General features: G+C 43.0%; 1 protein-coding gene across 1 annotated transcript; it reads left to right on the top strand.

Annotated features, from left to right (window-relative positions):
- Positions 1 to 30733: 30733 nt before the first annotated feature.
- Positions 30734 to 65397, top strand: LOC124594718 (glycine-rich cell wall structural protein-like). Its single transcript, XM_047133085.1, has 2 exons — positions 30734 to 30764; positions 64223 to 65397. Exons 1-2 carry the CDS (start codon positions 30734 to 30736, stop codon positions 65395 to 65397), a joined length of 1206 nt encoding a protein of 401 aa, XP_046989041.1.
- The last annotated feature ends 6692 nt before the right edge of the window (positions 65398 to 72089 follow it).

The raw sequence follows: 72089 nt of genomic DNA, 5'->3' as shown, positions 1-72089 counted from the left end.
ACAGTGGCAGAGCTGTGCGAAGGCGGTAGTCTGAGGGGAGGTACATTGCCGGATTGTGGGCATGAAGTTTGCTTGTTCACAGGCCTTCAAGATTAAGATCGAGCAGGTGATTCTCCACTTTAGCTACCCAATTACATCGCAAGAAACAACTGCAGGTAGTTTCACAAAGCTGTATCTACACACCCCAAATTGCCTTACAAATCACAGGTGACACTGTGTGCAGAGGTGTCTGGGGTTGTTTATTTCGCACAAAGTGTATTGACACTACACTCAATAGATGAATGAGTTTGTTAATACTTACACAATAGATGCTATAGGCAGAGTCTACGTAAATCTCTGCACACTGTTCTGCACTGTCACATGGGAAATTGATACTCCATCATCCAGTATGGCAAGCGCTCCTCTTAAGTTACAGACAGACTATACCTTCGCAGCATTTCCTGTCCAGTTCACTTTTGCATAAATCTCTTCCATTCAGGAATAGCTGGCAATCACGTAATGAGCCAAGAACAGTCATCTGCAGTAATACGTTGTTTAAATTATGTCAGCATATAAGGGGCATTCAAATTAAACCTAGTCACTAGTGTAAGGCAACAGTAATGATTTTCTTAACTCAAAAATTTAGTTATAAACAGTACAGATATGCAAAATAGTCGCCAAAACTGATGATACATTTATCCCACCGCCACACTAGCTGGTCAATTCCGTCCTTTAAGAAGCAAGTAAGCTGCTGTTGGATCCAGTCATTATGGTGTGGGCTGTGCCCATGCTAATAAGCAGAAACCTATGGATCATGTCCAAGACTAAAGCATTCACTTCTGCAACCATTTGCATTGTGATGACACGATGAGCCTGTCCAGAGTGAGCAATGCCTTCCAGTGACTCGTGTCCCTCAAGGAATCTTTTGCGCCATTCCACAACACTGGAATGACTCAGACTGTACTCACCGTGCAAATCCTCCATCCATCGATACATTTCATTTCATGGCCTCCAACTCACTCTGCCACCAAAAATCGAAACATCACTCATTGTTCCTGCTTACTCGCCTTCCTGTTCACTAGCGGACGATAACTTGTGAGACCACATTCTCTTCAGCGTGAAACCACACTGTTGCTATGCAATATCAAATGGTGTGCGCACGTCAGTCTCTCTACTGATAGATGGCACTACCACACCAACAGTTACGTGGTGCCACCTTACGTGTAAGGGAAAGGTAGACACATTGACAAGGTTCCATTTGAATGAACCTCATATATGAAGTTGAGTACCATATATGTGACTTAACACAGTGGAGGAGAATTCAAGATTCAGACCTCATCACTTGTTGGGAATATTAATGCTGGTGTGATGCATTTGACATCCTTCACACTAAAAGAAGTATTCCAGGCAGAGGTAGGTGGCACAGAACTTATGCCGTCTCATGTGTATAGATGGCATGTTGCACTTAGGGGGGCAGGTTCTTCATTGTGGTAGACAGTTGATAGCTCCAGCTGTTGAGCTTTTCTCTGTGACAGCTCACTTAACAACTGCAATAAAGTACTCACTTCATAGACTGAAAATAACTAGCATATAAGCACAAGCTCTGTGAAGTTATTTACGAGCACACACATCAGAGGAATGGGGAGGAAATGATCAGGAGGTGTAGTATATCTGTAAACTACAAACAGCAGCACTTCTAATGGAGGAAGTTTCTTGGAAGTACACCGCAACTGCCATAAGGATGACTGAGAATCAATTTCCCTTTCACAGTGCAGAGCAGTATCCAGAGATTTACATAGATTTGGTCCATATGCAGTCCTATGATAGCGAACTGCATGCCCCCAATCTGGCAACATACCTCCCCTCACACTACCACATTTGTACACTATCCCTCCACCCTGTTACTGCCGCACAATAATTTTTCCCTGAATATGGGTTCACTGCACTGGTACACACATTTAATATTTGTTCTCAAACCATTTAATTTAATAGTTACCAATTTTATACCTATGAAATGCTATTTTTATTAATTTGCAATTTTGTCCATTGCGTACAATGTGAAAATTAGTCCACCACCACCACCACCACCACCACCACCACCACCACCACCACCACCACCCCCCCCACCACCCTCTCACAGTACTGGTGGGGATTCAGAGTATGTTGTTTATGACACTCCCTCCTGCCATGGTAGAAAAATTTGTGACCACACAATTTTTCCCCTATTTTTGGTCTTTCTTGAGTGTGCTGGTAGAAAAGCAAATCAGAAATGCTCTGCTGCATTTTCCACCATTCAATTTCCAAGGAAGATGAATTGCTGAACTATACTTCCCACACCAATACAAAAGTGAGTGATACAAATATTTGCGTCGGCGGCATTGAGAAACAGTTAAAAACCACTAAAACTGGCAAGTGATTTGGGCCCTGAAGGAATCCCTGTCATTCTATACACAATGTACAGCTGAGTTAGCTCCAATTTTAATTGTAATACAGTATATTGTTGATATCGCAAGGAGAAAATGCGGCCAGTAGTGGGAAGGAAGTACAGGACATACCTACAGGAAGGGTACCAAAAGTGTACCACAAATGCACTCTCATATCTGTTTGATGTCCATCCATTCCAGAATACTACAAAATATTGTGAAACCATGCATAATGAAGTGTATCGAATTGAATTACGTCCTAGATTCCAACTAGAATGAATTGTGAAAACATCAGTCACGTGAAAATGAAATTTTGGTTTTTCTCTCAAAAAAAAAAAAAAAATAAAATAAAATAAAAAAATAAAGAAAGCCACAAGTTGAGGCAATGTGTCTAAGACATTTGATGCTATATGACAAATTCTACAAAAATTATGGCAGATTCAGTCATCAAACAAAATTTGTTAATGGATTCAGTATTTCTCAGTAAGGAGGATGAATGACATTACCTCTTTTCCAAAAGCCATTGAAAGATGTAAGGCTAAGTTCATGTTCGAACCACAGAAGTAAGTTAGCTGGGACCCCACTTTTCCACATTGTATAGGGCAGTTGTAAGTAGTGAACATTTCAGATACCACTGTATATTTTCATTTAAATGGTTGCAAGTTTCAGTGCAGCTGCCACTAATGACATTAGGAATTGACCGAGTTATCAGTGCCACAGCAGGCATAATTTCACTTCTGTGCTACAAATAAACAACACAAACACCTTTACGTTATCATTTAGCTGCTATAATAGGAATAAAGTATATGTGGCACCTGAGCTGGCAGTCGGGCACCACACCGCTCAATACAGTAGTCATGTCAAAGCAAATACCACTGTGTGTTTACTCTTCTGGTCATTGCCACATGTGACGATTCAACTGGGATAGACTGTCGGTACTGCATTGTGGCTGTATCAAAGTATCAATTGTGCTTTGGTATCCTTTGTGATAATTACCAGTAGGTAAGCAAAGTGTGTGCATCAAAAGTGTTTTAAAAGTTTTGTTAGTCAGCAGTTCTCACTTTTCACAGTTGCTGCCTTGATACTTTGTACTAGTACTCTGCAATAAGGAACCAAACTATATATGGAAGTGACAGTTTTGACCCTATGAATTTTGCTTTGAATAGAAAAAGGTTCCAAAAAAATATAGTGTAGTATCATACTACTGGTTTAAAAGTTGTGTACCTAATGAATGCTTGGTGAAATTTTAGGTAACCTAAAAAAAAAAAGTCCAAGTAGAGCACCATTTTTACTTTCTTTTGGCTCAGGCCACAAAAACAACTAGGGTCATATGCGCCCATGTCAAAACTGTGGAACACAAAGACAAAGGAGTTAAATTCGGTACTTGTTAATCACAATTGATGGAAGAGAAGACATCTAAAAACAGGAATGTGGAGAGACATTTATAAAATAGGCCTTAGAAAAACAAAGGCCCTGAACAAACAATTTCTTTGTCATATTGCAAAGATAGATAAAAAGTAAAACACTGTTGAATTCACTGCATGTTGTTCGCTGAAAGTGCCAATAACTCAGATGGCAAACACAAATGAGAACATAAGTGGTTAAAGAAAAGGACATTCTATCAAGAAATGGCAGACTGTCAGACTGAGGACAATGAGCACAAAGTGGTGGGGGAGAACCACTTAGCAAATTGTAATGGGTAAAGAGACAGTGCCCAGTATACAACCTAGTTAAAATGGTCCCTCCACATTGAGAGGGCCAAGAAGTCGTCATCCGGGCCGCTGGGAGAGGCTTAATAACCCAGAACTTGTTCCCATGAAAGGAGAACCAGTGGTGATGCAAAGGGGACACCACCTGCTGACATGCAACAACACAGAGATCACCAAAGGGAATGTAAGAACTAGTGGGCTGAGGTATGAGGACTGCAGCCTTGACACCAGCCTCAGTAGCCTCATTTCCTGTCATACCGATGTGAGTAGGGACCCCACATGAACATCTCAGTGGCTCTGTAAGAATGTGGACGTGAGAGCTTTCCTGGATCTGTTGCACTAAGGGATGGATGGTGTACAGCACGAGCTTTGAAGGGCACAGAGAGTCGAAGCACGTGACAGAATTGAAAGGCCTGTGCCAGTGGATGTAGTGTGTGGCCTGATATAGAGTGAAGAACTCTGCTCTGCCTTGTTCCAGAAGCTAATACTGAAAAATGCGTGTCAATGATGAAGGCAAACACAACACCAGTCATTCTGAGAACCGTACGAAGTTTGTGAAACTAAAGGTGACACAGTGACACTTGAGTAGTGTCGTTAGGAAACAAATGAAGGGCAAGATGAACACAGGTCGCCACACAAAGCCAAGATTGTGAAGGGTTCACACCCACAAAGGAAGTTGCAGGTAGCATCAAGTTAAGCTGCCAGAACAAGAGTTGGATGCAAACTCCACAAGGTAACAGAAGATGGATGTGCCCCATACTGGTGGTCAAAGGAGTCATCAAGGAATTCGGTATAGCATGGGTGGCCATGCATGGAAGACAAACAGCATGCATATCTAAAACTTCCTGGCAGATTAAAACTGTGTGCCGGACCGAGACTCGAACTCGGGACCTTTTGCGGGCGAGTGCTCTACTGACTGAGCCACAGTATTGAGACAGCATAAGAGGGACGGACGTGCAGATGTGCAAACAAAATACACTTAGTCTAGTTTCAAACAGAAAATGGTCCTGTACAAATGGAGGGTTGTTTTATCTGCACCCCAGGAAGTACCATTGAGGACACACAGGATATTGAAGGACCATATACAGTGGGCTGCCAGGTAAGAAACATGGGAGGACCAAGAAAATTTCCTGTCAAGCATGACCCCCATGGAATTTTGTAGTTACAATGAACAGGATAGCAACGAGCCCAAGATACGGTGGAAGAAACTTATTGCACAGCCAGATATCCATACAAATGCTTTATTCAGTGGAAAAACGAAAGCTCCTTGAGTAAAGACAATTGAGATGTCACTGAAGATGAGGGAACTCTATGGAGAACTCCAATAGATGCATACCGTTTTCCTGCATAAATGTATCCAACAAGGCAGGACCCACACATACGTTGAAAACTGTCTTTCAAAAATTTCTGAAGGAAATGAGGCAGGCAGTCATAGAATAATCAAGTGTAGAGAATATGGAGGATACAAGTCCTCCAGCATATGTCATACGGTTTGACAAAAAAGAAAAAAAATGGCCACAGTCTGGGATTTTGACAAAAACTATTCATGACATGGGTGGACAGAAGTGACAATATGGTTAACTGCAGAATGCCGCAATCTAAATCTACACTGTATGATTGTTAGTAAATTACGAGACTCAAGCCACAACACCAGCAGGGCATGATTAATATGTTCAATCACCCGCAAATACAGTTGGTGAGTGGAATGGGGCGGTAGTTAGAAGGAAAGTGAGTGTCCCTACTGGGCTTAGGCATGGATGTCACAGTGGCTTCATGCCAGCGTTTGGGAGATGTGCCCTCTGGTCAGATGCAGCTGTACATATTAACCATAAAATGCTTTCCCACAACAAAAGGGTGCTGCGTCATCTGAATGTAAACAGTGTCTGGCCCCAGGGCAGATTATCAGGATGAAGTGAGAGCATGATCTAGCTCCCTCTTAGTAAAGGCGGCATTGTAGCACTCACGATTTGGCGAAGGGTACCACCTGAGCTGCCTCCACTCGTTTCCAAAGGAGGAAGGCAGGGTGGTAGTGGGAAGAGCTCGAAATCTCCACAAAATGGCAGCCCAAGATGTTGGAGGTAGCAATAATGTCCACGATGACATCTTCCACTACTGTCAGGCTGGAAATTAGGAACTGGATCTCTGTTTCAGTGCGTCGCCACAGGTTTGCCCAAATGGCAGAAGAGGGAGTGGAACTGTTTATGGAATTAGTGAATGAAATCCAGCAAGTTTTTTGCTATTCCAAAGAATGCAGCGACACTGTGCACTCATCTGATACGGGATGCAGTTTGCCATTGTAGGATGATGGTTAAAAACACGAAGAGCATGTCTCTGTGTGCAAATTGCATCACAGCATGCCTCAGTCCACCAAATGACTGGGACATGGCAGAGTAAAGAGGAAGTGTGAGGTATGGAACAGTGTCGTGGTGAGGGTAACTTTTACAATACATTCCAGCTAGGCATCACAACTGGGGCAGTGCAGAATGGTAGGTCCAAATGGGAATAGGTGTGCATTGAGTCTGAAAATGCTTGTGGCTGATCCTGTGTTAAGTCAGAGGAGATTATATTGATTGAGGTGGTCAGCCAAGAGGGCATTTCTTTGACAGGTTCTGGGAGAACTGCAAAGAGGATGGTGTGTATTAAAGTCACTAAGCAGCAGAAAGGGATGAGTTAGCTGCTCAATAAGCTGGAGGAAGTCTGCCCTGATATTGTATGATAGAGGGTTGTAAATGGTACAAAGGCAAAAGGTCAACTGAGGAAGGAAAAGGAGAAATGCAACAGCTTGAAGGTGGGTAGTCAGGGAGATGAATTGTCTAGGAACATCATCCTATATGAGCAGCAAGACTTCCCCATGGGATGAATGTCCATGTCAGGAGGAAGGTCGAAACAGACTGGGAAGCAATGCAAGAGCTCAAAGCAATCGTGAGGATGCAATTTTGTTTCCTGAAGGCAGAGAACAAGTGGACACTGATTCTAGGAACAGCCATAAATCCTCTAGAAATTGAAGCCTTCAAGTGTTCTGTTGGAGGAGAGTCAGGACAAGGAAAAATCAATGGTGTGACCTCATCAGCTGCCAAGTGCACGACTTTGATGACTTGCAGCTACAGGGCAGGGCACAGAGGCAGGAGGATCCTCTTCCCTGAGATCTACAGATATGTTGGCACTTTCCTGTTGTCAGCCTGTGGAGACTAGGGTGGGGAAGCCATTGGTGTTGCACTCTGGTGGCAGGGAGATCACCCAGGCAAGGGTATCACATAGTGACACACTCGAAGAGGATATTCAATCTGGAAAAGGAAAAAGACGTTTTGCGTCTGTTTGACTTCTTTGGGCTTTTATGGTTGTAATAGTACTGCTTCCCAAAACTTGACATCAGCATTATGATACTGTCTGTATAGTTAAGTGGGTATCTTATAGTTCTACATGTCCTAAAGTCTAAGTAAATGTAACATTCCAGATTCATCAAGTACATCCCTAATTATTAATTGACTGACACCATTAACAGAACTTGTGCCTAAGCCAAATTAGTGGTCACTTCATAAAATTTCAGTGATCACTCTGTAGCAGTAAGGAACTAGAGACTGCAGAAATATTACCTTGAAAAGTCGATGCTTCTAAGTAACAAAATGCTTATCTAAAAATCTGATAACAGGAAACCTCACTATCTTGAGAAACAGCTTAAAAGTTACTACCAAACAATTTATTTTCATTTGTTATTTATTTTTTGTCCTTCTTTGTAATTAATATTCTTTCTAATTACATTTCTCATTAACTCTCCACTGTTTACACCACTCAACTTTCCGATTTCTTGAATTTGAGGCCATATTTGTGAATTTTATGTATGTGATTAGATAAAGCCCAAGTTCTGTACCGTCATTAAATGTTAGTAACTACAATAATACAAAAAACATTATTGTAATTAGAGTTCAGATTAGATGATACTACAGAAATTATGTCATTCAATTTTGTATTTTATACCTTATTCGGCTGTAACATCAGTTTCTTTACGTTTTGTGAATTTTAAATGTAACATCAAAATTGTACCAAATTAATAATGGGTTATTTTGAAATTCATTGTCAAAATTCTATATAAAGGAATGCGGCAGTGCTGATTTGGCTCAGTCCTGTCTTAGTTTCAGTGTTTTCTTTTAGTGTGTTTCGTCTTTACATGCTTTGGACAGTAGGTCTTTTAGTAATGCTGTTTATAACATGGAGAGAACAAATAAACTACAACAAAATTGAAAATACTCCTGAATCTTTCATTCACATAGTTTCTACATGCAAATCCAGATCCAGGCATATTTCAGAAGAAGAATTTGACAAGGTGGAAGCAGCAACAAAAACTACAGGTTATGTATTAATTTAGGTCTGCTTCCACTCATCTCTTATCATTTTGACATTTGGATATTTATTATTGAAGAGAAAGTGGTAGAGTTACATGTGGTGGAGGACAGTAGAGATCGATTTGTGTGTGTATGGAACTATGTTTAAGAGTTGACAAGTGACTGTTTCAGGTGCATGTAATATGACTGCCAAACATAATTTGTTTGGATAATTTATACTATGGACACACAGAACAAATGGATGTTGCCACATGGAGTTGATAAACCATAGACTATAATCTGGTGTGGATAAAAAGGACCAAATTCTCAGACAGCACTGTTGACAATCACATGAGTACCAGTTTATTTGTTTAGTGTTTTGTGACAGTGACAAAATATCTGTGTGGAAGTTTTTCTATTTTGCAGTTTTCCATGGTTGATAACGAGAATGTGAAAATGAGTGAGCAAAATCTTTTAGGCAGTGAAGAAATAGAAAGTACTGCAAACCTAGGCTATAGTATCAGTGAGCAATCTTCAAAGGTAAGCACTACCAGTAATCCACAAGTAGGTCAAGGCTTCAGTGGGAGGGCTTCCAGTGAAAATGTTATTACTAGTACCCCAATTTCACAGGAAAAATCAAGTGGAGAGAACTTGTTAATTTTATTGGTTCAGCATAGGAAAGAAGCAAAAGTGCAGATGGGACAAATAAGGAAGGATATTGGTCAGCAAAGTCAGCAGTTAACTCAGGCGAAAAATTATTTTTGTCAGCCGAGTCAGCAATTAACTCAGGTGAAAAATTATATTAGTCAGCAAATTTCAGAATTGAGATCAACAGTTACCAAAGATACTGAGCAAATCCGAGAAGTTCAAGAGGGACTGGCAGCACTAAAAATTACTGTCATGACAGGGCAGAGTGAACTCCATACTCTTGTGGGAGCAGTACAAGAAAGAGTAGAAACTTTTGAATCTAATTTCACACAAGAATTGTCCGAAAACAGTGAGGTTCAGAAAATTACAGAAATATGTGGATGAAGAAAACGCTAAACTTAGAAAGTAATTTTACTAAAGTAATTCTGAATTGGAAATTCCTGAAACTGACAGTAAAGTGATTAATGTAAAAATGAAATGTAATGAGAACACGGCTTTGTGTAGAAACAATGTTGTAGATTTAAGTCAGAAATTTGTAGAAATTCAAGAAGGTGTGGCATACCTTTGAAATGCTTTCCAGGAGGTGGGATCACTCATGGCAAAATGGTGTTAGAGCGGCACCTTCTTTAGACTGAAGTCAGCTGATAGGCCTACTTGCTTAAAGCAAGTCCCTCTAAATAAGGGCACACCTTCAGAGGATGTCATGTTTCCAAGTAGAGAAGGAATTAGCATATTTCATCAGAATATAAGAGGTATTAGAGATAAAGTTAGTGAAGTTCTTATAGATGTTAAGCAGTTCCTTGTGGGATGGGGGAGTGGCTATGTACAGTAAAAACAGTATTCCATTTGGGACCATAGACTTAGCACAGCACTACACTGAACAAATATTTGAATGTTGTGCAGTGACAGCTGAATTTAGTGAAACTAAACTTCTTATTGTTGTTTGTAAGTCCCCTAGCTCGGACTTCAGAGCATTTCTGCTCAAGCTAGAGAGGGCTCTTAATTCACTTTGTAGGAAGTACCAGAAATTAGTTGTGTGGTGACAACAACAAACATTTTGTATATGATGGTGCAAGAAAAAGTATGTTGGTATATCTCCCAAATTCTTATGTGCACGCTGTGTTTTTTCCAACTAGGGTGGAGGAGAATAGTAGCACTGTCAGACAATATTTTTATTCATTCTTCTTTACTAGATGGGCATTCTGTTAGTAAAAGAGTGAATGGCCTTTCAGGTCATGATGCACAAATTTTAACACTAAAAGGCTTTTGTACTCAAACAAATGTCACATGTAATTACAAACTATGTACTAAAGTTAATCCAACAGCAATAGAGAGTTTTTAAACCTTCTCAAGAAGCGAGAGTGGCAGGATGTTTATAGTTCTTACACCATAAATGATAAATATAATGCTTTCCTTAACACATTTCTCATGCTCTTTGCGAGTTGCTTTCCGTTATAATGTTCAAAGCAGGGTACTAGCAGTAATAGGCAGCCCAGGTGGCTGACTAGTGGAATAAGGATATCATGTAGAACGAAGTGGGAATTATATCAAAATGTTAGAAGTAGTCACAATCAAGCTGCATCAGCCCATTACAAACCATATTGTAATGTGATTAAAAATGTTACTAGGCAAAGAGTATGTGGTATTCAAATAGAATAGCTAATTCACAGGATAAAATTAAAATCATATGGTCAGTTGTGAAGGAAGTGCGTGTTCAGCAGCACAAGATCAACGATATGAAGTCAGTTCATAGTAAAAATATTCCTCTTACTGGTAAATCAGATATACGTAAAGCATTTAACTATCATTTTCTGATCATTGCTGGTGAATTAAATTAGAATATAGTTTCTACAAAGAATCATAACTTTCCTGGCAAATGCCTTTCTGAGATTGATGTCTGAAATACTACTCTGTGATACAGACAAGGTGGAGAAAGAGTCAGTACTTAAATCACTGAAGACTGAGGACTTATGGTTATGATGGAGTGCCTAGTGGGATATTGGAGTACTGTGTTTCATATGTTATCCTTGTATTTAGCCATTTTGTAATTTTTCCTTTTGGAGTGGTCAGTTTCCTGAATGATTAAAGTGCTTAGTAGTAAAGCTACTCTATAAAAAATGAGAAAGGGGCAATGTAGATAATTTTAGACCTATTTCTATGCCATCAGTGTTTGCTGAAGTTATTGAAAAGGCTGCATATGCAAGGATAATTGATCATTTTATATCACACAATTTGCTATCAAATGTACAGTTCAACTATGGAAGTCGCTTAACTGAAAATGTTATATTCTCTTCTCTTTGTGAGGTACTGGATGGGATAAACAAAAGTTTTTCAGTGCTAGGTATATTTTTTGATTTAACTAAGATATTTCTCCAGAAGTTGGGGCATTAAGGAATATGGGGGGTAGCTCACAATTGGTTCACCTCTTACTTTAGTAACAGACAGCAAAAGGTCATTATTCACAACGTTCGGAATGGCTGTGATGTGGGGTCCTAGTGGGTAACTAGTAGGGGGTGCCCCAGGGATCAGTGCTGGGGCCACTCCCATTCCTTATTTATATAAATACATGCCCTCTAGTATTATGGCTAATTCTACAATATTTCTGTTTGTTGATGACACTAGCTTGGTAGTAAAGCATGTTGTGTGCAACATCGGCTTGATTTCAAATAGCACAGTTCATGACCCAAGTTCATGGCTTGCAGAAACTTTTTATTTTTATCTGTTATTACTTTTATGTACTAATTACGTGTAATGACATGTTTCATGACGTTGGAGATTTGCTCCTCAGTTTTGTCTGTGGAGAATTTATGAAAGATGGTAGCCCATACCGACTTTTTCATTTCCTTAAGGTCATTTTTATTTTGCCATAAGGCTTGTCCATAATAATACTGCAACCATATATTTCTTTGCCTGTAAGCCAACCACATCCACTAATGCCCTTACCATCAGCTAATTTCTTTCCCTTCAAATTCCTCAGTCTTGTACCTAATCTTTCCTGGACATATCCAGCACATTCCATTTTTTGCAATCTGTGTCAGCATAACTTTCTGGTACCCTTTTGAGTCTCCATCTCCTACGTAAGATGTATACATCACACCATATCTCTTCACTGTACTTTGAAATATCTGCATAGCACATTCAGATTCCTTCCCTCCACTACAACCACTAAAATTAATCAAACATTTATTATTTTCAGTTCCACTAGCAAAGCCATGACAGTACTTGAAATACATTCCACATTAATGACTTTTCCAATGTCCAAGGAAGTAGCTGTTACTAAACAATTTAGGCAACTATGGCCTCATCATTGCCAGGATGCAGCCAGGGCTGTAGACACACAAGTACTGCTGTCATTCACATCTACACTTACCTGAACAGCATTTTTCATACTATCACTTGCTACTACTTCTACAGCCTGTAGAAAAACTTTATTGTACTTCTCAAACCCTGTAGAGGGGAGGTAAGCCTATAAGAACACAGAACATTTGTGCACTTCTGTACTATTTGCCTATATACTTCATGCATAAGCAAGTTTAATATTTGAATTGTGCACACTGTTTAGTTAACCAAAAGTATAACCACATTCACTTACATTACAAAAATTACCAACAATTCTTAATATTTATGCACAAGTTCTTCTAGTACATGAACTACCTTCACACCACTATTACCACATTCCTTATACTGCAAAGCTTTATTAGTTCAGATAGAGCAGAATGTTCAACAATCTGACTATCTGAATCAATAGTTGGCATCTCTATATTACCAGCATTAATACTGTCAAGTCCATTGTCCAAAAATTTCAGTTTTAGCTTTGAAGCACTTTAAGAAGTTGAAGCTGATTCAAGTGTTTTATCACGTTGTATTTCAGTATTAGCAGAGTAAATCTGTTTGGTGAACCAATTTCTATAAAATTTACATTGCTTGACACCGAATGTCTTAATTCTTCCCACTGCTTTCAAGTGGAATAGGCAACTCATGCACACATTTATTCACTGTAAACAAAATATTCAAGCCAAAAAACAGGTAACAATGACTAAACTGGGCTCAAATGGCTCTGATCACTATGCGACCTAACTTCTGAGGTCATCAGTCGCCTAGAACTTAGAACTAATTAAACCTAACTAACCTAAGGACATCACACACATCCATGCCTGAGGCAGGATTCGAACCTGCGACCAAAGTGGTCGCTCGGCTCCAGGCTGTAGCACCTAGAACCGCACGGCCAATCCGGCCGGCTGACTAAACTGTCTGTATAAACAGAAGATAAGCAACTGTAAAGCGCTCATAGGTTAGCAAACTTCAGGGACTAAAAAAGTCATCAAAACGAAACAAATGAGAGCCAAAGTTTATTTTTAATGGAGCTGACTGTGTGTCATGAGAATGTCATGGTGTTTGCAGCCACTTCTAAATTCCTCCAAGTTTGGCACTTTCTGTGGTCCATTTTTCAAGACAAACTAAAAATCAATTTTTGACTGTTATTCAGATACAAATCCCCATAGACTGCATACAGCATGATATATGACAATTTAAAGAGAATGCTGCATGACAGTACAGAAATTATGAATTTTATAACTCAGTACAGAAAAATGAGTTAGAAAAAGGGTTCAGAAAAAACTGTCAACTTATAGGAAATTTTTGTGCATTTCTATGGTACAGTATTTTATTTTGTTTTGAAAGGTTGTTATATCAAATCTGAAGCTGTAAATGGATATTTAGGAATTGCCTGAGGATTGAAATGAAAAATCCCTGGCCCTTAGAAACCATGAGTCCAGTTAGTTGATGACATTGCTGCCAGCTTCACATAATAGTGTGTTCCCACTCTAATGTTTCCAGGAATTATGTCAGCAAAATCACAAAAAATTCAAACAATTGGCAACACCCCAGCTGGTTGAAGTTAATGCTTACAGTTTCTCCACAGGCAGAACAGTATTTCTCCATTTTCTTTGGCATCAACAACAAAATTGACCATGAGGGTGGTTTTTCCACAGTTGTCACAGCAGGTAGTCCCAACTGATTGAGCTTTGTGCAGGAAACCCAAATAACTACACCTAGTGCAGTGCTTGAGTTGTGGAGTGGCTATATCTGCTACAGTACATGATGACCCAACCATCCACCCTCCAAATACTCACAGAATGGGTTATACAAAATGATAGGTGGCTGGCACTAGTGTTAATCCAGCCCTAAGCCAAAGGAATAAGTTCTATACTGCTAAATATGTCCCACGAACACAGCTTTCACTTCTATAAAATTTGGAGAATGGTAGAGATTGATTATTTGAAGAAATAAACAGATAGTGTGACCGGAAGTAACATTTCTGCAGAGGAACATTAAGTTCTACAAAAAGCAGTTACCAGATAAAGGGATAATGGCACATGAGTACTACAAAGGCTGGTGCCCTGTGTGCACATAACATGGGGTAAAAGTGGAGGGTGGGGGAGAAACCGTTGTTAAAATAATAAAAATTTTCTCATGGCACATCAAAATAAATCTATGGCTACTGCTTCACCGCCACAACCACAACCACCACCACCAATTAAACTTACTTGTGAAGAATCACTGGAGCTCCTGCCCCTGAACATGGGGCTCCTGCTCCTGGGGCTCCTGCCCCTGAACATGGGGCTCCTGCTCCTGGGGCTCCTGCCCCTGAACATGGGGCTCCTGCTCCTGGGGCTCCTGCTCCTGGGGCTCCTGCCCCTGAACATGGGGCTCCTGCTCCTGGGGCTCCTGCTCCTGGGGCTCCTGCCCCTGAACATGGGGCTCCTGCCCCTGAACATGGGGCTCCTGCTCCTGAACATGGGGCTCCTGCCCCTGAACATGGGGCTCCTGCTCCTGGGGCTCCTGCCCCTGAACATGGGGCTCCTGCTCCTGGGGCTCCTGCCCCTGAACATGGGGCTCCTGCTACTGGGGCTCCTGCCCCTGAACATGGGGCTCCTGCTACTGGGGCTCCTGACCCTGAACATGGGGCTCCTGCTACTGGGGCTCCTGACCCTGAACATGGGGCTCCTGCTACTGGGGCTCCTGACCCTGAACATGGGGCTCCTGCTACTGGGGCTCCTGACCCTGAACATGGGGCTCCTGCTACTGGGGCTCCTGACCCTGAACATGGGGCTCCTGCTACTGGGGCTCCTGACCCTGAACATGGGGCTCCTGCTACTGGGGCTCCTGACCCTGAACATGGGGCTCCTGCTACTGGGGCTCCTGACCCTGAACATGGGGCTCCTGCTACTGGGGCTCCTGACCCTGAACATGGGGCTCCTGACCCTGAACATGGGGCTCCTGACCCTGGGGCCGGGGCTCCTGCTCCTGGGGCCGGGGCTCCTGCTCCTGGGGCCGGGGCTCCTGCTCCTGGGGCCGGGGCTCCTGCTCCTGGGGCCGGGGCTCCTGCTCCTGGGGCTCCTGACCCTGTTTCGGCAGCTTTGTTGAGCGACTTCTCCTGATTGACAGAAAACAAAAAACAAAAAATGAGTTACTGTAACAAGGTCAATGATTTCACACACAAATTTAAATTGCCCCAAAGTCAATCTAAGGCTCTTGAAACTCTTACATCTGTTGCATGCTGCACATCTAAAGATTGTCAAGGGACAAAAAACTGTCAAGTATCAGCATTTCAGACAATTATTGACTGAATTTAAGAATTTTAAATGTTGTAAATTATGTGCGAGCATGCATGCATGCATGTGTATGCACTTGTGCACGTGTCGTGCAGTCCGAAACACTGTACATTAATATGCACATTATATTCATCCAAAATTTTAGAATGAAAGCAATTACTGACTACACATATTTTTGTGTCTGGCATACAGTTTTAATCTGCTAGAAAGTTTCATATTGGTTCACACACTAATGCAGGGTGAAAATTTCATTCTGGTTGTTATGGAACTTTCTCCCATGGTCACCTCACACAAAATGATGACAGGACAAGTTTATGGCTTAGTATATTTTTGTTGTTTCTGCATTAAAACTGCAACATCAGGCAGGAAATTACAATACATAACAACACTACTACTTTCTTCTTACAGATGGGTAGGGGAACAGACGGGAGTGGCAGTCTTAATGGGAACTATTTTATGAGCAAGTGAAGTGGCATCTGCAAAGAGAAGAGAATCAGCAGGGACACTTTAACAGGATTTCATTATTCAGAAGTGAAGACCTGTTAAATTTTTAGAAACATCAATGGATGCAGAACTACAGTTTATGATGACAGCATGTGCTAACAGTTCTCACTACTTTCCTATGGGTGTTGTAGTATCTGCATGACCCTCTCACGTTATTTCCTGGAAAATACTTCCTAACAGTTGTAACCATACAGCATGGATTCCACTAACTCTTGGATGTCTGTGGGCTTCTTGAAATGCTTGCACACATTAGGAGAAATGAAAACCAGTACATGGAAATTCACAGTACCGGTACATAATACTAAATTAAACTCCATCAAAATGTTCTATTCTGTCTATATGTGTGGCCTAATCTCAGGAACCACTGTTTACTAGCAGATTCACTGACTCATGCAAAAAGTTTCATATGTAGTTTAGAAATGTTTCAAATTAATGATATGAATATAATAGAAGGAAACATTCCACGTGGGAAAAATATATCTAAAAACAAAGATGATGTGACTTACGAAACGAAAGCACTGGCAGGTCGATAGACACACAAACAAACACAAACATACACACAATGTCTGCTTGTGTCTGTATATGTGTGGTTGGGTGCGCGCGCGCGCGAGTACCTTTTCCCCCCGAAGCTAAGTCTTTCCGCTCCCGGGATTGGAATGACTCCTCACCCTCTCCCTTAAAACCCACATCCTTTCGTCTTGCCCTCTCCTTCCCTCTTTCCTGATGAAGCAACCGTTGGTTGCAAAAGCTAGAATTTTGTGTGTATGTTTGTGTGTATATCGACCTGCCAGCACTTTCATTTGGTAAGTCACATCATCTTTGTTTTTGGATATATTAGAAATGTTTCATGTGTACTGGCTGTACTGTGATGAACTGAAGCACTTACTGCACTACTGTGTGTGCCCATAGTGGTAGAATAAAGCAACATCCTATCAGTTTAAAGGAGATTGCTTAGTAAATCACTCAGGTGACCCAGCCTAGAATAATGTTCACTAGTATCGGCCTGTACCAAATAGCACTAACTGGGGATATTGAAAGCATACAGAGGAGGACAACATGAATGGTCACAGGTTTGTTTGACCTGTGGGGGCTTGACAGAGATGTTGAAGAAGCTGAACTGACTGACACACTACGCTAGATGCCAATTACCCTGAGAATGCCTAATTAGCAAGTTTCATGAATTGGCTTTCAGTGATGACTCCATGCATATAGTACAACATCTTACAAATCACTCCCATAGTGATCATGAGGATAAGATCAGACTAACCTCAGCATCATTCTTTCTACACTCCATATGGTGGAATACCCTAGTAACATGTACAGTGGGATATTCGGTCCCCAGTGTACTTTACAGTGGTTTGCATAATGTAGATATAGAAGCAGGTATTGGAAGGTTATTACCAGGAACTACTATATATTCTCATGTATTTATCACGACCACATTCACTCTCTGATTCATGAGATTTGTTCTTATAATCAGTTACTACTGCATCAGACAAGTCATCCAGCAGTAGAAATGTAGTGCTGCATGTGTGAAGCAAGGGCAGGTTGCTTGTACGAAGGTTAAGACTGTTTCAATTGTGAAGAACTAAAATGCAAATGTAAATTTCAACCAGTATCCAGGCTAAGTTACTAACTATTGCCACCTAGCATTACTCAAAGTATGATAGTAGCTGAAAAGTTTGTGGGATAAATGTTACATGGGACACCGGCGGCCATAATATGATGGTTTTTTGTTGCTAGGTGGGGTCACATCAGAGATATGAAGGTCAACTTTGTTTTTTTAAATGGGTTGCTATAATTTGGCACTTAGTTTTGTTAGTGGCTATCAAGACAAATCCAGTGATGCGTAACAGGTAGGTCTTTGAAGGTCCACAAAGGTCACAAATGTCCTTTTACAGAAGGTGTTCGAAGTGATGACCATTGATATCAAGGCAGTGCTTTGATTTTCTTATTGTGGACTGAGTTGTATTCCTTATCACATCAGAACTTATGAAAGCACACGCTCTGACAATTATCTCTCATTTATCGTGCGAACAGTAAATATTCACCTAACACATGGGGTATCCATCTAACGTGCCATTGACATGTGAAAACCATTCAAAAGTTTTGCAATACAACACTAAAAGGAATGGTAAGACTAGTATTATCAAATCAATCATACGTGAATGATGTATTCCTTCAAAGAACAGGTCAATATGTTTCTCATTTGTGGAGAATGCCAACGAAATTCAGTGAGAGCTAGAGACTTATACACTGAAATACATCCTTAACATAGTCACCCTACACATCACATCATACATTTAAATGTGTGTATGATAAATTGAGAACAACTGAATCTTTAACGCACTGGGAACATATCCAGCAAAGGAAAGTTACTAACGAGGAAACGGAAATTGGCACTCTTGCCACTGTTGTTCGGTGTCCTTGTGTTAGTTCATGTCGAATTGCAAGGGAATCTGGCATGAGCCAGAGTAGTGTTTGTTATGTTCTGTATCACCATAAATATCATTCTTACCATATCAGTCTCCACCAAGAATTAACTGGTACAGATTGTACGCATCGCATTGAATTCTGCTAATCTGCTTAACTTCACATTCAGAGGGACGGCACATTTATTAATTTGACTATTTACTGATGAGGCTACATTCACATTATCCGTGGAAATGTTAATCTGCATAACATGTATTATTGGGCAGCTGCAAATCCATTTTGGCTGCGGCAAGTTGCACCCCAAAAAATGTGTTTGGTGAATGTATGGTGTGGGATTCTGGAGGACAGAATTATAGGCCCTTATTCTATCAAAGGTAATCTTAATGGTAGGAAGTAAACCAAATTTCTGCAATAAACATTGGGTCTGTTATTGGAAGAAATCTATGAACAAGGAAGAGAGTGTGTTATCAACACAATGGGTGTCCAGCACATTTTTCACCGATGGCTATAAATTAGTTGCAGAGACAATTCCCAAATCATTGGATTGGACACAGAGGAGATGTGTCATGGCGGGCTCATTTGCCAGATTTAATGTCTCTTGAGAATCCCCACAATAAAAAATACAGACGCATTATTTATAAACATGTTCCAACTACACCTGAAGATATGGAAGAGAGAATTGTCAGAGCATGTGCTTTGATGAGTGCAGATGTGATAAGGAATAAAACTCCATCTATGATGATAAGATCGTAGCACTGCATTGATACGAATGGTCATCACTTCAAATACCTTCTGTAAATGGACGACGTTCATGCCGTATTTGTGACCTTCATTGACCTTCAAAGACATTACTGTTACACATTACTGGATTTGTCTCAATAGCTGCTATCAGAAAATAAGTACCAAACCATAGCAACCCATTTAAAAAAAGTTGACCTTCATATCTCTGACGCGACCCCATGTATGTAGTGTAGAGTGGACAGAGAGATTTACCATAATATTTCAACAGAACAGAAGGTGTCAGATCAGATAAACTACGAATCATTACGAATAGTCATATTCATGATCTATGGAACAAGTACTAATCTAATCTAATATAATCTAATATAATCTGTGCACACAGAATCATAGTCTGTTACTCCCAGTCATGAATGATGGAGTCAGACAGAATCATGCAGTTGGCATTACGTGACATGCCAACACCTCTATAGAGCTCTATAAATTGACACTCTAGTGGTGAATACATTTTTAGTCCTAATCATTCATCAACACTTTAATTTTTATTCATTTTTTAACAGCAGCTGGTTTTAAGAAGAAATTCAATGGAATAGAATGGGTTGTCCAGCAGAAATTATTTTAAATTAGATTTGAAACTTGCTTTACTATCTGTCAGAGTTTTATGTTATGATAAAAAATTTCTCTTCTGAATATTGAACTTCTTTCTGTGCCGCTGACAGCTTTAATATTGGGTAGCAAAGATTTTTTCCCCCTCTAGTGTTTTACATATGTAATAACTGTTGTTTTCAAATTATGGCAGATTATTTATTATGAATTTTATTAGTATTTTGGCAATTAATTTAAAGTCCATAGTTCCTTGAAATGGTATCTACATGATGACCATGGGTGAGCACCACAAATTATTCTTAGTGCTTATTATTCCTGTAACAGAAATATTAACTGAAACAGTAAATGCATATACCTTGAGCACACCATCGGAAATAATGATTGAGGGCAAAGCAATAAATGAAACAAAACATTTTGAACTGTCAGCTTTTAATACTGGCGAGGACCTAACTGAGAATCATGTGTTGCATCTCATATTGAACAAGCTCTGCAATGTATGCATTACAATTAATAAGAGACTTTTGAAAATAAAATTTAAAAAAGCTGGCATAGTTTTCCTATTTAGAGTCAATGATTTATGGGATTTTCTGAAGTAACTCCACATTGAAGTAAAATAATTGTTGGCCAGAAGCAGATAATAGGAATAATATGATGATGAACAGCTGAGCTGTGACTGTTGGGAAGGGAGTCCCAACCATTGGCCAGATTGACCACAGCCCTACAGCATATTTGCTGCTGTACAATGTTGGGTTCAGGAAACTATTCACAATCTGAACACAATAGTAATGTTAACAGATGTCATATTAGAGGAGGAATGAGTTCCACCAAAAATTCTCAACCTTGTTTAGTGACAGAAACCTTTTGAGACTAAACATTTTATGAAGCTTTACATTAAGCAAAACCTGAATCGTTCTTAAATTATAATCATTTGATGAAAATCATTCAAAAACTGTACTTTATATACCACTGTCATCTACAACAATATACAAACCACCACACCTTAACACAACACACAAAAAACAGCACTGTATTGATTCCACTAATAAATTGATTTCACAGGACATGACAATCTTTTCTCCCCCTCATTTATGACCAACAGTTTAATATCAACATTTATATAAGGGTTGGTGTATTTTGTCTTTGCAGCTTCATACTCTGTTGTGGACAATCATCACAAACCCTGCACCAAAAATCAAGTGACACTGTTTTGAATAATGATTCCATGCTTTAATCTGATGTCATTTCTGCAAAGGGTTTGTTTCACAAATTTTCTGGTTTCAGCAAATAAAGTATTCTGAACCCATGAATTCATTTTCCATTTTGTATTCTGTTGTTCATGAAAACACATCCCACAAATAAATATTCCCACTGTCGAGACACTCTACCAATTCTTCAAATATTTCATGTCTGAAAGCTTTGTAGTTTTCCCTTACCAACAGAAGAAATACAAAAATCTATTTTGTTTCTTATTAGTATTGATAACTATTTTCTGTTTTCCTTGTACAGAGGGATATAATTCATTAAAGTTTCAAAATATATATGTCAAAAAGTAAGTACAAACAATGAAGACATCACTCAAACTTTCTTAATCTGAAAGAAATGACAAATTATAAAAGCTTGTAATTCAGCTCTCTGTTTGAATAATCTCATTAAAGGCTTTCTCCAAGATAACCATGTAATCCTTGCGTCAGCTCCCACAATCTTTACACAACAGTGAGGACAACTGGAAGCTCTGCGAAGACCACTTTGAATATTGTCAATTTACACTATCTGTCACTCAGCCTCAGAGCAGCAAAGAAAGGAGTAGATTGTACACATCTATATCTATACATAATGTAAATCAAAGTCCTCTGCCACAGTTTCTATTTGATTCAGACCAATCTCAGAAACTATTACAGGGATTTTCATATGGCTTTCACTAATAATCATGAGGAATTCTTTGCTTATATTTTATCACCACTGACAATGAGCCTGTAGTACATGTGCCATTATCCGATCCATATTTATTTTGTGTTTGGAATGACAGCTCCTGGCAGCAGTAGCATGCAAATGTTGCTCAGATACTGAGGAAGTGGTGTCTCTCAGGAAAAGCAGCACACAGCTGATTCAACTGCTAATACCAACCTAGCTTGACCAGACTCTTTGTCGGGCTTGGTGGGCTAGCAGAGCATGGGCTCAGAAAGTGAAAAGCTGCGGCATTGACTGTGACTGAGCACAGACGTTTCAGTTTGCTTTTTAAGCTCATATTCACACCTCAAATATTTTAATATTTGCCTGAATCAGCACATGGTTCAGATTCTGTGTTGAACTGTAGATCCCCTTTCCCAGTGGCATAGGACAGGGACATGGTCACAATGTGCCATACAATAATTATTGCTAAAATCTATGCATTCATGTGCATCTTCTTCTTCTATATATAATATAAATTAAAGTCCTGCACTGCACTTTTCTGTCTAAGTGAAGACTAATATCAGTAACTATTGAATAGATTTTTATATGGTTTACACTAATAGATGGAGTCAAACATGTGGAAGGTTTGGGTATATAATTATTACTGCTATGTCAGATATGTCTTAATAATACTTGGTGCAATTCGGGTGGGTTTCTATTTCAGCTACAAAAATCTTTGACCACATGGTGATTTAAGAAATGTAGTAGGAATTGTAATTAATTTCAAACAGCAAATAATAATTCATATGCTTGACAACATTTATACCTTTCAAGAATTTCTGAATGATGATCAGATTAATTTTCTCTGGTGTTTTGGCAGGTATTAGTGATTTCATTTTTTCAATGTGAACATCGAGTCAACTGCAATAAATACTGATGATCATGTCTTTCATGAGACACATACGGTCTTCAGGAAGCATACTTATGTTTACAAGCAAAACGCTTTCGGAAACAGTATTTTAATTGCACGTGTCATAGTGCAGTTCTCATTTACTCTAACATGATACTCATTTTATCAGTTCATATGAACAGGCAGATTGAGACACAGAATAAACAATACTCGTGCAGTGACTGAGGAGCACTGGCGCATTGCAGTAGCAATCAGTACACTTGGGCAGTACTGTTACTTCTGGAGTAGTGGTTATTCTTTGTGTATCACTGTGCCCACTAATACATATCAATTAAAAGAATATCACACTAAATTAATTTGAGATGCTCTATAGAATAGGCTTCTAAATTTCCACTTCAAAAAAAATTTTGTTTGTAAAAGGAAACAAACTGACACTTTCCAAAAACACTGAATTTTGCCCAAAAGATAGAATCGGTATTATTTGTTTCAGCCAACTGCAGCTACATAGTGCAAAAACAAACTGGAAATATCTGGTGAAACATGTGTAACAACTCCTGGGAGACATTCCTGGAATACATAGTAGATGGAACAAATTCAAATTATTGTATCGGAGTAAAGAAAGCTTAAGATAATTTACTAACATTTCAACATCATGCTGACCATGGTAGATACAGTTCACAGAAAATGTAAATAACTAGCAAACTCACTTAACCACATGCCAGCTGCGCTGGCTCTACGAATACAAAGCCAGAAAGATACAATACGGAGTAGAGCAGAGCAGAGCAGTATTGAACTCACCGAGGGGTGGTGCTGCACCAGCACGTGAGTCCTGGGTGGTGTGCATCGGCTCGGGGCCATCTGGCCTCTCGTCTGGCACAGTGGCAAAGGCCTCCCTGGGCATGGACACTTCGCCACATGGTGGCAGAAAGGGTGTCTCTCTGCCGTTGTGGAACCTGAGCACATTTTTGGCCAGGTCTATGCAGCACTGCAGATGGAAAAGCTCAGTTAGTGACGGGACCCCACACTGTGTAACCAGTATTCTTAGGCTCATATTTATTTAGAAATAGGAGGGATTTCTGGAGAAATGAGGCGGTTCCATCAAGTAGGAGCTTCAAGCTACCTATCCTCCTGGAGAGGAAGCACATCTCATTCGCTCCAGCTCCCATTATTTAAGAGATGTGGCTGACTGTCTCATATGTTATTTGATTGAGAACAATTAACAATTCTGTGCTTTCAAAAATTTGTTTTGTCATTGACTAATGTCAGGAGAGTGTTCGAGTGTAGAAATTGGCAATTACACCACAACAGTGCAACTGGCGTGTCCTCCAGTTAGCAAAAAGGGAGTCAGTGACCACCATTCAGAATTTCACACACACTTTCACTGAGAGCCACACTCCTGGTACCATTAGTTTTGAAGTCCGTTTTCCATGCCAGAGGAAAATCTCAATCAGATTTGAGCTGTGTAGTGAAGTACACAGAAATTGACACACATAGCAAGTTTTGATACATTTCGTTAACAGTAGTTTCCAAAATACTGTGTAAATGTTCACACTTAAAATCTTACAGATTGCAATTGGTACAGGTACTAATGCTGTGAGATTATGCTGCACAATATGACTTTTGCACCGAGATGTTGGCAAGCACAGACCACGATGACAAAGATATTTTTCTATTTTTTTTTTATGAAGCAATGTTTCACTCCAACAGTGAAGCCAATCTGCGTAAGATCCACTTTTTGGGAACACCAAATCCCCATTTATTCACCAAATAAACAAGATTTGCAAAATTTTAAAGTTTCTGCACAGTGTCAAGCGAAAAGATTTATGGCCCCTTCTTTTTCATGGAGAGAACTGCCATAGCCATGTTACCATTATTTGATTCTTTTAGTGATTCCACCTCAATTGTAAGAAGAATCCAACTACTTCACCCCATAATTAGGTGGTGCAACTCCTCACTTCCTCTCAGCTGCACATTTGCCTGGGCAATGACTGCCACACTGGTGGTAGTGGTGGTTTGTGATGCACATGGCCATGATTCTTACCAGATTGAATCACTTGTGTTTTTTTTAATGGTTTTATAGCCTAGTAGAAAGCTCTGACAAAGTTTTGGAACTTCTTTCCTTGTGTGTTATCCACCATCTTGAAAACCCCACCAAGAAATGGCACTTAAATCAGGTTTCCACAATAACTCTCTTCTGCCCCCCCATGAACCATGGACCTTGCCGCTGGTGGGGAGGCTTGCGTGCCTCAGCGATACAGATAGCTGTACCGTAGGTACAACCACAACGGAGGGGTATCTGTTCAGAGGCCAGGCAAACGTGTAGTTCCTGAATAGGGGCAGTAGCCTTTTCAGTAGTTGCAAGGGCAACAGTCTGGATGATTGACTGATCTGGCCTTGGAACACTAACCAAAACAGCCTCGCTGTGCTGGTACTGCGAACAGCTGAAAGCAAGAGGAAACTACGGCTGTAATTTTTCCCGAGGGCATGCAGCTTTACTGTATGGTTAATGATGATGGCGTCCTCTTGGGTAAAATATTCCGGAGGTAAAATAGTCCCCCATTCGGATTGCCGGGCGGGGACTACTCAAGAGGATGTCATTATCAGGAAAAAGAAAACTGGCGTTCTACGGATCGGAGTGTGAAATGTCAGATACCTTAATCAGGTAGGTAGGTTAGAAAATTTAAAAAGGGAAATGGATAGGTTAAAGTTAGATATAGTGGGAATTAGTGAAGTTTGGTGGCAGGAGGAACAAGACTCCTGGTCAGGTGACTACAGGGTTATAAACACAAAATCAAATAGGGGTAATGCAGGAGTAGGTTTAATAATGAATAGGAAAATAGGAATGCGGGTAAGCCACTACAAACAGCATAGTGAACGCATTATTGTGGCCAAGATAGATACAAAGCCCACACCTACTACAGTAGTACAAGTTTATATGCCAACTAGCTCTGCAGATGAAGAAATTGAAGAAATGTATGATGAAATAAAAGAAATTATTCAGATAGTGAAGGGCGACAAAAATTTAATTGTCATGGGTGACTGGAATTCGGCAGTAGGAAAAGGGAGAGAAGGAAATTTAGTAGGTGAATATGGATTGGGGCTAAGAAACCAAAGAGAAAGCCACCTGGTAGAATTTTGCACAGAGCACAAATAATTCATAGCTAACACTTGGTTCAAGAATCATAAAAGAAGGTTGTATACATGAAAGAAGCCTGGAGATACTAAAAGGTTTCAGATAGATTATACAATGGTAAGACAGAGATTTAGGAACCAGGTTTTAAATTGTGAGACATTTCAAGGAGCAGATGTGGACTCTGATCACAATCCGTTGGTTATGATCTGTGGATTGAAACTGAAGAAACTGCAAAAAGTTGGGAATTTAAGGAGATGGGACCTGGATAAACTGTCTAAACCAGAGGTTGTACAGAACTTCAGGGAGAGCATAAGGGAACAAATGACAGGAATGGGGTAAAGAAATACAGTAGAAGAAGAATGGTTAGCTCTGAGGGATGAAGTAGTGAAGGCAGCAGAGGATCAAGTAGGTAAAAAGACGAGAGCTAGTAGAAATCCTTGGGTAACAGAAGATATATTAAATTTAATTGATGAAAGGAGAAAATAAAAAAATGCAGTAAATGAAGCAGGCAAAAAGGAATATAAACGTCTCAAAAATGAGATCGACAGGAAGTGCAAAATTGCTAAGCAGGGATGTAGAGGCTTGTCTCACTAGGGGTAAAATAGATACTGTCTATAGAAAAATTAGAGAGACCTTCGGAGATAAGAGAATCACTTGTATGAACATCGAGAGCTCAGATGGAAACCCAGTTATAAGCAAAGAAGGGAAAGCAGAAAGGTGGAAGGAATATATAGAGGGTCTATACAAGGGTGATGTACTTGAGGACAATATTATGGAAATGGAAGAGGATGTAGATGAAGATGAAATGGGAGATACGATACTGCGTGAAGAGTTTGACAGAGCACTGAAAGACCTGAGTTGAAACAAGGCCCCCGGAGTAGACAACATTCCATTAGAACTACTGACGGCCTTGGGAGAGCCCATCCTGACAAAACTCTACCATCTGGTGAGCAAGATGTATGAAGCAGGCGAAATACCCTCAGACTTCAAGAAGAATATAATAATTCCAATCCCAAAGAAAGCAGGTGTTGACAGATGTGAAAATTACCGAACAATCAGTTTAATAAGCCACAGCTGCAAAATACTAACACGAATTCTTTACAGACGAATGGAAAAACTAGTAGAAGCCGACCTTGGGGAAGATCAGTTTGGATTCCGTAGAAACACTGGAACACGTGAGGCAATACTGACCTTACGACTTACCTTAGAAGAAAGATTAAGGAAAGGCAAACCTACGTTTCTAGCATTTTTAGACGTAGAGAAAGCTTTTGACAATGTTGACTGGAATACCCTATTTCAAATTCTGAATGTGGCAGGGGTGAAATACAGGGAGCGAAAGGCTATTTACAATTTGTACAGAAACCAGCGTGCAGTTATAAGAGTCGAGGGACATGAAAGGGAAGCAGTGGTTGGGAAGGGAGTGAGACGGGTTTGTAGCCTCTCCCCTATGGTATTCAATCTGTATATTAAGCAAGCAGTAAATGAAATGAAAGAAAAGTCCGGAGTAGGTATTAAAATCCATGGAGAAGAAGTAAAAACTTCTATTTTCGCCTATGACATTGTAATTCTGTCAGAGACAGTAAAGGACTTCGAAGAGCAGTTGAATGCAATGGACAGTGTCTTGAAAGGAGGATGTAAGATGAACATCAACAAAAGCAAAACTAGGATAATGGATTGTAGTCGAATTAAGTCAGGTGAAGCTGAGGGAATTACATTAGGAAATGAGACACTTAAAGTAGTAAAGGAGTTTTGCTATTTAGGGAGTAAAATAACTGATGATGGTCAAAGTAGAGAGGATATAAAATGTAGACTGGCAATGGCAAGGAAAGCGTTTCTGAAGAAGAGAAATTTGTTAACATTGAGTATAGATTTAAGTGTCAGGAAGTCATTTCTGAAAGTATTTGTATGGAGTGTAGCCATGTATGGAAGTGAAACATGGACGATAAATAGTTTGGACAAGAAGAGAATAGAAGCTTTCTAAATGTGGTGCTACAGAAGAATGCTGAAGATCAGATGGGTAGATCACATAACTAATGAGGAAGTATTGAATAGGATTGGGGAGAAGAGAAGTTTGTGGCACAACTTGACCAGAAGAAGGGATCGGTTGGTAGGACATATTCTGAGGCATCAAGGGATCACCAATTTAGTATTAGAGGGCAGCGTGGAGGGTATAAATCGTAGAGGGAGACCAAGAGATGAATTCACTAAGCAGATTCAGAAGAATGTAGGTTGCAGTAGGTACTGGGATTTGAAGAAGCTTGCACGGGATAGAGTAGCATGGAGAGCTGCATCAAACCAGTCTCAGGACTAAAGACAACAACAACAACAACAACAACAACAACTACTACTACTACTACTACTACTCTCTTCTAGTGTGTTTTAGGTAAAAGTATGCCATCATCAATTTTTAAGGTCATTAAATTCCCTACAAGTTTCATATAAAACATGTTGGAAAATTTCAGACAGCTACCAAGAACTCTGAAAACTACTTCCAGGAATTTAAAATGTGAGATATGTCTGTAACTTAGTAACTTTTTTTTAGTGCTTCTTTGAGTTCTATGCATAGTAACTGATGTTATAGAGGATTTACATTCCTTTGCGATTCATACAGAATATTTGTTAGACTCCCTACCCATCCAGAGAAATGTTGCATTAACAATTTTAGTGAAAATGAACTCTAAGCATCTTGACTCTAAAAGATATATTTATGTTATTTCTGGTATACACACATTTCAACAAAATACAGTTAAAATGCACATTAAGCTTTATTTTAATGGTATATACAATAAGTTGAAAATTCATCGACTTCTGTTTTGGTTCAGATCTAATTCATGTGTATGAGTACAATCTTTACTTCAACCAGTACAAAGTGAATTAGTGAACTCATCTTCTCCCATGTTGAATTCAACATCTGGTGCATTACCAAATGCTTTGAATCCACAATGAGCACATACATTGCAGTTCTGCAAATACACAATAAAGAGGTACAGTGCAGTTCTGCTTTTTGACAACTGTATTTGTTGTCACAAGATTTATTGCATGGGCATGAAATATCAAGTTCTTTTTCCTTGGACTGAAGAAAATTTATGTGGCTTCCATTTGTTATGCTGCACACATCCCATTGGAAGTCAATTTTTCACAGACTCACTGTGGCAGTGCAGGTGTAATTTCTCAGTGGTGGTGCAAATACTTGCTGTAAGCTCAGGTAGAAAAGCCAGCATAGGAGGTACAAACACAATCTCCCTGATAAATCCTCAAAGTTGAGTTGTGTCAGGTCTGGGAAATGTGGGGCCATGCAATTGGTGCATCACTGCCAATCAATTGGTCTGAAAACCCCAGACAACAGCCAGGTAGAAGCATGGTGCACCACCTTGCATTTCATTCTTGGCCATCCTCATCGATTTGTGGTATCAAAAATTGTTTTAACGTATACAGGTACCCTATCCCATTGATGGTTCTCTTGTGGAAAAAAAGGGGGCTGTATGCTTTGTTCTTGTCCAGTGCACAAAAACATTCTGTTTAGGACTATCACAATTATATTGCAATGTTTTATGTGGATTTTCACTTCCCCAAATCCCAGTTATGTGTGTTAACATTGTCACCAAGTGAAAAGTCAACTTTTCATAAAAGAAAAGATGATTTTGTCCAAGAAATGTTCATACTCTTGTAAACAGTTTACCATATCCACACAGAAGTTCTCGTGTGAGATTTTATCATTGTCTCATTGTTTTTACAATCAGCAATCTGTACGGTTTCAAACATTAATGGTTTCTTAACATATGTCCAACATTCATATGTGAGATTTGTAGTTCGCGAGATGCACATGATGTCAATTTTGTAGGGCTGCTGACAAAAATTCATCTCACTCACTCACTGACAACATCAGATGTTGCCTGGACAACCTGATGATTTTGCTTGTCTTACTGAGCACCCTGTTTCTACAAAGCATTTATGCCACTCATAAATGGTAGGCCTAGTAGGAGCACCTTTAGTGTACGTGGTATGGAAATTATGTTGAACTGTTGTTGCCGACTTCAATTCTTCTAACCAAAACACACAGCTAGCATGCTGAAGTCCAGTGATGGAATTCACCTTTTACACAACTGCCACTAGTGCTTCTTACTATGTGACTAAACTAGCAAACTACACGAGTCAAATCTTCACGTATTTCCCTTCAAATTGACACTACAGTCACCTCTGCAAGTACTATGAATGAATTTATACAAATTTTCAAAGTCTTAAGGTCCTTTTTGGAAAAAAAACTAATGTATACATAGACTTATAGATGATATTACTTCCACCAACAGGATTTTTGACTGAGCATGGTATTTTCAGTTTAGGGTCTACATCGGCAAATTGTTAATTAAACGTTTCTCTGCTTGTAAAGGGAGTACTTACAATTCTTTTTTATGTATCTGGAGGGAAAGTAAATCCCATCCAACACTGATTATTGTTCACTGTGCACAAAACTTCACTGAAAGAGTTGTTAATGCAGAACTACTGACATATCTAACTTTTTACCATTTCTTGTAATTTTTTGTAATTTTGACAGCCTCATATCTTAGCAGCTGTCTGAAATTTTCCAGAATGTAAAATATGAAACTCTCAGGAAATTCAACACTCTAAAACTGATAATGGCACAGTTTTGCCAAAAATGCACTGGAAGTGAGTTACTGAGAAAACACTGAAAATGTGCCATTTCTTAGTGACATCTGGAAGATGCAGATAAAATACAAGGGGAGAATATTTAAAGCTTTTATTTATCAGAACGTACATCACGTATAACAGACCTGAAAATCAAAACTATTCCACTTCTTGAAATCCAAAATGCTACCTTTACTGGATTATGTGAAAGAAGGTATTTATCCCATCCCAGCCAAATTCTTCACAATTATGACACTGAACTGCAGCTGCAGTCCTGTGTCACCACTGACACATCACATTAGGTTTGTGAAGAGTGTGAATATCTTCTCAACATCTACCATGTAACTCAGTGCACATACCAAACCCCATAACCCATAAAAAACTTTCAGAGCTTAAGGATAATGTTTAAAGTGGATATGTCTCACTGTTTAGTTTTACAACTTTTCAAAATTGTTCTTTTATGCTCACTCCATACAGAAGCAATTTTGAGTGTGCTCCAGGAAATTGGTCTGTCTGTCTATGTCTTATAATAATAGCCTAGTAGATGATATTAATTGTAGTTTCAGGCAGTCACCCGAACATGCAGTTATCTATACTGGAGCTGGGAAAAACCTGCTCAAATATACAATCAGATCTTGACAACCTTTCAAAGTGGTACAAGAACAAGTAACTTGCTTTAAACATAATGATACATGAATTTTTGAACTTCACAAAATGTATAAAGGATGAGAAATTTGGACCATTATCATAATGAATTAAACTGAATGAGCCAATTTATACAAATATATGGGTGCAGCGATTTGTGGGGCTATAAAATTAAATCATCACACACTCTCAGTTACAAATAAAGCAGGTTTCATTCATTCATTCATTCATTCATTCATTCATTCATTCATTCATTCATTCATTCATTCATTCATTCATTCATTCATTCATTCATTCATTCATTCATTCATTCATTCATTCATTCATTCATTCATTCATTCATTCATTCATTCATTCATTCATTCATTCATTCATTCATTCATTCATTCATTCATTCATTCATTCATTCATTCATTCATTCATTCATTCATTCATTCATTCATTCATTCATTCATTCATTCATTCATTCATTCATTCATTCATTCATTCATTCATTCATTCATTCATTCATTCATTCATTCATTCATTCATTCATTCATTCATTCATTCATTCATTCATTCATTCATTCATTCATTCATTCATTCATTCATTCATTCATTCATTCATTCATTCATTCATTCATTCATTCATTCATTCATTCATTCATTCATTCATTCATTCATTCATTCATTCATTCATTCATTCATTCATTCATTCATTCATTCATTCATTCATTCATTCATTCATTCATTCATTCATTCATTCATTCATTCATTCATTCATTCATTCATTCATTCATTCATTCATTCATTCATTCATTCATTCATTCATTCATTCATTCATTCATTCATTCATTCATTCATTCATTCATTCATTCATTCATTCATTCATTCATTCATTCATTCATTCATTCATTCATTCATTCATTCATTCATTCATTCATTCATTCATTCATTCATTCATTCATTCATTCATTCATTCATTCATTCATTCATTCATTCATTCATTCATTCATTCATTCATTCATTCATTCATTCATTCATTCATTCATTCATTCATTCATTCATTCATTCATTCATTCATTCATTCATTCATTCATTCATTCATTCATTCATTCATTCATTCATTCATTCATTCATTCATTCATTCATTCATTCATTCATTCATTCATTCATTCATTCATTCATTCATTCATTCATTCATTCATTCATTCATTCATTCATTCATTCATTCATTCATTCATTCATTCATTCATTCATTCATTCATTCATTCATTCATTCATTCATTCATTCATTCATTCATTCATTCATTCATTCATTCATTCATTCATTCATTCATTCATTCATTCATTCATTCATTCATTCATTCATTCATTCATTCATTCATTCATTCATTCATTCATTCATTCATTCATTCATTCATTCATTCATTCATTCATTCATTCATTCATTCATTCATTCATTCATTCATTCATTCATTGGCAGGATACTGAACAAAAAACAGTCACCAAAGGGGTCTGCTTGTGGAACTTTCTGTGACCCACTGCTGAATACAGCTAGGCTGTGAGAGAGCTATAATGAATAAGCTAACAGGGAATACTAAACACATACTGAAGGATCAAAAACAGCTCTGTGTACTCACTTTAAACTCGCTGAAGGGTCCTACCGCATCTCCGAATTCATATTCCCCATATACTCAGAGACTCAACTCCTGAGTTTGTGCTGCTCCCCAGTTTAATGAAAATGAGTCGCTCTGGTTTTGTTGAGTACAAGCATATGAAGGTGGGTGAGTACCCGAGTTTGCCCAATTGGGATACCAATGCTATAAGTTAAAGAAACAAATGATAAGCTACCCAGTTCACTATTAGCTCATAAACACAAATCACCAAGATCAGAAGACGACACAGACAGCACATTTTTGGTCACAGGGACAGAACAGTGGCATTGCTTTCTACCAAGTTTTTGTTTGATAGTGGACATTGTTCTCTCATGGTGGAGGAGCAACAAACAGGAGTACAACTCCTTTTTCCATTAGACACAATTTGTTTTTGTCTGAAGAATGTCCTAATGAACTATGGCACTGAACGTATTTCAGACAGTTTTTCTCTGAAGGAGCACTTTATCAATGCTTTACACCACATAACTTAATTCTCTTTTTACACAGTCCACAGTCTCATCATATATACCTTTGTTAGAGGCAATACAATTCCAACAATCAGTCATTTTAACTCCATCACGCCACTTTGTGACAGAAGTTGTGCACTGTACCAAGTCAGAACCAGCCTTACACTCCTGCATGCTTCCGCAGGAGAATGAGTTGATAAGTAGGAAGCGACTCCAGTGTCACCATCCTCAGATCCATCATACTCTTGAAACTTTACCATGGAGAATGGAAGCCAGTACAGCACCGAGGTGAAAGAGTACCTCAATTTATAATGTCCGCGAACCTTGACAAACTCATTCACGATGATTCCAATCTCTGATGCATACTAAGGACAACACGAATAGTGACAAGTTACTTTCAGATATCCAAGGGTGTCACAAACATGCTAAAGAACTTGTAATGGCAGACACTTTAATGTCAACATCAAGAGCCCATGAAAGCTCGCTTACAGAATTTTGAAGAACCATAATTAAGGAATCTAAAAAGTACTACATTCCCCTGCAGATAATTCCCATGGGGACTGGGAACACAAAATTACACTAATTACAGGGCACACACAATGGTTTAAGCAGTAACAGTTGTTACACTCTGATATACCCTGTGCCAAACACTTCAGCAATTTGCATAGTGTGGATGTGGATGCGTACACAAATTATGTAACTGACTGACATACCTTGCTGCTCAGTCACCTCTCTGTCATATAAAGTGACACGTTTTGTTTACATGAGAGTTACACAACAATGTTATCAATAGCAGCATGTTGTCGAATGGTGTCAAGCTTCTGATCCTCATAAAGATAAGTGTATATTGCTGAAAGAATAACAAGTAAATCAGAAGAGGGAATACTGTTTCACTCCACATCTACCAATTTGAGTTCATAGATGGGAGAGGTTGTGCCTTTAGTAAAGAGAGTGCAAATGAAGTTTGCATGCCTAGTCAATAGATATGAAATTTAAGGATATAATTAATGGCTAACAGTAAGACACAGAAAACTGAGTGAAAAAGATAAATGACCATGTGTAATCACCGAGTTGTGCACGTCAGTAGCAGTGCTATGGTAAACTCACAGACCACAAATGCACCATACTCTTAGCAAATTATGTGAAGGCTCAGTGTCCTCAGTGCTTTGAAAAAAGTGCAGGTGACATCTGTAAATAAGGAGGCTGAAAGAACAGACCCCACAGAATTACAGACCAAAATGTGTAACATCAGTTTGCTGCAGAATTCTCCAACATGTTCTGAAGTTCAAATGTAATAAATTTCCTCAAGAATGAAAGGTCACGTCCACAGATCAGCTCCAAGTTAGAAGCCAACACTTGTGCACAACTATACTTGTCCTTTTCTCACACAGTACCCTACAGGCATTGGATGAAGGGCAGGCACCAGATTCAATATCCCTAGATTTGCAGAAGTATTTCTCAGAGAGATCCCTTGCAGAGATAAGACCTGGCCAGACAGAACAAGGTCTGGTAGTATGGCCTGTGGACTCAGCCCACAGAATCGAGTCCATACTATCAAAACGCTCATTAGCGTATTGTGCCAGCCATCTCGAGATACAGATTTGCCACAGGCCGGAGCGACCACATGTGTCCACTTGTGCATTGATTGCCCTGTGGTGACTGTGGCAGGAGGCAGGTCTGTCATACTATGGCACATCTGTGAGTTGCTGACAAGGTTTCAGCCACTTCCCCAGTGTGACAGCTGATTTTTTGGTGTCCGTTTCCACAGTGACCCACTCTTGTGCAGTGTCCCTCGCCAGTGAATGTCTTAGTCACTCATAGTGGCATGATCTGCACTGTCTTGCCATGTTCCACCTGGCCGGGCCTTTGACAGAGGCAAAAGTGTACGGAATGGGTTCTCAGATATGTGTTTTTTTTTTTTTTTTTTTTTTTTTTTTTTTTGTGGTTTTAGGGCGCACAACTTCAATGGTCATTAGCGCCCTGACTACTCTAAGAATGCACCGCGAGGCACAAGTTGACCACAACAACTAAAAGGGAAAACACGATAAAAGACAGACTGACAGGCATAGGATTAAAAAACAGCATCATCAAATGTCCTTAGCGAGGTTTGTCAAATTGATAAAACGAAGAACACGAGCAGCTGCTCGTGGGTCATCCGCTAAAATGGCATCGAAAGTATTTGGCAGGTTAAGATCGAGGCGCAGTGTGTTAAGATCTGGACAGGACATTAAAATGTGTCTAACCGTCAGCAAGTGCCCACATGGGCAGAACGGCGCCGGCGCAGCCGTCAGCAGATGGCGATGGCTGAACCGGCAGTGTCCAATTCTTAACCGGGCTAAAACGACCTCCTCCCACCAAGAAGGGCGTGAGGAGGACGTCCAAGCCACGGGAAGAGGTTTTAAGGCCCGAAGCTTGTTGTCGGTAAGTGCAGCCCAATCGGCATGCCACAGAGATAAGATGCGCCGACAAATCACCCTGCTAAAATCGGACGAAGGGACACAACAAGAAGCTGTCCGAGGCTGGAGGACCGCAGCCTTGGCCGCGGCATCTGCAGCTTCGTTCCCAGGGATACCGACATGGCCAGGAACCCACATAAAGCTAACTGGAGAACCGACGTCCACCAGCTGCTGAAGAGAGCGTTGGATCCGGTGTACGAAAGGGTGAACCGGGTACGGATCACTGAGGCTCTGGATGGCGCTCAGGGAATCTGAGCAGATGACATAAGCAGAATGTCGGTGGCGGCAGATGTAAAGAAGAGCCTGGTAGAGGGCAAAGAGCTCAGCTGTGAAGACCGAACAATGGCCATGGAGCCGGTATTTGAAACTTTGTGCCTCGACAATAAAGGAACACCCGACCCCGTCATTGGTCTTAGAGCCATCTGTATAAATGAAAGTCATGTCGATGAACTTCGAACGAAGTTCCAAAAAACGGGAGTGGTAGACCGAACCGGGAGTGACCTCTTTTGGGAGCGAGCTGAGGTCAAGGTGAACGCGGACCTGAGCATGGAGCCAAGGTGGCGTGCGGCTCTCGCCCACTCGAAAGGTTTCACGGAGGGAAAAAGTAAGGTGTTGAAGGAGGCGACGAAAGCGAACGCCAGGGGGTAGCAGGGCAGACACATACAACCCGTATTGACGGTCAAGAGAGTCGTCAAAAAAGGAACGATAAGACGGATGGTCGGGCATTGACAGTAGCCGACAGACATACCGACAAAGCAGTATATCGCGCCGGTAGGTGAGTGGCAATTCGCCAGCATCAGCATGAAGACTCTCTACGGGACTGGTATAAAATGCTCCGATCGCAAATCGTAAACCCCGATGTTGTATGGAGTTGAGGCGGCGTAAGATGGATGGCCGTGCAGAGGAGTATACGAAGCTCCCATAATCCAGCTTGGAGCGGACGATCGACCGACATAGACGAAGTAGGACGGTTCGATCCGCTCCCCACAACATACCACTGAGAACACGGAGGACATTTGAAGAACGGGTACGACGGGCAGCCAAATATGACATGTGGAGACCAGCTAAGTTTCCTGTCAAGTGTAATACCTAAAAATTTTGTTGTCTCCACGATTGGGAGAGCAACGGGACCGAGTCGTAAGGACGGTGGGAGAAACTCTTTGTATCGCCAGAAGTTAATACAGACCGTCTTCTCGGCAGAAAAACGGAAGCCATTGGCGACACTCCAGGAGTAAAGACGGTCAAGAGAACGCTGAAGACAGCGCTCCAGGACACGTGTACACTGCGCGCTGCAATAGATGGTAAAATCGTCCACGAAAAGGGAGCCTGATACATCAGCTGGGAGGCAATCCATTATTGGATTGATCGCGATGGCGAAGAGAGCGACGCTTAAAACTGAGCCCTGTGGCACCCCATTCTCCTGGCGAAAGGTGTCGGACAGGACAGAACCCACACGTACCCTGAACTGTCGATCCATTAAAAAGGAACGAATAAAAAGAGGGAGGCGACCGCGAAGGCCCCATGTATGCATGGTGCGGAGGATGAACGCCTTCCAACAGGTGTCGTATGCCTTCTCCAAATCAAAGAACACAGCCGCGGTCGGGCGCTTCCGCAAGAAGTTATTCATAATGAAGGTCAACAAGGTAACCAGATGGTCAACAGCAGAGCGGCGCCTACGAAATCCACATTGTACATTGGTAAGTAGGCGTCGAGACTCGAGCAGCCAAACCAATCGAGAGTTAGCCATTCGCTCCATCACTTTACAGACACAGCTGGTAAGCGAGATAGGTCGATAACTGGAAGGCAAGTGCTTGTCCTTCCCCGGCTTAGGAATCGGGACAACAATAGACTCGCGCCAGCATGCGGGAACATGTCCCTCAATCCAGATGCGATTGTATGTACGAAGAAGAAAACCTTTACCCGCAGGAGAAAGGTTCTTCAGCATCTGAATATGAATAGAATCTGGCCCTGGAGCAGAGGACCGTGATCGGCCAAGTGCGTTTTCGAGTTCCCGCATGGTGAATGGGGCATTATAACTTTCACAATTCGAGGAGCGGAAGTTAAGTGGCCTAGCCTCCTCTGCCTGTTTGCGGGGGAGGAAGGCAGGGTGGTAATGAGCGGAGCTCGAAACCTCTGCGAAAAAGCGGCCGAAGGCATTGGAGACAGCCTCAGGGGCCACAAGGACGTCATTCGCGACCTTCAAGCCAGAAACTGGTGAGTGGACCTTAGTGCCAGATAGCCGGCGCAGGCTACCCCAGACAACAGAAGAAGGAGTAAAACTGTTGAAGGTGCTTGTGAAAGCAGCCCAGCTGGCTTTCTTGCTTTCTTTGATAATACGACGACACTGAGCACGTAATCGTTTATAATTGATACAATTCGCCACTGTAGGGTGGCGTTTAAAAGTGCGTAAAGCACGTCGACGAGCACGTAAAGCGTCTCTACATGCTGCGGTCCACCAGGGGACCGGTACGCGACGTGGAGAAGAAGGAGGGTGAGGGATGGAATATTCAGCAGCAGCGAGAATGACTTCCGTGAGGTGTGCGACCTGACGATCGCAGCTTGTAAATGTTTGATCCTGAAAGGTCGCCTTGGAAGAGAAGAGCCCCCAGTCTGCCTTGGAGATGATCCAATTAGAGAAGCACGGAGAGGGGGTATGCTGCAGGAGATGGATAACACACGGGAAGTGGTCGCTCGAATATGTATCAGAAAGTGCATACCACTCAAACCGGCGTGCAAGTTGGGGAGTACATATAGAGAGGTCTAAATGGGAATAGGTGTGAGATGTGTCCGAAAGAAAAGTAGGGGCACCAGTATTGAGGCAGACAAGATCGAGCTGGTTGAAAAGGTCTGCTAACAAGGAGCCCCTCGGGCAGGATGCTGGAGAGCCCCAAAGGGGATGGTGGGCATTGAAGTCTCCAGTTAACAAAAATGGTGCAGGTAGCTGAGCAATAAGTTGCATCACGTCTGCCCTGGTAACGGCAGATGACGATGGAGTGTAAACGGTACAAAAGGAAAACGTAAAAGTGTGGAGAGTAATGCGGATGGCAACTGCCTGCAGGCCGGTGTGCAACGTGATGGGATCGTAGTAAATATCATCCCGGACCAGCAACATAACCCCTCCATGAGCTGGGATACCTACCACAGGGGGTAGGTCAAAACGCATAGAGGTGTAGTGTGCCAAGGCAATTTGATCGCATGGGCGTAGCTTCGTTTCCTGGAGGGCTACGACAAGCGGACGGTGCAAGCGGAGCAGCAACTTCAAGTCCTCTCGGTTGGAGCGAATGCTGCGAATATTCCAGTGAATAAGTGCCATCGTAAGAAAAGAAAGATGAGAGAAGTGGTCACCTCGAAGGCCGCTTAGGGCCTGGCTTCGAGCGAGCACTGCCGCCGCTATCAGTAGGCGGACAGTCATCGTCCATTGGGTCTATAGGGTCATCGGCCATCTCGGGAGGATGGCCGGGAGGGGGAGCTTCCTCCGCCAGTGAACGGCCAGATGTACGGCGACCAGCGGTGCGGCCAGGCGAAACGGATGACGGCCTGGGGCGGCAGCCGCTTTGTGGCGCAAGAGAAGAAATGCGCCGTGGCGGGGAAGGAGAACTGTGCTTCCTATGCGCCTTTTTGGAAGGACGTGTAGTGGAAGTACCGGTCGAAGGCTGTGAGGTCGAGGTACGGAGGAAGTCTGCACGGGATGGTTCCTTCTTGAAGGCCCGTGCATCTGACTTCGGTGTCTTCGTCTTAGCAGAAGCTGAAGAAGGTGCTCGTGTCTGTGGGGTGATGGGAGGAAGAGGAGACGTCGACCGCGCGATCTTAGCACTGGCCGAACGGACGACCGTGGTGCTGAAGGTCAGATCGCATGTCTGGGTTGCTACCTCCCGGGTAGTCCGAGGAGAGGCGAGGACAGTACTGTATTTCCCCGCTGGGAGCAGCGTGGGCTTCCTACTAGCCAATAGCTTGCGAGCAGCCGAGGTGGACACTTTCTCTTTGACCCGAATTTCCTGGATACAGCGTTCTTCCTTATAGACAGGACAGTCGCGGGAGGATGCTGCATGGTCACCCTGACAGTTCACACAACGAGGAGACGGAGGTGGACAGTCACCCTCATGGGCATCCCTGCCACAGGTGACATTTAGCTGCATTGGAACAAGACTGTCGAGTGTGATTGAAACGCTGACACAGGTAGCAGCGCGTAGGTGTCGGGATATAGGGGCGAACAGAAATAACCTCGTAGCCCGCCTTGATGCGCGATGGCAGCTTAACACTATCGAAGGTCAAGAAAATTGTCCGGGTCGGTACAAGGTCATTGTTGACCTTTTTCATGACCCTATGGACAGCCGTCACGCCCTGCTCAGCGAGGAATGATTGAAGCTCCTCGTCAGTCAATCCGTCGAGGGAGCCAGTATAGACCACACCACGAGACGAATTCAAAGTTCGGTGGGCCTCCACCTGGACAGGGAACGTGTACAGGAGGGTGGCCCGAAGCAGTTTTTGTGCCTGAAAGGCATTCTCAGTTTCTAGTAATAAGGTGCCGTTACGCAACCTGGTACAGGATTTGACAGATCCGGCTATGGCATCTACGCCCTTCTGAATAACGAAAGGGTTGACAGAGGAAAAATCCTTTCCGTCCTCAGTTCGAGAAACTACGAGGAACTGTGGGGCAGGCGGTAGTACTTTTGTCACTGTTGGCTGGTCACGTTTCCGTTTTTGGGTCGAAGTCGAAAGAGATGGAGTAGAATCCATTGCGGAGGAATCCCCCATGATTGCCAGCGTCTCCGATGGCGCGCTCCTTCCTTGTGGGGACCCTCTCAGAGGGCACTCCCGCCTTAGGTGAATGTTTACACCTCAGGTCACACCTCCCGAGAAACAGACGGAGGGACCAATCGGCATGGTCAGAAGGTATCAGCTCAGGCAATCACCCCTCCCCGGGCCTGGCCTTTACCAGGGGGTACGCGCGTGCCTTACATGTCTACCCAGGGCGGGGACTTACGCGTTACCCCGTCACCGGCTACGCATGCGAACGCGTGGGTCGGCCTTCAGGCACGCACAGGGAGGAAGGAAGAAGAGGAAAAAGAAGAGAGAGAGGGAGAAAGAGGACAGACTGTCTCAAACGCCGAGGTGGAGACCAGAGAAGGCAAGGAGAAGAAGGCAATGAGAAAGCAAGGGGAAGAAGGCAATAAGAAGGCAAGGAGAAGAAGGCAATGAGAAGGCAAGGAGAAAAAGGCGATGAGAAGGCAAGGAGAAAAAGGCAATGAGAAGGCAAGGAGAAGGCAAGGGAAAGAGTAAGGAAGACAGTGAGGTGGAGAAGAGCAAAGAAAGGAACCAACAAAAGGAAGGAAGAAACGAGAAGTGAAAAAACCAAAAGGACCACGATGATAGGTCGTGGAACCGTCCGTCTCCGGACGCAGGCGCGAACTACCCCCGTGAGGGGGATGGACTCCTTTTAGTCGCCTCTTACGACAGGCTGGAATACCGCGGGCCTATTCTAATCCCTGGACCCGCAGGCGGTCAGATATGTATGAGACCCCAAGACTCCTCAAGACGTATGACCCAGTACATCATCCCAGATGGCGAGTGTTCCTCTGAGATGAGGATACCTCTAGGATTACCCCAGGTGAAGTGCAATATATGCATAGACAATTTGACAGAGCTTGCAGCAATCTGTTGTCATTTGTTGTTGATGCTGTTGTATATTGGAAAGAATCATTTACTGCCTGCAGGAGGCACTGTTGTAAGTTCTATTTGATGTAATGCATAGCAGTTTGCACTAAATGTGAAAAAACTAAGTTACTGCAGACGAGCAGGAAAACAATTTTATAATATTTGAATTCTTTGTTAGTGGTATGCTGCTTGACTTGGATATGTCAAACAAATATCTAGGCATAATGTTGCAAAGCAATACAAAATGGAACCAGCATGTAAGAAAGACTCCCCACCAGGGAAGAAGTTAAGTAATTCAGAAGTGCACCACCAGATTTGTTACCAGTAGGCCTAATTGACATTTTAGTATTATACAAATGCTCCATGAACTCTAATGGGAATTCCTAGAGAGAAGACGGCAGTCTTTTTGCTAAACACTGCAGAGACATTTTAAGAAACCGGCACTTGTAGCTGGCTGCAGGAAGATCCTATCACCATTAATGTACATTTTGCATAGCAAGTGTGAAGACAACATAACAAATTGGGGCACATATGGAGGCATATACACAGTCTTATTCCCCCCTCACTTATTTTGTGAGTGGAACTGGAAAAGAAATGACTAGTAGTGGTGCAAGGTACACACTGCCATTCATCATACAGTGGCTTGCAGAGTATGTAAGTAACTAAGTATAAATGTTTCCAAAGTAGAACAGAGAGGAGAGAGAAAGGTTCACCACGTGTTTTCTCAATGTTATGTTGTATTTGTGTGTGTAATGAAAAGTACAACTTTGTAAAGAGCACTGTCATCATTTCACAGCTTAAAACGTTATGGTTTTAGATCTAGTTTCATATGAAACATTTTTCCTAAAATCAAGTGGACATTTGTTTTGTAGAGAGAGACATAGCTCAGAAAAACATGACTGTGATGATGAAAGTCCTGGAAGGTATATTTGTGAGTGAATATTTGTCAGAATATGTAAGACTGAGGAAATTCTTCAGAAGATTTTCACACAACTTAGAATTCAGATTTTTTTTTGAAAGATTTCTGTTTGTTTACTAAAAATTTGGGAAACTACAACTATCATTCACCATTCAACCATGAGGAGATAATGACCAAATTGTCTTTACATATTCATTTTTTTCTTACATTAGTCAACAGTTTTGTCTCATTCTTATTCATTTTTAAAAAATACTGATGACTGTAACTACAAATTACAACTTGATTAGTTTGTTCAGAATGCATCACTGCTGACACATGCTAGCCATGGATTTGTTTTCTGCTCACCTTTCTAAATAAATGTGAAGCTATTTAACTCACTTAGGAGATGGAATTATTACAGACCTGAAAATGTAGCACAAGATTTTGGCCAAATTCAGAACAATTCACCTATTTTTAGCAAAATATACGCACAACTTTAATCGTCTGACTAACTGTCTTAGTTTGAAAGGTTGTCAAGCTACGTGTCTGAAGACAAAGCCTTAGTAGACTGCAATTGTCCACTACAATAAGTGGTAATTGAAGAACTCCGACTTGAGTGTTTGCTTCTGCATAGATTTCTAAAGGTTCTTTCTGAGATGGTACTTTGTTCTCTTCCTTTGGTTGTCTTTAAGCTTTCAACAAATTAATGTTTCTATTGGGAAGCAGTGGCATTTTTCTGCTGGAAATCAGACTGCTTCTACAATTTATAGTATTTCTCAGTGTCATTACTCCTTCGGAATTTAAGAATCTGCATAATATTGACTTCCAACTTCCATGGGCACTCATAGCCATGGGATCCGTACATCACGGAACTGACAATGTACTTTGCGTAGCGGTAGAACCAGAAATAACTATCCACATGTTAGGTGAAGATGTTTGGTGTGTGAAATGTCATCAAGTTTTGTTTTCAAGTAATTATAGTGCAGAGTGTGGTCACTATTAATTGGAAGTTGCCCATGAACATAATTAAATTAGAATTATGACTGCCAGAGGGAAGAGTATTGGTGTGAGGAAGCAAACCCCACCTCCCTCTCAGAGGACAGCCATCCTATAATTGTGTTCTGTGGAAACATAACTGACACACAGTTAAGGGATCCCTGATGCCTTCGGGTGGACTTAGGTTTGTTACTGAACTGTGTGACTGACAAGGATAAAGTATCTTCTTCACTCATTCTCAAAGAGCAAATGACGAGTAACCCATGACCCAAATCATTAAGTAGTGTGTGTCAATTTTTTCCTGAGGTTGACATTGTTGTAGGTGAATTAGTTCAGGTCCATTCTCTATCTGTGTGATTCAAGTACAATTCAGAACACCTGTCACCTATTTACATTCATGTTAAACTGTCTAAAATTTCAACATTAGCTAACAGTTAATGTACATTTCTGCAATTTTGAGCTGTCCTTCAGCAGAGTCCCCCATCAGATTATCTGGCTCGTATCTTGTACAGACCATTAAACTGCACAGAACCGCCACAGCAACAGTGTCAAGTTCACTGATATGTGGTTGCTTTCCTGCACTTTTCATTTGGAAACACTTTTTGCATATGTTATCTTTCTAAATCAAGCTTTGCCATGAGAAGTGCAATAACAGTAGCCTGACACTGGTTGTACATCAGAAAGAATCATTTATTGCCTGCAGACGGATACAGGATGACTTTGTTGTAAGTTCTATTTGATGCAATGCATGGCAGTTTGCTCTAAATGTGAAAACAATGTAAGTTACGGCAGATGAGCAGGAAAACAATTTTGTAATATTTGCATTCATTTTTTGATATTTATATGTAAGAAAGAGATTATATGGATTACCAAAGATACATAAGCCTGATGTTCATTTTGAGACTGATAGCGCAATTGGAGCTCCTACCCAAGAACTAGCCAGACACCTTGCCTCTTTGTTACAACCTTACATAGGCAAAACTGAGAGTCATATTAAAAACTCTCTACACTTCATTGAGAAATTGAGGGAAATTACTGTCGGTCCTAATGACATCCTTGTGAGTTTTGATATAGTGTCTTTGTTCACTATGGTTCCAGTTGATAAAGCTCTCTCTCATATAGCCAATATGTTCCCTACTGTTGGCCTTGATCCAACAATGTCCATCCTCGACCTATTTTCAGTACAATGGTGAATTTTATGAACAGACTGATGGGGTAACCATGGGAAGCCCCCTAAGCCCCGCAATTGCGAATTTATTCATGGAATATTTTGAACATCAAGCACTGCAGTCGGCCAAAAAAAGCCCCTCAAAGTGGTATCGGCAAGTGGATGATACCTTCGTAATATGGAATCATGAGGAAGAGGACTTGAATGATTTACTGGTGCACTTAAATAGCATCAGCCCGAAGATCAAATTTACCATGGAGAAAGAGAATAATGGACAACTTAACTTTTTGGATGTATCAGTTATCAAACGGGTGGATGGGACCTTAGGCCATAAGGTCTACAGGAAAGGTACACATACTGATCGCTACCTCCATAAGAACTCAAATCACCACCCTAGGCAAAAGAGGGGGGGGGGGGGCATAGAAACACTAGTGGATAGGGCCAATAATATTTGTGAACCAGGCTACTTTCAAGAAGAACTAAATCATTTACGAATGGCTTTTGCAAAAAATTGTTATACAAAAAACGAGATAACCGAGCACTTCACCCAAGTAGAAAAATTCCTAAAAATAGGAGACAGCAACAACCATCAGCTGGAAAAGTATTTCTTCCATTCATCCATAACATCACAGATCACATTGGGAAAGTACTAGCCAAGTTTCAGGTGGAGACTATTTTCAGACCTACTAAGAAAATTAGTGAATGCCTAAGATCAACAAAAGATACTCGTCACCCCCTAGCCACCCCAGGGGTATATAAAATTCCGTGTAGTTGTGGCAGGGTTTACATAGGAACTACAAAAAGAAGCATCAATAGACGTTTGACAGAGCACAAAAGAAACTGTCGCTTGGGACATATCAACTAATCGGCAGTAGCGGAACATGTTTTTAAGGATGGAGATCATGAAATAAAATTTGGTGAGACAAGCATGCTAGTGAGGATGTTGCATTATTATACACATTTGTAGAGAGAGGCAATTGAAATCCACAAAAATCAATACAATTTTAATCGTAAAGAAGAAGGATTAAAATTGGACAAGATATGGTGGTTGACGTTGCATCAATCACGTGACAATCGATTGCCTGCTATCGAGAGAATAGACGATAGCCAGAGATAGCCACACATCAACACCACATGACGTGCGGTGGCGCCCTATATGATCTCCATATAAGCGGCGGCCCCAGCTCCTAGTAGCCAGTCATCGTCTCACCTCTGAAGATGTTCTCCGTAGTTGAGAACAAAACGTCAGGGAGAAAACGAAGTACTACAGATTGACCACGGCAATTTAGCCCAGAAGTGTTTACTGATTCAGGTCATTTAAGTTCACAGAATAGAACTGTGTGTCTTAATATATTTGCTGTTTAATTATGTACAGTAATATTTTCCTTACCTCTAATTTTTTTCAACTAATAATTCTAGTGTAGTTCTGAATTTAAAAGTTCAGGTTAATTTTTGCTATATAATAAAAATAATGATTTCTTAAAATTTTTGTTTAGTTTAACTCCTGGTGTGAGGAGCAAAAGTTTTTAATAAATAAATGGTATTTACCCAGGTACTTATAAGGTTGTCTACTCCTGTCAGTAGGTGGCCAGGTGGGAGTAATTCTGTATACAGGGCCTGCACCTGTGTATAGTTTATGGTCTACGTGCACAAAAAAACCATTTGTTTAGCTGTGGTCTACCTTCTTGTATCTTGTAATATATTGCGTGTCAGCTTTTGTCAAACTTTTGTTCAAGTACCAATGTTGAAATTGTCCTCATTTAATAGATTGTTTAATCTTCACTCAGTAGCTTACCACACAAAGGTCAAATACCCAAGTCCAATCCACTCAAATTTTTTCCCATTCTCTATCCTCAACTTCCACACCACAATGTAGCATGCAGTGATTCTGGCAAATGTTTTGGAAGATAAATTCATATTTCAGTTTATTTGTCAGTGATATATGAATATAATGCTTGGGTAATTTCAACGAATCAGTATGACTGAATAGTGGGACTATATTAAATACAAGATTTTAGCATCCCATCCAAGATCCACACTGCATAATTTATTTAAAACTCAAATATGGGGGAAATATTTACAAAACCAGTTTTCATACCTTCCGTGTTACCTTATGCCAAGATGATGATAATATCAACAAAAACAATCACTGTCATTAACAGTCATTTGTCACTAACTGCTGATTGTAGATCTCTTTCAAACTTAAGATGATTTGTACACAGCAACTTGAAGTACAACTCAACAGGCAAGGAGGGTCTCTTACCATATAAACACACCTATGCCCTATATAGGGATGCCGACTTCTACAACAGCTCACTACAGGACACAACCTTATGTTTCTTTCCCTCACGTTTGCCCGGCCAGTTTGTTCACGGCATTCCAGCCCACTATTTATAGTTGTACCATTATTTTATCTAGCAGCAAATGGTCATCTTCCAAATTTTGTGCTTTTTCCTTTGATGCTGAACTCACCCTCACTGAGTGTCAGCTACACACTTCTGTTCACATTAATCCTACTAACAAAGAACAGCACTCACATTTTGACAGTTACTGCCCAATTTATGTCAAATATTCCCTTGAATACAGCCTCATCATTTGAGGCAAATTTACTTCTTTTCAGATGAAGATACTTCACACCAATACATCATTTTCAGCTCAGCCTTCACTGTACTAAACCTCTCAGGAGTCTAGTTTACATGCAAATTTCCTGCACCATCATATCAAATCCTGTTACTGCTGGTTTCTCCTAGAAATAATTCGACACATTTCCTAAAATCATGCACTGAAATGAGATCCATTGTGTCTACAACTTTGCCCACCCCACCTACACTAATTTCCGTCAGACCCCATGATCCTTCTGCACCAATGTCCCTAGTCTATGGCTCCTAACCCTGTGACAGTCCCACTGCAACCTCCTACGAAACATGTGCCAGCCTTTAACTGGCGAAACACACACTAACAAAGAGAGAGCCATCTATGGAACAACATGTCATGGGAAGATTGTTCAGCTTACCGCACTGGTACAATTACAACCTAATCATCAGTTACGATGAATAGCCATGGACAGATGTGTATTGGCAACATGCATCATTCTGTCACAAATCTTACTCTGAAATGTGACAGTCGAGAGCTCGGTCCCTGTTTCACCACTTCTCTGCCATCTGGATTCTCACTCCAGAAACCAATGTCTCAAAATTCAGCAGGTGAGAACAACCTTCATAGCATGTACTCTAGTCACCATCCACCAGGCCTAAAATCTGCATTTACTTTCACTGTCTCAGCATTTTATTTTAGTAACCATCCCTTTTCTTCACTCCATTTTATTTTCTGACCTGTCTGTTTCCTCCCTCCATCCCAAACTCCCTTACCACATATAATGTACTTACGGTTCCAATCTTATTAATTTCATCATGATCTTTGTCTCACTTATCACCATAAATTCCATCTTTTAGGTTATGAAATTTTCTAATTTCATCCAGTGGAAGTGCCAAAAGCAATTCTTTCCTTTTCATCCCACCCTGTCTCCCCTGACCCAGCATACTGGACTATGTTTGCATAGCTCTTCCAATTTCCCTTCATCCCTTCTGTAAGAAGAATGAGCCACCCACTCCTGAAGTTCACACAGCTCCACCTTTATTGCATTTTCTCCTGCTGCTACCTGACGAGTAATTATTTTTAATCCGTATCAGACTATTTTGCTTAGTTCTCTTTCAGGTGCTGCACTACCTACATTGTACCCTTTTGTTATTTTATGTAAAATCTTTCCCTACCAAATGTAATCCGTAACATCACTAACTCCCAGTTGTGTACAGGCTTTTAAAAAACTCGCTATCCCTACCTTTTTAGCTTCCATCTGACAAACCTGCCTAACGACATCAAATTGGAAAGACAAGTTGTAACAGTCTTCACCAATATCACAGTTCCATGAAATTGAACCATTCACTACTGATGTGTCTGCATTACCATGCTCTAATTATACATTTGTTTTCGATACCTGCTGTCACCACTGTTTCTACACGGGTTTCATCAAGAATACTGCCAACACTTAAAATTTGCACAAATGAAATGACAATTTCAGAGACTTTCTGAGCCTCCTACCAGTATGGTTTAAAGTATATGGACCAAAGAAGCAAGTGACAACTTGTACCAAGGCCAGGAATCTAACCCAGATCTACTACTTATGAGGGAGGTGCATTAGGCACTAAGTCACCTTGTCACAGCAGTTATCACAACTGCACAGATTTTTCTGGCATGTCTCCCTCCCCCATCCAAATTCTCACTGCCACCTTAGTCTACCGTAAATTCCCCTTATGCACAAACAGTTGCGCCAACCACTGTGCCAATGTGGCATTGTGGTTAACGCACCTGCCTAGTAAGCAGGAGACCCAGGTTTAATTGCTGGCCTTGGTACAAATTGTCACTCACTGCTTCAGTGTATATAAATAAAACTTTTGTAATTAATACCAGACTGACAGATTTTCACCATTTACATTTCCTCAATATAATCAAGGAGTTGAAGTTGTCAGAGTTGGGCAGTTATATAGAGCCTCTGAATTTCATTTCATTTCTGTTTATTTATTTATGGGTATAGGTAAATGTCCAGTTTTGCAGTTCATATCATCTCAATAATTAACATTTTATTCTACTGACATCAATAGCCATTTGAGTGCCAATGATGGAGAAGTCCCCCTACAGACTTCTCCAGCCATTCCGGCCTCCAGTTACAACACACTTCCCTGTCTGTGCAGCCCATCTCTTGACATCACCTACCCCATCTTCAACTCCAGTCTGTGTGTTTCCCTGTCCCACCTTTCTACAGGAATTAGCAGAGAACCTTATTGGCCCATCTCCCACACTTTGTCCTGGCCGCATTTCCTGCCTACCTAATTCCCTTTCAGACTCTCACTGCAGTCTCCCCCTGATCCATATGCATATTTCCCTACCACTCCTTGTAATTTCCAGTACACATTTATGCTACTATTTAAGCGGTTCTCAGCCTTTTTAATGCCTTATGCATTATAATCCAGTCTCCATCTGCTCTGAGTCTAAACTCAGATATATGATGTGACTTACCGAATGAAAGTGCTGGCAGGTTGATAGACACACAAACAAACACAAACATACATACATACATACAAAATTCAAGCTTTCGCAACCAATGGTTGCTTCATCAGGAAAGAGGGAAGGCGAGGGAAAGACGAAAGGATGTGAACTTAAAATCAGCGGAGGTTCAGGCCTGGTGGGTAACGAGAAGAGAGGATATACTGAATGGCAAGTTCCCATCTCCGGAGTTCTGACAGGTTGGTGTTAGTGGGAAGTATCCAGATAACCCGGACGGTGTACCACTGTGCCAAGATGTGCTGGCCGTGCACCTAGGCATGTTTAGCCACAGGGTGATCCTCATTACCAACAAACACTGTCTGCCTGTGCCCATTCATTCATGGGAATGGACAGTTTGTTGCTGGTCGTTCCCACATAGAAAGCTTCACAGTGTAGGCAGGTCAGTTGGTAAATCACGTTGGTGCTTTCACACGTGGCTCTGCCTTTGATTGAGTACACCTTCCAGGTTACAGGACTGGAGTAGGTGGTGGTGGGAGGGTGCATGGGACAGGTTTTACACTGGAGGCAGTTACAAGGGTAGGAACCAGAGGGTAGGGAAGGTGGTTTGGGGATTTCATAGGGATGAACTAAGAGGTTACGAAGGTTAGGTGGATGGCAGAAAGACACTTGGTGGAGTGGGGAGGATTTCATGAAGGATGGATCTCATTTCAGGGCAGGATTTGAGGAAGTCGTATCCCTGCTGGAGAGCCACATTCAGAGTCTGATCCAGTCCCAGAAAGGATCCTGTCACAAGTGGGTCACTTTTGGGGTTGTTCTGTGGGAGGTTCTGGGTTTAAGGGGATGAGTAAGTGGCTCTGGTTATTTGCTTCTGTACCAGGTCGGGAGGGTAGCTGTGGGATGCGAAAGCTGTTGTCTGGTTGTTGGTGTAATGCTTCAGGGATTCCGGACTGGAGCAGATTCGTTTTCCATGAACACCTAGGCTGTAGGGAAGGGACCGTTTGATGTGGAATGGGTGGCAGCTGTCATGATGGAGGTACTGTTGCTTGTTGGTGGGTTTAATGTGGATGGATGTGTGAAGCTGGCCATTGGACACATGGACGTCAACGTCAAGGAAAGTGGCATGGGATTTGGAGTAGGACCAGGTGAATCTGATGGAACCAAAGGAGTTCAGGTGGGAGAGGAAATTCTGGAGTTGTTCTTCACTGCGAGTCCAGATCTTGAAGATGTCATCAATAAATCTGTACCAAACTTTGGGTTGGCAGGCCTGGGCAACAAAGAAGGCTTCCTCTATGCGACCCATGAATAGGTTGGCGTACGAAGGGGCCATCCTGGTACCCATGGCTGCTCCCTTTAATTGTTGATATGTGTGGCCTTCGAAAGTGAAGAAGTTGTGGGTCAGGATGAAGCTGGCTAAGGTGATGAGGAAAGAGGTTTTATGTAGTGTGGCACGTGATCGGCATGAAAGGAAGTGCTCCATCGCAGCGTGGCACTGGACGTGGAAAATACACTCCTGGAAATGGAAAAAAGAACACATTGACACCGGTGTGTCAGACCCACCATACTTGCTCCGGACACTGCGAGAGGGCTGTACAAGCAATGATCACACGCACGGCACAGTGGACACACCAGGAACCGCGGTGTTGGCCGTCGAATGGCGCTAGCTGCGCAGCATTTGTGCACCGCCGCCGTCAGTGTCAGCCAGTTTGCCGTGGCATACGGAGCTCCATCGCAGTCTTTAACACTGGTAGCATGCCGCGACAGCGTGGACGTGAACCGTATGTGCAGTTGACGGACTTTGAGCGAGGGCGTATAGTGGGCATGCGGGAGGCCGGGTGGACGTACCGCCGAATTGCTCAACACGTGGGGCGTGAGGTCTCCACAGTACATTGATGTTGTCGCCAGTGGTCGGCGGAAGGTGCACGTGCCCGTCGACCTGGGACCAGACCGCAGCGACGCACGGATGTACGCCAAGACCGTAGGATCCTACGCAGTGCCGTAGGGGACCGCACCGCCACTTCCCAGCAAATTAGGGACACTGTTGCTCCTGGGGCATCGGCGAGGACCATTCGCAACCGTCTCCATGAAGCTGGGCTACGGTCCCGCACACCGTTAGGCCGTCTTCTGCTCACGCCCCAACATTGAGCAGCCCGCCTCCAGTGGTGTCGCAACAGGCGTGAGTGGAGGGACGAATGGAGACGTTTCGTCTTCAGCGATGAGAGTCGCTTCTGCCTTGGTGCCAATGATGGTCGTATGCATGTTTGGCGCCGTGCAGGTGAGCGCCACAATCAGGACTGCATACGACTGAGGCACACAGGGCCAACACCCGGCATCATGGTGTGGGGAACGATCTCCTACACTGGCCGTACACCACTGGTGATCGTCGAGGGGACACTGAATAGTGCACGGTACATCCAAACCGTCATCAAACCCATCGTTCTACCATTCCTAGACCGGCAAAGGAACTTGCTGTTCCAACAGGACAATGCACGTCCGCATGTATCCCGTGCCACCCAACGTGCTCTAGAAGGTGTAAGTCAACTACCCTGGCCAGCAAGATCTCCGGATCTGTCCCCCATTGAGCATGTTTGGGACCGGATGAAGCGTCGTCTCACGCGGTCTGCACGTCCAGCACGAACGCTGGTCCAACTGAGGTGCCAGGTGGAAATGGCATGGCAAGCCGTTCCACAGGACTACATCCAGCATCTCTACGATCATCTCCATGGGAGAATAGCAGCCTGCATTGCTGCGAAAGGTGGATATACACTGTACTAGTGCCGACATTGTGCATGCTCTGTTGCCTGTTTCTATGTGCCTGTGGTTCTGTCAGTGTGATCATGTGATGTATCTGACCCCAGGAATGTGTCAATAAAGTTTCCCCTTCCTGGGACAATGAATTCACGGTGTTCTTATTTCAATTTCCAGGAGTGTATTTGTGTATAAGGAAGTGGCATCAATGGTTACAAGGATAGTTTCCAAGGGTAACAGATTGGGTAAGGATTCCAGGTGTTCGAGAAAGTGGTTGGTGTCTTTGATGAAGGATGGGAGACTGCATGTAATGGATTGAAGGTGTTGATCTATGTAGGCAGAGATACTTTCTGTGGGGGCTTGGTAACCAGCTACAATGGGGCAGCTGGGATGATTGGGTTTGTGAATTTTAGGAAGAAGGTAGAAGGTAGGGGTGCGGGGTGTCGGTGGGTTCAGGAGGTTGATGGAGTCAGGTTAAAGGTTTTGTAGGGGGGCCAAAGGCTCTGAGGATTCGTTGAAGCTCCGCCTGGACATCAGGAATGGGATTATCTTGGCAAATTTTGTATGTAGTATTGTCTGAAAGCTGATTCAGTCCCTCAGCCACATACTCCCGACGATCGAGTATCACGGTTGTGGAACCCTTGTCCGCCGGTAGAATGACGATGGATCGGTCAGCCTTCAGATCACAGATAGCCTGGGCTTCAGCAGTGGTGATGTTGGGAGTAGGATTAATGTTTTTTAAGAAGGATTGAGAGGCAAGGCTGGAAGTCAGAAATTCCTGGAAGGTTTGGAGAGGGTGATTTTGAGGAAGAGGAGGTGGGTCCCGCTGTGACGGAGGACGGAACTGTTCCAGGCAGGGTTCAATTTTGATAGTGTCTTGGGGAATTGAATCATTAGGAGTAGGATTAGGATCATTTTTCTTTGTGGCAAAGTGGTATTTCCTGCATCGAGTATGAGTGTAGGACAGTAAATCTTTGACGAGGGCTGTTTGTAGTTTGAAAAGTTCTTGAAATCACCATGAGAGGTCAGTCCTAGCACAACGAGTCGTTCGTGTGATATTCATTGCACTGTTGCCAATAAACATATGCCACATCAGTGTAATTGGAAGGGAGCTGTGGCAGTGATGTGGATCTGTTGATCCCATGTAGCGATTTGCTAAAAAAAAAAAAAAAAAAAAAAAAAAAAAAAAAAAAAAGATTAAAGCAGTGATGATGAAGTACTTTGTAAAGAAATGAATTTAAATTTGGTCAGGAGAGCTTAGGTGATGGTCCGCACAGTGGTTGGCCAGGATGTGTCACTACTCCAGGAATCCTTGCAAATGTGCACAAAATGAGGACGGAGGATCGCTGGTTGAAAGTGTGTGTAATTGACTACTCTTGCCGGGTATCATCTGAAAGGGTGTATCACATTTTAACTGAAGAATTAGAAATGAAAAATTATCTGTGAGATGGGTGCCATGACCATTGATGCTGGATCAAAATTGCATGATAATGGACATATCAGAACAATGTTTGGTCCATTTCAGGAGAAACAAATAAGGTATTTGCACTATTTTGTGATGACAGATTAAAAATTGTGTGCACTACTATACCCCACAGACAAAACAACTTCAAAGCAGTGGAAACGTGCTGCTTCTCCACCACCAAAGAAAGCAAAGACAATTCCTTCAGCAGTAAAGGCATCTCGTCAGTGTTCTGGGATGGGGCAAACAATTGCTGGGTAATACTATGCTAACCTCCTGGAAAAAAAAACGTGAATAAAGGCCTGGTTTAGTAAGGACGAAAGTCATTTTCCATCAAGACAATGTGCATCCGCACACATGTGCATCACCATGGCCAAATTACACAAACTAAGGTATGAATTGTTACCACACCCACCTTATTCACCTGATATGGCTCAATCACACTTCCATCTTTGCCCAAAACTGAAAATTTTTCTTGTTAGATAAAGATTCACTTTAAACAAAGAACTGATAGCCGGAGTTGACAAGTATTTTGCAGGCCTGGAGGAAACTCCTTTTCGAAATGGGGTCAAGGCACTGGAACATCGGTAGACCAAGAGCATTAATCTACAATGAGACTACATCGAAAATTTTAAAAAGGTTTCAGCAATGTAAGTACTTTTTTCTATTCCATTCTGATAACTTTTCAAACCGCCCTCTTATGATAAAATACATCACAATATGAGGAGTCTAATTCATTTTAATCTGGGAGAATGACTATGGGATCACAGTAATTGTGTAAGTACCTGAGGAAAAAGATCTGGAGACCTTTAAGCAAGATGGAATTAACCACTAGACCTCTAGAGAGGTGGGCACAGCAGCACAAAAGGAGGTGGGTCGTATCGTGCTATAAGAAGAGAAGCAGCAACAGCGAAATGCATCAATCAGTGAGCTCTGTGACATTGAGCATGGACTATTCACTCTATGTGACATGTAGCATACATGTTGGGCACATTTTGAACTTTCTAAAGCTGTCATTGTCAGCTGTCTGTGGTGTGGCAGTGAAGACAGACCAGAACAAAATATAAATTAAATATTTCCATGGCTGCTCTCCTTCCAAAGCAAAACCGACTGTAATATTTGTGTTAATCTCAGCAATCTACACAGAGAAGATACTGAAGGATTTTTGTTTATGGCCCAGAAGTTTAGGTGTCTGAGGCTACGCAAACATGTGCTGTTAGAATCAAGTTTTCAGAATGAGCATATGGTGGTCCATGGCATATGGTGGCTCTTGAGAAAAAAATAGGCTTCGATTTCTCAGACACCTCAAGTAAAGTGTCCCTAGAGTGGTTCAAGCCATCAGAAAGTTGAGGGGTGAACATGCCCCATATAATGTCCAAAAATAAGTGTCCAGGTACTTTTGATCCAGTAGTGTATATAATAGGAGCACAAGGCTCATGCTTAAGGTTTCCATTGCTACTTACGTGACACCCCTGAAACATGTCCACGCCCAGTACAACATCGGCCTTCTGCCCTGTGATGACATCCACAGGGCCAACAACGTTGTTACCAGCCATTGCCATCTGTGCCTGTGGATAAACAGAGTGGAAAAGTATTTAGAATTTTGGAGCAAAATAGGGTGTAAAAATGTATAGGCTGAAAGAATTACCAGCACAGCTGCATTAGGGTACTGAAATAATTTTATGCTGACAAGTGAATGCTTTGCCTTTTTGCGCACTCTTCACATCCAACCCAAATTCCCGAATTGTTGAACACTACTTACATAGTGACCTCCCATCCACCATGTTCATCAATCGCAGAATTTGGCACGATTCCATTGAGAGATCAAATCCACACAGAAGATACAGGGTGACATTTATTTAACTATATGGAAATCAAATTAGTTACAAACTATAGTGTGCACACACTTTATTCAATATGTAAACATCACTACAGATATTCAGATGTATGTAAGGACATGTTCGGTATGTCTGCCATCATTGGAAATAATGTCGCGCAGATGAATATCAAAATTCAGCATTACCAGTTGAAGTGTCTGAACCTTGATGCTGTTGGTGACTTCCTGAATGAATGTTTTCAGCTCAGCAATGGTTTTGAGGTTTTTGCTGTTTACCTTGTCTTTAATGTAGCCCCACAAAAAGGAGTTGCGTGTGCTCAGATCTGGAGAATATGGCAGCCAATTGAGGCTTGTGCCAGTGGCCTCTGGGTATCCAGCAGCTAGAATGTGGCCCCAGAAGTGCTCCTGCAGGACATTAAACACTCTCCTGCTTCAATGAGTTCGAGCTCCATCTTCTGTGAACCGCATGTCATCGAAATCAGTGTCACTTTGGATCAAGAAGATAAAATCAACTTCCAAAACCTTAGTGTACCACTTGGTAGCCACCGTGCCATTCAGGCATATGGTTGGTTGGTTGGTTGGTTGGTTGGTTTAAAGGTGGGAGAAGGGACCAAACTATGAGGTCATTGGTCCCTTGTTCCAATAAAACAGTGCCACAAGTTTGAAAATAAAACGTACAAAACATATAACAAAAATGGAAAGAAAGGAAAAGCCGCAAGAACGAAGGGAAGCCAACAAACACTAAAATGAACAAAAGAGGACAAGAAAACAAAGAGACACTAGAAACAGAAGAGAAACATTAAAGCTGATTACAGTAGCCACTCAGCAATGCATTAAAACCTCCACCCTAAATGCACTAGGGTGGAAGACAGAGGGACAAAGGACATACGCTAGACCCTACATAGAAGTATAAAACCTGCTCTCACATATGAAACGTAAAACAAAAGCTGCTGTGGAGGCATTATCACCCAACACCGAAGGCAGGGTGCTGGGAAAGTTAAAAGTCTGCCGCAGAGCGGCTAAAAGTGGGCAGTCCAGCAAGAGGTGGACAACTGTCATTTGGGAGCCACAGCGACACTGAGGTGGGCCCTCGCGATGGAGTAGGTATCTATGCGTTAGCCATGTATGGCGAATGCGGAGCCAGCAGAGGACAATTGATTCCCTATGAGTGGCCAGCATGGAAGACTTCCACACATTCATAGTCTCTTCAATGACACGCAGTTTGTTGTGTGTGCTGTTATGCCATTCCATCTCCCAAGCCAGAAAACCCTGCGGTGTAAGACAGAATGCAGGTCAGCTTCGGAGATGCCTATATCCGCATTGCCTGTTTGGCCAGCTTATTGTCAAGCTTTATTTTCAAGCTTGTTGCCAGGGATTCCAACGAGTCCTGGGGCCCACACAAACACCACGGAATGGCGGGACTGTTCCAGAGCATAGATGGACTCCTGAATGGACGCTACCAGAGGGTGGCGAGGGTAGCACTTGTTAATAGCTCGTAGGCTGCTCAATGAGTCAGTACACAGGAGAAATGACTCACCAGGGCATGAGCAGATGTACTCAAGAGCACAAGATATGGCCGCCAGCGCTGCAGTGAAAACACTGCAGCCAATTTGCAAGGAGTGCTACTCAGTATGTCCTCCATAAACATATGCGAAGCTTACGTGACTATCAGCCATTGATCCGTTGGTGTTAACCACTTCAGAGAACTGGAACACATCAAGAATCGATAGAAAGTGATGGCGGGGAGTGGTGGGGTTAACTGAGTCCTTAGGGCCACACAACAGGTCCAGATGAAGCTGCGGCCAAGGAATACACCATGGACGTGTGTGTGAACGGGACGCAAGCAGAGGTGGTAAACGGAAGGGCTCTAGTTTGGAGGAAAAGGACAGTACACAAACTGCAATCGTTAGCCCCAATCTGGGCCGCCAATGCGGGAGATGGACTGCCATGGGTGGGAAAAGGAGACGGTTATTCGGATGCTCAGGGGAACTATGAGTGTGTGCTGCATAACTGGCGGGCAGTTGCGCACGTCTGATTTGCAGTGAAGGGACACCAGCCGTCACCAGTACGCTGGTCACCAGACTCGTCCTAAAAGCTCCTATCGCTAATCTAACACCACAGTGGTGCACAGGGTCGAGTAAATGCAATGCTGAAGGTGCTGCCGAACCATAAACTACACTCCCACAGTCAATTCGGATTGGACAAGGGCTCTGTAGAGCTGCAGCAGCGTGCAGCAATCTGCACCCCAATTGGTGTTGCTCAGGCAACGGAGGGCATTGAGGTGCTGCCTGCAGTTCTGATTAAGCTGATGAAGTTGAGGCGGCGAAGTAATCGATCATCGACAACCAGTCCTAGGAATTGATACGTCTCCACTACAGTGAGTGGATTGTCATTAAGGTAAAGTGAGGGTTCCAGATGAACAGTACGACGCCAAAAGAAGTGCATGACACACGACTTTGCGGCTGAAAACTGGAAGCCGTGGGCTAGAGCACATGAATATGCCTTGTTGATGGCTTCCTGGAGGCGCCGCTCAGTAACAACAGTACTGGAGCAGCAGTATGAAATGCAAAAGTCATGTGCATACAGAGAAGGTGAGACAGAGGGCCCGATAACTGCTGCTAGACCGTTAACGGCCTGGATGACCCAGGAGCAGCTGCTCGCGTTCTTCGTTTTATCCACTTGAGAAACGTGTCTAAGGACATTTGATTATGCTGTTTTATTTTAATCCCTTGCCTGTTAATGTGCCTTTTATAGTGTTGTCCTTCTTAGTTTCTGCTTTAACATTGTGCATCGCAGTGCATTCATAATTTAGTCTGGGCGCTAATGACGACTGTTTTTGTGCGCCCTACAACCACAAAAAAAAACCTGCTATCTGCATTGCCCCCCCAGGAAACCTCGTTCCCAGCAATGCGGACCATTGCCCTCTGTGGCTGTAAGAGATATTACAGGAACCGTTGCGACTATAATAGTGTGTCAGGTGGAGTTTGCGTTTATGTTCTAAACTCAGTCTGCAGTGAAACTGTGCCCCTCGAAACTCCTCTTGAAGCTGCGGCTGTCAGAATAAGGATGACGCAGGAAATAACTGTCTGCAATGTATATCTTCCTCCAGATGGTGCAGTACCCCTGAATGTATTAGCTGCACTGATGGATCAACTCCCTAAACCTCTCCTACGTCTTGGCGATTTTAATGCCCATAACCCCTTGTGGGGTGGTACCATGCTTAATGGCCGAGGCAGAGTTGTCGAAACTTTGAGGCAATTCGACTTCTGCCTCTTAAATACTGGTCCACCACACATTTCAGTGTGGCTCATGGTGGTTTCTCGGCCATTGATTTAGCAATATGCAGCCCAGAACTTCCCCCCCAGCTATCCACTGGAGAGCACATGACGACCTGTGAGGTAGTGACCACTTCCCCATCTTCCTGTCGATGCCCTAGCGTCAGGCACACGGACGCCTGCCCAGACGGGCTTTGAACAAGGTGGACTGGGGAACTTCACCTTTGCTGTCACTGCTGAATCCTCCGCCAGACGGTAACATTGCTGTGATGGTTGAGCAGGTGACTAGCACAATTGTTTCTGCTGTAGATAATGCGATCCCTCTCTCTTTAGGGTGCCCAGGAAGTCCCTGAGGCAATTAGGAGCGTCGACGAGCTCTAGTGGCATAAGCGGCACCCTCCCCTGGAGCACCTTACAGACTTCAAACGGCTCCGTGCCCGTGCTCGCTGCCTTATCAAACAACGGAAGGAGGTGTGTTGGGAGTGATACGTCTCCACCGTTGGGTGCCACACGTCACCTTCCCAAGTCTGGGCAAAATTCAAACGTCTTTTCGGGTACCAGGCCCCAACAGCTGTCCCTGTGGTTACCATAAATGGCGAGTTATGTATCGACGCAAACGCGAATGCCAAGCACTTCTCTGAGCACTTTGCTCGAGCCTCTGCGTCGGAGAATTACCACCCAGCCTTTCACACACTCAAACGGCGGCTGGAACAGAACGTCCTCTCATTCACTGCAGGCTGCAATGAATACTGTAACACCCCATTTACGGAGTGAGAGCTTCCTCTTGCACATTGCCTCGACACAGCTCCTGGGCCTGATCGCATCCACAGCCACATGATTAAATCTCTCTCACCTGACTACAGGCGACATCATCTCGTCATCTTCAACTGGATCGCAATGGCGGGAGAGCACCATCATTCCGGTGCTCAGACGCAAACCTGAGCCTGGAGCCAAGGTGGCGTTTGGCTCCCACCCACTAAAGGTGGCAGGTAGTGAAAAATCAACTTGGTGAAGGAGACAATGAAAGCGAACTCCAGGGGGTAGCAGGGCAGATACTTACAACCCGTATTGACAGATGAGAGAGTCGTCAAAAAGGGAACGGTAAGACGGGTGGTCGGGCATTGACAACAGCCAACAGGCATGGCGACAAAGCAGTATATCGCACCGGTACGTTAGTGGCAATTCACCAGCTTCAGCATGAAGAGTCTCGACGGGACTAGTATAAAACGCTCCGATCGCAAGACGTAACCCTCGATGTTGAATAAAGTTGAGGCAGCGTAAGATAGACGGCCGTGCAGGAGTATACAAAGCTCCCATAATCCATCTTTGAGCGGACGATCGACCGATATAGGTGAAGTACGACGGTTCGATCCGCTCCCCACGACGTACCGCTGAGAACACAGAGGACATTTAAGGAACGGGCAGCCAAATATGACATGTGGAATACCAGCTGAGTTTCCTGTCAAATGTAAGACCTAAAAATTTTGTTGTCTCCACGAATGGGAGAACAGGACCGAGATGTAAGGAGGGTGGGAGAAACTCCTTGTAGCACCAAAAGTTAATACATACCGTCTTCTGGGCAGAAAAACGGAAGCCATTGGTGACACTCCGGGAGTAAATACGGTCAAGACAACGCTAAAGACAGCGCTCCAGGAAACAGGTCCGCTCTGCGCTGCAGTAGATGGTAAAATCGTCCACGAAAAGGGAGCCTGATACATCAGCTGGGAGGCAATCCATTATTGGATTGATCGCTATGGCGAAGAGAGCGACGCTCGAAACTGAGCCCTGTGACACCCCATTCTCCTGGCGAAGGGCGTCGGACAGGACAGAACCTACACGTACCTTTAACTTTCGATCCATTAATAATGCACGAATAAAAACAGGGAGGCGACTGCGAACGTCCCATGTATGCATGGTGCGGAGAATACCCGCCCTCCAAAAGGTGCCGTAAGCCTTCTAAAAATCAAAGAACACAACCACTCTCTGGCGCTTCCGCAAGAAGTTCTTCATAATGAAGGTCGACGAGGCAACCAGATGGTGCACAGCAGAGCGGCGCCTACGAAATCCACATTGTACATTGGTAAGTAGGCGTCGAGATTCGAGCAGCCAAACCGAACGAGAGTTAACCATTCGTTCCATCACCTTACAGACACAGCTGTTAAGGGAGCTGGGTCGATAATTGGAAGGCAAGGGCTTGTCCTTCCCTGGCTTAGGAATCGGGACGACAATAGTTTCGCGCCAGCATGTCGGAACATCCCTTAACCCAGATGCGATTGTAAGTACGAAGAAGAAAACCTACACCCGCAGGAGAAAAGTTGTTCCGCAATTGAATATGAATAGAACCAGGCCCAGAGCGGAGGACCGTAACCGGGCAAGTGCACTTACGAGTTCCCACATGGTGAATGAGGCATTGTAACTTTCATGATTCGAGGAGCGGAAGTTAGGTGGCCTTGCCGCCTCTGCCTGTTTTCGGGGGAGGAAGGCATTGGAGACCACCTCAGGGGCCACAAAGACGTCATTCGCGACCGTCAAGCCAGAAACTGGTGAGTGGACCTTAGTGCCAGATAGCCGTCGCAGGCTACCCCAGACAACAGAAGGAGTAAAACTGTTGAAGGTGCTTGTGAAAGCAGCCCAGCCATATTTCTTGCTTTCTTTAATAACACGACGACACTGCGCACATAATCGTTTATAATTAATACAATTCGTCATCTTACGGTGGCGTTTGAAGGTGCGTAAAGCACGTCGATGAGCATGTATAGCGTCTACATGCTGCGATCCACCAGGGGACCGGTACGTGACGTGGAGAAGAAGTAGTATGAAGGATGGAATATTCTAGCAACAGGGAGAATGACTTCCGTGACGTGTGTGACCTGTCTATCGCTGCTTGCGAAGTTTTGATCCTGAAATGTCGCCCTGGAAGAGAAGAGCCCCCAGTCTGCTTTGGACATGTTGCAACTAGTTGAGCATGGAGATGGGGTATGATGCAGGAGATGGATAACACACGGGAAGTGGTCACTCTAATATGTATCAGAAAGAGCATACCACTCAAACCGACGTGCAAGTTGGGTAGTACATACAGAGAGGTCTAAATGGGAATAGGTGGGACTTGTATCCGAAAGTAAAGTAGGGGCGCCAGTATTTAGGCAGACAAGATTGAGGTGGTTGAAAAGGTCTGCTAACAGGGAGCCTCTCGGGCAGGATGCTGGAGAGCCCCGAAGGGGATGGTGGGCACTGAAGTCTCCAGTCAACAAAAATGGTGCAGGTAGCTGAGCAATAATTTGCATCATGTCTGCCCTAGTAACGGCAGACGACGATGGAGTGTAAACGGTACAAATAGAAAATGTGAAAGTGGGGAGAGTAATTTGGACGGCAACTGCGTGCAGATGTCCAATGTGATGGGATTGTAGTAGATATAATCCCAGACCAGCAACATAACCCCTCCCCGAGGCTGAATACCTGCCATAGGGGGGGTAGGTCAAAATGCACAGAGGTTTAGTGTGTCAGGTCAATACAATCGCATGGGTGTAGTTTCGTTTCCTGGAGAGCTACTGCAAGCATACAGTGGAAGCGTAGCAGCAACTTTAAGTCCCCTCGGTTGGAGCGAATGCTGCGATTATTCCAATGACGAAGTGCCATCGTGAGAAGAAAAAGGAGAAGCAAGAAGTGGTCACATCGAAGGCTGCTGAGGGCCTGACTTCGAGCGAGCACTACTGCCGCTATCAATAGGCGGCGAGGCATCGTCCATTTTTGCAATAGGTTCGTCAGCGACCATGTTAAGATGATCGGGAGGGGGAGCTTCCTCTGCTTGTTAACGGCCAGATGTTTGGCTACCAGTGGTGTGGCCAGGCGAAACGGATGACGGCCTGAGGCGGGTGGCGCAGGAGGAGAAACGCGTCGTGGCAGAGGAGGAGAATTTTTCTTCCTATGACCCTTCTTGAAAGGTCGTTTAGTCGAAGTACTGGTCGATGACTGGGAGTTCGGGATACGCAAGAAGCCTTCACGGACAGTTCCTTCTTGAAAGCCCGTGCATGTGACTTCTGGGTCTTAGTCTTGGCAGAAGCTGATGTAGGGGCTTGTGTCTCAGCGGTGACGGGAGGAAGAGGAGACACTGATCGAGCGATCGTAGCACTGGCCAAATGGACGACCATAGCGCTAAAGGTCAGATCACATGTCTGTATCGATACCTCCCTGGTAGGCCGAGGAGAGGCGAGGACGGTACTGTATTTACCCGCTGGAAGCAGCGTAGGCTTCCTACTAGCAAAAAGCTTGCGAGCAGCCGAGGTGGACACTTTCCTCTTTGACCCGAATTTTGTGTATACAGCGTTCATCCTTGTAGATGGGACAGTCGCGAGAGGACGCTGCATCGTCACCCTTACAGTTCATTCAATGAGGAGACGGAGGTGGACAGTCACCCTCATGGGCGTCCCTGCCAGAAGTGACGCATTTAGCCGCAATTGAACGAGACTGGCGCGTGTGGTTAAAACGCTGACACTGGTAACAGTACGTAGGTGTCACGACATGGGGTGAACAGAAATAACCTCATAGCCCGCTTTGATGCATGACGGCAGTTTAACACTATCAAAGACCGAGTAAAGCGTCTGGGTCGGTACAAGGTCATTGTCGACCTTTTTCATGACCCTATGGACAGCCATTACGCCTTGCTCAGCAAGGAAAGACTGAATCTCCTCGTCAGTCCATCCATTGAGTGATCTAGTAGATACCATACCACACCACGCGACCAGACGAATTTGAAGTGTGGTGAGCCTTCATCCGTACAGGGAACGTGTACAGGAGTGTGGCCCAAAGGAGTTTCTGTGCCTGAAAGGCGCTCTCAGTTTCCAACAACAAGGTACCGTTACACATCCTGGTACAAGACTTGACAGGTCCAGCTATGGCATCTATGCCCTTCTGAGTAACGAAAGGGCTGACAAATGAAAAATCGTGTCCGTCCTCAGATCTAGAAACTACGAGGAAATTTTGGGCAGGCGGCAGTACTATTGTCACTGGTGGCTGGTCAACTTTCAGTTTTTGGGCAGAAATCGAGAGAGAAGAAGAGAAACCCATTATGGATGAATCCCCATGAATGCCAGCATCTCCGATGGCGCGCTTCTTCCTTGTGGGGACCCTCTCAAAGGGCACTCCCACCGTAGGTGAATGTTTACACCTAAGATCACACCTCCCGAGAAACAGACGGAGGGACCAATCGCCATGGTCGGAAGGTGTCAGCTCAGGCAATCACCCCTCCTCGGGCCTGGCCTTTACTAGAGGGTACGCAAGCGCCCTGCTTTTCTACACAGCGTCGGGAATTACGATTTACCCTGCCACCAGCTATGCATGTGAATGTGTTGATTGGCCTTCAGTAACTCACAGGGACGAAAAAAGCTGGGGGGGGGGGAGGCGGCGGCTGGGAGGAGGCTGGGAGGAGGCTGGGAGGAGGCTGGGAGGAGGCTGGGAGGAGGCTGGGAGGAGGCTGGGAGGAGGCTGGGAGGAGGCTGGGAGGAGGCTGGGAGGAGGCTGGGAGGAGGCTGGGAGGAGGCTGGGAGGAGGCTGGGAGGAGGCTGGGAGGAGGCTGGGAGGAGGCTGGGAGGAGGCTGGGAGGAGGCTGGGAGGAGGCTGGGAGGAGGCTGGGAGGAGGCTGGGAGGAGGCTGGGAGGAGGCTGGGAGGAGGCTGGGAGGAGGCTGGGAGGAGGCTGGGAGGAGGCTGGGAGGAGGCTGGGAGGAGGCTGGGAGGAGGCTGGGAGGAGGCTGGGAGGAGGCTGGGAGGAGGCTGGGAGGAGGCTGGGAGGAGGCTGGGAGGAGGCTGGGAGGAGGCTGGGAGGAGGCTGGGAGGAGGCTGGGAGGAGGCTGGGAGGAGGCTGGGAGGAGGCTGGGAGGAGGCTGGGAGGAGGCTGGGAGGAGGCTGGGAGGAGGCTGGGAGGAGGCTGGGAGGAGGCTGGGAGGAGGCTGGGAGGAGGCTGGGAGGAGGCTGGGAGGAGGCTGGGAGGAGGCTGGGAGGAGGCTGGGAGGAGGCTGGGAGGAGGCTGGGAGGAGGCTGGGAGGAGGCTGGGAGGAGGCTGGGAGGAGGCTGGGAGGAGGCTGGGAGGAGGCTGGGAGGAGGCGGCGGCTGGGAGGAGGCTGGGAGGAGGCGGCGGCTGGGAGGAGGCTGGGAGGAGGCGGCGGCTGGGAGGAGGCTGGGAGGAGGCGGCGGCTGGGAGGAGGCTGGGAGGAGGCGGCGGCTGGGAGGAGGCTGGGAGGAGGCGGCGGCTGGGAGGAGGCTGGGAGGAGGCGGCGGCTGGGAGGAGGCTGGGAGGAGGCGGCGGCTGGGAGGAGGCTGGGAGGAGGCGGCGGCTGGGAGGAGGCTGGGAGGAGGCGGCGGCTGGGAGGAGGCTGGGAGGAGGCGGCGGCGGCTGGGAGGAGGCTGGGAGGAGGCGGCGGCTGGGAGGAGGCTGGGAGGAGGCGGCGGCTGGGAGGAGGCTGGGAGGAGGCGGCGGCTGGGAGGAGGCTGGGAGGAGGCGGCGGCTGGGAGGAGGCTGGGAGGAGGCGGCGGCTGGGAGGAGGCACGGTAGAAAGTAAGGATGACCGTGAGAGAGGGGGAAGTACAAAGAAAGGAACCAAACAAAGGAAGGAGGTAACTAGAATAAGCGAAAAACCAAAATGACCACAGGTCTATGTCGTTGAACCATCCATCTCCGGATGCAGATACTAACTACCCCCTTGAGGGGTAGGGACTTCTGTTAGTCGTTTCTTACGACAGGCAGGGTTACCTCATACCTATAATTACCCCGGATTCACAGGGGGACAGACAGAAGGTGTAATGCTTAACTGTTGCCGCAGCTGAGCCTGGCAGTGGAAGAGAACTGTCGCAATTTCACTGGAGGATCACATCTTGAGACTGGGAAGGCTTGGAACATTCAGTGAGGTAGTTTACGCCTCACAGTCACCTGCTGCCACCGATTTAAACCCTGAGTAGTATATATACATTGAGTCCGAGGGTCTAGCAAGATCTATATCGTCAGCAGACGCCAAAATCTCCACCCTATCCTCAGATGCAATGCTTTTATGTTGCGGTGGTATATGTGCCACTGCGATGTCCTTGGTTTTAGGCGTTTTCGTTTTGGATTTCTCTCGCTGCTCCTTGAGTTTCCCTGGCTGGGAGGACTTCACTTGCTCACTCTCCGGGACTGAAGATGAGTGTGAAGCTTTTGTGCTCTTCAGCTTACTAGGAGAAACCTGGAAAGGGGTGACCCGAGGGAACCCTTCCTAGCGAGGGAAGAATACTTATGCTTCACCAGCTGAGAAGTGTTGACGGATGTCCCCAATGGTTTGGGGGTGGGGGATGGGGGGGGGGGGGGGGGGAGAGGAGTTGCTCCCGAAGTATGTTGTGCAGGAGCAACAGGGAGGGAAATGCCCCACCATCAAGAGGCAGGTGCAGTATTCCGGCTCCGAGAGGTGACCTGAGTTGGCGGAGCTCATTGTGCCAAAACTGTTGTAGCAGTGGTGTAAGATGTCATACGCACAGGATGCAGGCATTCAAATTTTCTCTTAGCCTCAGTGTAGGTCAGTCCGTCCAGGTTTTTGTACTCCATTAATTTCCTTTCTTTCTAGAGAATCCTGCAGTCAGGCGAGCAAGGCCAATGGTGCTCTTCACATTTTACACAGATGGGAGGTGAGGCACAGGGAGTATTGGAATGTGGTGTTCGTCCACAATCTCAGTATGTGACGCTGGAAGTACAGCGTAAAAACATATGGCCGAACTTCCGGCACTGTATGCACCGCTTTACATCACACCAGTAGACTATCACCTTAACCTTCTCGGGTGATGTATCACCCTCGAAGGCCAAGATGAAGGCACCAGTGGCAACCTGTATTCTTCAGACAGCAGTGGACATGCTGGATGAAATGTACACTGCACCACTCTAAAATGGCGCACTGCTCATCGGACTGCAAAAGAAGGTATCTATGTAAAATGATACCATGGACGATATTAAAGCTCTTATGGGGTGTGATGGTTACAGAAACATCCCTCAGCTTGTCACAAGTGAGTAACTCCCTGACTGGGCAGAAGATGCTGTTTTGATGAAGACTGACACAGATTTCATATTGGACAAGCACTTCATCTCCCTGAATTTGTCCTCTAAATGCTCAACAAAAAACTGTGGCTTCATCGTCATGAAAGATACCCATCAGCTCTCAAAATACAAGGTACCGGGGCAAATAAAATCCGCTGCCATCCTTAGCCTGACGTTCCTCCCATGGTATGGCCAAGGAGGCAAATGATTTGGGGTCATACTTCTGTGCATTGAATTGAGCTCGTGATGACTTAAAGACTGCTGGTGTTTCATCACCAGCAAGAGATGATTGACCACACTTCATCACGTGTCATCCACCCTGATGCCAACCACTACGACCAGGCATCCTTCCCATGGGTGCCACCCAGCCGCAGCAAAGGCCACCTGGCAGGATGGCATTTGCCGAGAGTCCCGAAGCCACAGGGGGATGGGCAGCTACCACTTGGCATACATGGGGAGTTAATGGCCCAGGCATCAGCAGAGCGATCCCTGTGTGGTCAGGGGGCTACAATCAACAGGGTACATGGTGGCCCCACCACAACCACTGGCTACCGTGCTGGATATTAGGTGCAAAGCAGTCTATGGTCATCATCGACGCAGAAATCGGCAGTGCATAGTGCATACTGGAAAAAGGAACCAGGAAGGTGTCCTCGCCCAAGAGGTGGAGAATGGGCAGGACTGCAATGTGGTGATGAGACAGTGGGGTAAAGATCTCGATGCAAGATGGACCCGACGCACCTTGTAAGGCACCCTTCCCCAATTGGCTCACACTGCAGGAACATTTTGAAGAATGGAGGTCAGACCCTATAGGGCACTGTCACATAGGTAAAAACGTGTTAAGCCCCTTTTAGTCACCTCTCACGATAGGCAGGAATACCTCTGGCCTATTCCAACCCCCGGACCCACAGGGGGTCGATTCAGGCATATCGCACCAATTATTCTGTGACCAAACATTGCACACCATATAACAACCCATTGATGGTGAAGAGACTTGTCTATCATGAAATGCAGATTCTCAGTGCCAAATGCACCAATTTTGCATATTGATGAACCCAAACCAATGAAAGTGGGTTTTATCACTATACCAAACTATATTAAGTCCTATCATGCCCTGCAACCAAACATGCAATTTGAATGTCCTAATGCAAACTGTTCAGAAGTTATGATGATTTTATTTCATATAGTTCAATAATTGTCACCCTTTACCTCGTAAAATGCCATTATGGTATGTATAGCAATAAAAATGTACAGACATTGTTCATCAGTATATTATTATTTTGCACATGGTACTGAGAGCTGACAAACCCCTTTGGCACATGATGGCAATTGCAGCATTTTCTTGAGGGAAAGCACCTGCTTGTATGTGTAAATAAGTAATCTGTATATCGCCACATTGCCTTTACTGCCCTGGAGGTGTGTTGGCTTTCAAGGAACAGTTATTTTGACACCAGATGCATGTTCTAAGACACAGAAGATGAACTTCAGACACCATGATTACTATATTCATCTCTTTTATGCTAGGCAAATGTAGGTCTTCATTTACAGTAACAATAGAGGGAATAAATATTCTGTTACGTCAAAACTTGCACAGAAAGTTATTTCCAAAAATGAGGTGTAAATAAAATGTCAGTACCGAATTTTGAAGTATTCACTAACGTTTTGGAGAAGCAGCCAAAGGTAATGAGGATAATACCACACTGGAAGAATTATAGGACATTTGTAGTAGATTGCATACACAGACTTTTCTCTTGTGAATTAAGTTTTATGTCCAACTAAATTCCAGTACATGAAGAAGACAGGAGTAAATATTTTGAAGTAAATGGAAGAGAGGATGGCTGTTTCCCACATGTTGCTCAAGATATTTGTCTCTGACGAGAGTGTCAAAATTATATCCTCTTGAGAAAATGACAAAAGGCTTTCCATTGATCAATGTATTAACACAAAACTTTGCCACAATTTTCACAAGTCTGCTTTTCATTAAATCAAACCTTTAACTTTGCAGCAACAAATAATGCAAAATGCATTGTACAGCACAAAATGAAAAGTGGTGTCTGGTCATATTCAACATTATCTCTAAAATAAGAGGCCAGCACATTCTGGAACAGATCATATGCAATGTTATGCATGTTACTTTTAAACACAGAAATTTGAAATGCTTCCTAAAATCTAAATCGATATACTGTCAATGCTCATGATAAACTTCCTGACAAACATGTTGTGGATTCACGATGCGAAAAATGTTGAGGATTCCCTGATTCTTCATGAAAATGTGAAAGGTGAAGAAACAAACTGAATTTGAAGACCATGTAAAAATGGAGAACACTATTTCATTCAACAAAGATCTTAAATAGTTTTTTTCAGTATAGAATATGGTTACAACGTTATTTACAACAATCATTTTATACAAATTTTATAGACAAATTTATTTTACTTATGTAAATAAAAAGTAATTCTTTTAACTTATTCTAATGTCACATTCATTTAATTTTCTGAAAAAATAGTTAAATACTTTAAATATTTAAGTAAGTGTTGAAGAAGCTAGCAGGAAGTATAGCTGAAGTATCATTAAGTAAGCAAAACACTTAAGGTATTACATGAAGAATACGGTTGTAATAATACAAAATTATCAAATTGACAATAAATGTACACAGAATATAAATTAAATATTTCTGGGGATGTTTTCCTTCCAAAGCAAAATTAACTTTAGTATTTAAGTTTATTTCATCACTCTACGACAAAGAACATAGAAAAGGATTTTTGTACTTGACCCAAAAGCTGAAATGTTTAAGGTTATGCAAGCATTGGCTACTTAGAATTAATTTTCCAGAATAAGCGCATCATTGAGTCTGAATGATGTCACGTAATAGAACTACATGAAGCTGGATGTCCCTTCTACGATATTGCAGAAGGACTTTGTAGGAATGTAGCCACTGTACACGGCTGCTGACAGCAGTGGTCATGAGAATGTACAGTCACAAGACGACTTGGTTCCGGACGTCCGTGTGGCACTACCGAGAGCAACAACCATTGTTATCGGGGTGAGGCTCTAGCACATTGTACTGCAATAGTGGCACAATCAACTGTTACAGATCTGTTAGGTCAAGGACAGCTCTGGGCCAGCTGTTTTACAGCATGCATTCCACTGACACCAAACCACCACCATATGTGGCTTCAATGGTGTCAAGCAAGACCTCATTGTGTGATGCAGCAAGCTGGGATATTTTTACTTCCCTTTTGTTTTGCCATCTGCCTCCTTAGGTTTCATTTTTCCACTTTTAAGTAATTACCATTAACATGTGTGAATATAATCTGCATTGTCATAGAAAAGAAAGGTTGACCCTCAGTTATAAAGAATATAACATCAGATCGAATTTTGTGTTTAGTTTTATGTACGTAAATGATTTTCCAATTTATTTCTACAATTCCTGGTTAGTCTCCTTTTCTATAGTATTTGTTTCATAGCTTATATTCTATTGATTGTCAAAAGTATTGTCTGCATAACTGTATTTGTTAATTTCATAATTAAAACACATAATTTGGCCTAACTCTTGTAGTAGACAAAGAATGTTAAAAAGAACTAATTTTTTTATATATTCAGTTAATTTAATGAATTATAACTGTAATTTCAGTAAATTTTACTTCCAACAATGTGTAGTTGTAGTACCTATTATTGTGAGGATATATAAGGGCCCGATTTTTGGGCCCGAGACAGTCAGCCCACAGCTGAGTTTCAGACAAGAAACCTGCATTGGTTAGAACAACAACAATAACAACAATGTATCCATAAAATAAGTGTAAAGCAATTAGATTGTGTGTTAAAACAGACAGTGTCTGTTCCATGTGTACCTTTCTACTCTTCAAGAACTGCGAACTTTGTGGTTAGGTTTTTACTCCTTATAGATGTTCAATAGTAAACTATTGTAGCAGTATGTGGATGTTTGCCTGCAAACTATTAATGAGGCTTGTGGAAAGTTAAAACAGTAGTGCACTGGTCATATATAACTATGTATTATTGGGGGAAGGTGAAATACTGTGAAATGCAAGTAAACAGCGCATGTCACTTTCCGAAGCATTGAAATCGAGATTATGATGCACTTTTGTAGACAAGTCATAGCTCATGCCACGTGATCTCGATAGCTGATGCCAGCATACGTCACGTGATAAAGTCAGCCAATAGCAAGATCACTCTTCAGTAGCGTCAACACACAAATAAGAAAAGTTAATGGTTTAAGTTAATATACATAGCATTCACATATAATATTGGTCTCTAAGATTTATAAGCTTCAAGAGAAGTTAAGCTTCCACATATAATGTTGATCCTTTTTGCACGTGACACACTTTAAGATACATCACACAAATGTGACAGTAAAATTTTTAATTGCGACGTTAATGTCTGATCTGGGCTTGAAATTCTTCTAAATGGTTGTCCTCTAAGAGGTTATTTTTAAATCAGAGTCAAACTCTTTGTGAATTAAGAAATTCATCGTACATTCTTGCACATAGTTCGTATTGCATAAAAGGAAATTTGCTTTGAATGTAACGCTTTTGAAACCACAATTCGCAATATTTTCCCACAACTTGTTAGAAATAGGTTCGCTTCAGAAGTTGCAAGAGAGTTCCAGATAACAGGCGTCACCGCGCTTGCACAGCTATGATGTCGCAGGAAGCCCATATATATGTTCGTCCATGTGAAACGTTAAAGGATCTTACATTATGTCATTAAAGAAACAAGATATCAGAGGATACTCCAAGAGCGTCTGAATTTCATGAACCATACTAAAACGCATAATCCGTCTTAAAATGCACACTCGTATGTGAATTTTCTTGGAGTACCAGTACTGTATTGTCTCATGTTTCATTCTGTATTATGGCATAATGTCATGCATGCACTTTAAATGCAGCGAACATTTGAAACTAACTAGTAGTATGAAATTAAATACTTCGTTTCAAATAAATCGACTGCCTCAGCAGAAAAGATTAATGGAAGCCAAATCTCTTCAGCAAACCGGCAAAAATAACTTCATTGTTCTGCAAGTCAATTAAGCTTGACTGTCAGAAACGTGGAAATATCTGAAACTAAGAACTTATTTTGCCCTTCCATAATTATTCGAATGTATTTTAATTCATTTGATAGCTCCTGGCCTCAAAAATCCGTTTTGTTATCATTTAACATGAGAGCAACAAACGAG

This window comes from Schistocerca americana, chromosome 2, assembly GCF_021461395.2.
Source record: "Schistocerca americana isolate TAMUIC-IGC-003095 chromosome 2, iqSchAmer2.1, whole genome shotgun sequence".
Classification (NCBI taxonomy): domain Eukaryota; kingdom Metazoa; phylum Arthropoda; class Insecta; order Orthoptera; family Acrididae; genus Schistocerca; species Schistocerca americana.
This window is presented reverse-complemented; position numbering and strand designations above follow the sequence as displayed.

Coding starts and splice junctions, on each gene's coding strand:
- LOC124594718 (XM_047133085.1), top strand. CDS start 30,734: ATGCTACCTTTACTGGATTATGTGAAAGAAG. Junction 30,765..64,222: donor ACTGGATTATGTGAAAGAAG/GTATTTATCCCA, acceptor AGTAACTCACAG/GGACGAAAAAAGCTGGGGGG.